General features: G+C 33.8%; 2 protein-coding genes, 2 long non-coding RNA genes and 2 pseudogenes across 11 annotated transcripts; 5 read left to right on the forward strand and 1 right to left on the reverse strand.

Moving 5' to 3' along the window:
• Nucleotides 1-2772, forward strand: part of LOC148937044 (uncharacterized) — a 4539-nt pseudogene extending 1767 nt beyond the window's left edge.
• A 7342-nt stretch (nt 2773-10114) lies between these two features.
• Nucleotides 10115-11748, forward strand: LOC148937045 (uncharacterized). The gene is made up of 2 exons (XR_016138702.1): nt 10115-11271; nt 11369-11748. It is a non-coding gene; the product is annotated as an uncharacterized LOC148937045 (long non-coding RNA).
• A 9166-nt stretch (nt 11749-20914) lies between these two features.
• Nucleotides 20915-31093, forward strand: LOC105426844 (uncharacterized). 4 transcript variants are annotated; one of them, XM_089074382.1, is made up of 13 exons: nt 20915-25752; nt 26007-26115; nt 26377-26422; nt 26517-26584; nt 26660-26742; nt 26842-26949; nt 27166-27309; nt 27624-27715; nt 27959-28127; nt 28226-28337; nt 28641-28850; nt 28996-29088; nt 29812-31093. In XM_089074382.1, the coding sequence occupies exons 2-6, from the start codon at nt 26113-26115 to the stop codon at nt 26942-26944; spliced, it is 303 nt and encodes a 100-aa protein (XP_088930508.1). In that variant the 5' UTR covers nt 20915-25752; nt 26007-26112; the 3' UTR covers nt 26945-26949; nt 27166-27309; nt 27624-27715; nt 27959-28127; nt 28226-28337; nt 28641-28850; nt 28996-29088; nt 29812-31093. The 4 variants fall into 4 exon arrangements, with proteins under 4 accessions (XP_088930508.1, XP_088930506.1, XP_088930505.1 ...); XM_089074380.1 differs by having other exon boundaries at nt 25996-26422; XM_089074379.1 differs by having other exon boundaries at nt 20915-26422.
• A 3914-nt stretch (nt 31094-35007) lies between these two features.
• LOC105426846 (uncharacterized) lies at nt 35008-37164 on the forward strand. 3 transcript variants are annotated; one of them, XR_016138763.1, is made up of 6 exons: nt 35115-35129; nt 35201-35364; nt 35453-35538; nt 35958-36190; nt 36310-36468; nt 36599-37164. It is a non-coding gene; the product is annotated as an uncharacterized LOC105426846 (long non-coding RNA). The 3 variants fall into 3 exon arrangements; XR_016138764.1 differs by having other exon boundaries at nt 35008-35364; nt 36310-36496; XR_016138762.1 differs by having other exon boundaries at nt 35010-35364.
• Nucleotides 37165-37330: 166 nt separating this feature from the next.
• On the reverse strand, nt 37331-39444 carry LOC112552596 (uncharacterized; annotated as a pseudogene). The gene is made up of 5 exons (XR_016138703.1): nt 39439-39444; nt 39339-39376; nt 39039-39106; nt 38739-38774; nt 37331-38651 (listed from the first exon to the last, which is right to left on the reverse strand). The product of XR_016138703.1 is annotated as an uncharacterized LOC112552596 (transcript).
• A 21272-nt stretch (nt 39445-60716) lies between these two features.
• RanBP3 (ran-binding protein 3) lies at nt 60717-63510 on the forward strand. 2 transcript variants are annotated; one of them, XM_011638249.3, is made up of 5 exons: nt 60717-60876; nt 61099-61233; nt 61365-61442; nt 61644-62332; nt 62479-63510. In XM_011638249.3, exons 1-5 carry the CDS (start codon nt 60861-60863, stop codon nt 62788-62790), a joined length of 1230 nt encoding a protein of 409 aa, XP_011636551.1. In that variant the 5' UTR covers nt 60717-60860; the 3' UTR covers nt 62791-63510. The 2 variants fall into 2 exon arrangements, with proteins under 2 accessions (XP_011636551.1, XP_088930829.1); XM_089074703.1 differs by lacking the exon at nt 60717-60876 and adding an exon at nt 60987-61011.
• The last annotated feature ends 8579 nt before the right edge of the window (nt 63511-72089 follow it).

Raw genomic sequence — 72089 nt, forward strand, 5'->3', positions numbered from 1 at the left:
TATTTGGGCCACGCCATCGACGAACACGGAGTAAAATCTGACCCTGAAAAGATTGCGACGGTAGAAAACTTTCCGAGGCCGCGCGACGCAAAAGCCATAAAACAGTTTCTAAACTTAGCGGGCTATTATCGCAGATTTATATTTAACTTTTCGAAAACAGCCCGTCCCTTGACAGCCTTATAAAAAAAAAATACCCCTTTCGAATGATCAGAAATACAAGAGCAGGCATTCGGCTAACTCAAGACTTCTATACTCGAAATCAATTCTCCAACACTCCAACTTCGCTAAACTCTTTATAGTAACTACAAATGCATCAAAATGTACAATCGGAGGCATACTTAGCCAAAGTACAATCGGTAAAGATCGGTTGCGTATACGTCGCGATTGAATTCAGCAGAACAGAATTATTCGACCATTGAGAAGGACTATTGGCAATTGTTCATAGCGTCAATCATTTCAGGCCTTATTTATATGGTCAAAAATTCCAATTAATAACGGATCACAGACCTCTCATATAGTTACACTCAATTAAAGACCCAACGTCGCATCTTGTAAGATGGCATCTTAAATTGGTCGAATATGAATATGAAGTTACATATAAAATCGGCGCAAGCAACGTCAACGCTGACGCATTATCGAAAAATCCAGTGCCGTTAGAAACTTTCCCTATCACAAAAACGTAGGTAGATCCCGAATTCCAATCCGGAAAGGAAGAAGAAAATTCCTCGGGCCGATCCTGCTCGCCTGAACCTTTGACCGATCCCCATATTCCACTAACGATAACATCCCCTGTAGAACTAAGAGAGGAATTGTCACATGAATACGATCAAGATATTCACAGCAACAATGGTGGCGACGATAATGATGACGACAACGATAATGGTAATGACAACGACGATAACGACTTAGAATCATTTGACCCGACTCACGTGCCGTACGACCTTACTAATGTTAGAGAACCAATCTTCAGACAAATTAGTGACAATTTTTTAACACGAAAAAATAATCTAATAATATTCGTGAAGGAACGAGGCACTCCCTACGATCAAGGGACCCGGATGTTAAGGATGTTCTGGTTATACAGCAGACAAAAGTTATTTAAATTTGAAATTTATGAAATTCTATATTTTTGTAAGTTAAGATACGCACTATATGTGTTTGTATCGTGTAAACTTAAATAATAGTAGTTAATATGATATTTGGCACTACAATTGAATATATTTGTATATTTTGCAATTTTTATAATCGGCAAAAAATTTTTGGACGTGAATTTTATCTGTAATCAACTGTAAGAAACGAAAAATCATGGCGCATATTAGTAACATTTAATGTATATTAAATATCGAATGATACTTAAAAACACATAAAGTACGTAAACAAATGCCACTGACATAATATTTGTCTTTTTAGCACTTTATACAAGTCAAAATAAAATGCTTAATATCAGTAATAAATGTGGCAACATCGCACTATACTCTAGATTGGCCCCCTTGCGGTCTCGTAGTTGAATGCGAGTTAGGTTAAGTACTACAGAATAGTGAAATGTGATATAATAAAATCGACTGTGAAAAATGCCGAAATGCAAGGGAAGGCGCTGGAAAGGCAAATTAGTAAGTGAAGCGGTGTATCAACAAAGGCTAAAACAAAGTCAAAACTGTAAGATCATAAATGAAAAAAAAATCAGTGCAAACTCGAAACTCGATTCAAAACAACAAAATGAATCGCAACCGGACTATGCGGAAGGCCGCATAGTTGAATTTTCCGTTCTCGCTGAACAATTGTGATGCGTGTCATGCAGGGAAATTCTTTCTTTACAATATATAGAAAAAAATGCGCAAAAGCTTGGGCTCAATTTTGTTGATTAGATGCCATAAATGTCTACTCATGAATTCAGTTGCCACGGGTAACAACATAGCTAGGCAAATCGACACTTGTCTCGTTTTGATAAATAAAGCAGTAATCAGTCAGTTCACATAAATGCGTTTGCCATATTCAAAAAAGTTTTTTAAATATTCTATATATTTTATTATGGCTCAGTGGATTCTCCTGATTCTCTCTTCAATATAAACATAAACTCCATTCTATTTTTAATTGTATTTCAAAGTGTTCTTCACAGTGGATTAAGACATACGCACCTCAATAAACTCTTGTCTTGTTTAAATATTCCAACTATCGATTTCAAGAGATATGAACAAGAAGTTGGACAGGCGACAGAGAGCATTGCGAAGGAAAGCTGTCAGAACGCAGCAGAGTTGGAACGGCAACTCACATTAGAGAATATAGACATTGAAATATAACAGACATTAAAATATAACAGACATTGAATATAAACATTGAACAGTTATTGTAATTATATAATACTTAATAACTTATATAATATTTAATATATAGTTATATAATTTTATAACTATATTTTCATTATAAATCTCATTCTTACATTTTCTTTCCTTTTAAAAAGGGAAAATGAATACTTTTTGATTATAATAAATAATAAATAAGTAAATAAATATAAATAAATATAAATAGATAAGTAATAATAAATAAATAATCAATTGTAAAATAATCAATAATTCTTTTATGAAGTACATGGATACTATATTAAAAATCATAAAAGGTCAATTGCGAAAATTCTTGATTGACTCAACTGGCTCGAAAAACATTAATTTATACACAAAAAAGCAATATAGTAAATAATACACAAAAAACAATATACCAAATAATATATAAGATTATAAAAAATATATTATAAATATATTATATATAAGAACATATATGCATAAAAGATATATATATATATATATATATATATATATATATCATAAGATATATATATATCATAAGATAAATTAAGATTTGTTAACATATTGACGAAATGATAGTATTAAATATTTTTGTTCATGTTTATTTAATAAACTTCTATAATTTGTTGATATTTCATACATAAAAATATAAACATTATGAAAAAAGGGATTTCTAATTTTCTTGTACTGAATTAAAAATTTGCGCATCGTAGTGGGTCCGAAAAATTATTAGCACACTCCTGGAAGCTAATTTCTCATACTGTTGACATTGTTGTCACACGTTTTGATCAGTTGAAATATGGTTATAATTTTCGGAATTGTGTGTTGCTTTATCATTAATATCTCGATAACGGGTTGGTGAATCGATATGAATTTTTTTAGAAACATTGCTTAGTATTTTATTTACTCATAAAGTTTCAGAATATTGGCAATGTTACTTTTTTATAATTTCGTTGATATAAGTGGAAATATCCTGTTATTCCATAAGAACTCATGCAAAATTAAAAGTTAAATAATTCGTGAACCAGTTAGAGAATCGACTTCAGGTTTTAGATATGTGTTCAGGTAATAAATAGAAACAATTTATTAAATTTTCAAGGTATTGTCAATGTTAGAATGTTATTAGCGCCAGTACATCCTTAAGAGAAAATGCAGAATTGTTACCCCAATTCAAATGTGCCCCTTTGGGTCGTGCTAGAGTAATTTATAGAAACAAAACCCGATCATTGCCCTAACTATCAAAGAGCGCGCATCAGAAAGCATCGAAAAAGTGACCATAAAGGAAGCTCTCAGTTCACTAGCCGATGTTATCGGAGAATTTAGATTGCGAGAGATAAATATATGTAAGGAGAACGCCGATAACGTTTCGTGAAACACTCTCCAGAATATAATATATAAAATGCTTAGTGACTACTCCATAGAACTCTTTGTCTACCATAATGTAATTTCTATTTCTTCGGAGAGCGAAAGAAACGAGAATACTCATGAAAATGAAGAAAATCATGCGTCAGTAATAGGCGGACTCAAAGGCGTAACAAAAACTTGTAACCGCATTAAAGCGTTACATCTGGCCAAACATGAAACTGTCGCGAATGTCAACTGAAAAAACTAGTTAGGATTAAAACTAAGCAGCCGATGGTACTCATGGACACTTCGGATGACATTCGACAAAATATCAATGGATATAATGGGTCTGCTACCAATGGATATATGGGTCACGCGTATTAGGTGTACAAAAAAGTTCTGAGCTTTAGATTTCATACAACCGAAATAACAATTTAAATTTTATATATCTTCCCGCCTTTTGCGGGTTTAAAGCGTTGACATTTGGCCTTCTAAAATGTCATACGGTTTGGCGTTTGATGCACATAACCTCAAAAATCAGTAGTGTTCACGATGGCAATAACAAAAGAACATATTCAATTTTCCATCCATTTCGCGTTTCATTTGAAGAAAAATGCTGCTGAAGCCACTGCAATGATTTGTGCTGCATATAGAGAGAACGCTGTAAGTCATACTACATGTAAAAGATGGTATCAAAAATTTCGCCAAGGAGATTTCAGTCTTGAAGATGAACCGCGTGCTGGACGCCCTCAAAAGATTGAAACGGACGAATTGCAAGCACTGCTGGATATAAACTCTGCGCAAATTGAAAAGGAGCTTGCAGAACAGCTTGGCGTTACGCAGCAAACCATTTCCGTACGTTTACATACGATGGGAAAGGTTCAGAAGGAAGGCAGATGGGTTCCGCATGAATTGTCCGAAGACAACAAAAATTGCCGACGTGACACTGCACTCACTTTGCTTTCAAAGTTCCGGAAAAAAGATTTTCTGCACAAAATCATTACAAGCGATGAAAAGTGAATTCTTTATGATAAACGTAGAAAATCATGGGTTGACCCTGGTCAACCTTCGATATCGACGCCAAAGCCCAATATCCATGCCAAGAAGGTTTTGCTCTGTATCTAGTGGGATTGGAAAGGTGTGTTGTATTACGAGTTGTTACAACCGGGTGAAACAATCACGGCAGACCGCTACCAACAACAATTGACCAATTTGAGCGATGCATTAGAAGAAAAGAGGCCATTTACTGGCCAAGGACGTCGTAAAGTGATCTTGCTTCATGACAATGCTCGACCACATGTTGCGAAAGCGACTCAGGACCATATCTTTGCGTTAGGCTGGGAACTTCTCCCGCACGCAGCGTATAGCCCAGAAATGGCGCCTTCCGATTACTACCTATTCCGGTCGCTGCAGCATCATTGGCTGATACACATTTCGTGAGATTTGAAGAGATACGAAAATGCATTGATGACTTTATCGCTTCGAAGCCGGTGAGCTTCTATCGTCAAGGAATTCGCAAGCTGGAAAGATGGCAAAAGGTCGTTGATGCAGGAGAATATTTCGCTGATTAATATTTTTTTGTTTGTTTTTGAATAAAAATTGAATTTTACAAAAAAAGCTCAGAACTTTTTTGTACACCTAATACTAGCAATTCAAGATCTTTTGACCAAATTTTAGCAATACCGTTCAAATGGATGAGGTCCAATTGGACACATTGTTGATTGGTCGATTAAATAAAAAAATTTTTGAGTAGGTGACTCATTAGAAAATTCCTAGACATCGGCTGATGTGAGTGATGTGTCCGATTGAAAATGTGCGCATCTGGAACGCTCCCGTTCAAACAGACGACTGCTGCCGATATCGCCGAAGAGTTTACAAATGAATTTATATGTACATTCGGTGCATCGAAAGCGTTATTCACCGACCAGGACACGAATTTTGTAAACAGCTTTATGCGAGTGGTAGCGCAAAAATTCCGAATTTCTCAATTAAAACGATGGCATATCGTCCACAGTTGAACGGTTCCGTGGAGAGATCGCATCACGTGCTCTGGGAGTACCTCAAATCGTTTGTCGACAAAAACCACAATTGGGATCACTACCTGAAACTTGCATGCTTCTCGTATAATATAAGCGAGGGCACTCAATACATTCCATACGAACTAGTATTCGGGAAAATTGCACGATTATCTTCAAGCGACCCTGATATCGAAATGAGTCAAAATGAATTATGCGAACTACCTGGCCGATCTTTTTAACAGAATAAGAGAAATTGCAAGAAATTGCTCGCGAAAATTTAATCAAGACAAAGGAAAGGTCGAAACGCTATTATGATAAGAAACTTAACCCGCAAAATTTTAAGATAGGCGACAAGGTATACTTGTTGAAAGAACCGCGTAAGAAGACGACCAATATGTCAGGCCGTATGAAATTTTAGAGTTAGTAGGTGAAAGCAATATAAGATTAACGATAAGTACCGGTAAATCTAAGTTAGTACATAAGGATAAGATTCAGCAAGGGGGAAGAGGAACCCTTACTAGCGCCACGGTAGAAATATAACACTAGCCTAAGTTTTGAAAGACTGTTCAGTCCAACAAAGGACACACTAGAGACAATATGTTTTTCGCTCGAGTACTCGCGATGCTAGCAATACCGGTGATAGCGTACGGACTCATAGGATATGATTTGCAATGGCGAAAAGTTAAACATTACACTTTCACTCTTAATAATTGGCACCTGTGATGTGGAGGACATTGAACCCTGCCAAGAGGAGGTGTATGTGCAGTTATTACAGTTATCCGACTACAAATACTAATAAAATTAGTGTAGTGCAGTGTAAAGTGACAATTGATCGGACGATTTATTATTGTGGCATGCATTCGCATGTCTCCATCGCCCACAACGGAAGGAGTATATACATGAGCTGGGCGCTGATGTATGTCGAAGGGTACACGAAAGCGGAACGATAACCATTTCTTCTACTATCATCGACTGGATCTCTCGAAACACTAACTGGCGAAGCGTTACGCTCGCTGGATGCATCACCGCGGACGGTCGGTGCAGCGACGTCCCATATACCGACGGGTACAGTTCTTGGGATAACGTTGTTGTTCAAGTATCTATCAAGCTTATGCTTGGAACTTTCGAAGCGTCAGTAAAGCGATCTACAAGAGAGATTATCCTGCCCTCTGGCACCATTGTGCTATATCTGGCACTATATACTATGATACCGACGGATCCGAAATATACTGGTCGGTAACTACGGTAGATAACTGTCATTTCGACACTATGATATTCTTTACAAAGATGCAGCTAATAAACTTTCGCCTTAGGATAACCAAAATTCACCCGTAATATACACAGTAACTACACGAGAAATGATCTTCGCACTAATCAAAATAGATGAAGTTAATCTTTGCGGCTACAAACTCCTCCGAATGGAACATCTCAAGTTGTTCATCTTAGAAACACAGCAAGGACGCACCTTCGCAACGTAGTCTCGTATTTCAGTTGACAATTTAGATATCTTTTCTTACGTCAACTCTAAATTCATTTATGTATATATTTATATATTTACTACGAGAAGCACGTCAAAATACAACTGAACTCTCTACCGTGATATAATGGAACAGAAATGCGCACTAGAAAGACAGATCCTCCAAAACGCTCTCTCTCTCTTTCTCTCTCTCTCTCTCTCTCTCTCTCTCTCTCTCTCTCTCTCTCTCTAGCATTGCTCTCGACGAAATGGCTTTTAAAATCATAAAGACACCTGGATACACAGCAGTCACCTCCAGAAAAGTGATACATCTCATCAAATGCGTAGCAACAGACTGCAAGATTCGTCATACCGAGAAGTGCTATAACGAACTATCAATAACCTATCGCAACGCCTCGTACTTCTTTTTGCCACGTTCCCACATCCTATTGAGAAAAGGCACCGAGACTACAATGGAATTGCTTTCCACTATGTACAAAATACAAAATACGTGATTCCAAATTACGAATAGACCCATCGAAGCTCTAGCTCCCCTCCGATGCTACAACCGCTCACTCAGCCAAAGTGGAAATATATAAGTCCAGACTCATTAGCAACAAGCGGAATTTATACAACAGAAGATTTAAATCGCCTGGAGAACCACATCATGTTCCCTGTGGAGAAACCATCCACACTTAACATCCTCGCCAGGGGAGAGATAGGCCAAGTAATTCCACGCAAAAGCGTGTCGATGATAACCTTGCTAGACGAGGAAGCCCTCGAACGAATTGCAGAAAGCGCAGGCCAACGACTGTGGCAGGGATTTGTAATGTTTGTATCTCTACAAGTGCCTTGCCATTTTCATAATAGGCCGATTAATCAAGCTAATCATTGACACAATTATCTACGCCTTGCACTCTATGTACGATTGGAGCATGCATTTGCTCGCGGCCATCTGGACGTCAATAACGAACTTATTACTGTACCTGAGCCGGTTAGCATGGATGGAGAACCGAGCAGCGGGCATATCAAGTCCAACAACAACGACCCAACTGCACCAGAGGAACTCCCGATAAAACACGAGTCATCTCGAATGTTTAATCCTTCGACGGACAGGAAAATCAACAAAGAATATACTTATAGAAACTTAAGACATTACTTAGATGAAAATACCGCTTAGAACTTTTCTTTTCTTTCATATAACATATGAACACAGATTTAAGATAATGATAGTAATAATACATAGGTTAGCTAATAAATAAGATCCTATTCGCAAATTCAGCATAATAGTAATAAGTTTATTCTGTAGACAAAATGTTGGAATAGCAAGTTCCAACATTTTTTGGGGGGCAGAGGGGGGGATGTCACGTCCGTAGTCGGTACGGAAGAAATTTTTTCTTTCAATACCTACTTATGTCAAGCAGCGCGCTCTATGTTACCAGGCGTCGAGAATAGGGCACTTCGGGCCCCCACCGATATCTCTTCGTGCGGGGACACCATCCCTTCCAGTTAGTCTTAGAATTCGCGTCGAACCAAACGAATCTAAAACTCGATCCTCAGCCGTAGTCCAAATTCTTTTCCTAAGTGTCTCTATCTAGCTTTAAGTTTTGATTTCGAATTAATAACTCGAATTCCTCCAAGTGTCTCTATCTAGCTTCAAGTTCAATCTCGAGTAAATAAATTAGATTAATAGAAAGTCACTAGTATTAGTTAGTTTTCATTAAGCCCTGTGTAACGACAATTAAATCTCGAACATTAAACATTATTAGAGTGTAATAGATTGTTGATTCTTTGACTATAGCTCCCCTAAATATTCGAAAATTCCGCGTTCGCGAGTACGCGCTAAGATTTAGACTGCATTCCACGCTACACTTCGTAGCAACGGAGTCACAACCCGCGGGCCAATCGCCTTGTCTTCTTATTCCGGGCTCGACCAACTAGGTGGAGGATTTCACAGGAAGCTGGGAAAAAACCAAGGTAAGGAATTCTCCTAAATTCTAAAGCCGCGTTCTGATATTGCCGCGATGTGACAACGCGCAATTCGCATTGAACCGTGCCGTATTAGAGACACTACAATAAGACACAGACCACGATTCTGATTCACCAATCAGAGACTGGCCACAACTCTGATCCGCCATGTTTTGGCTAAATCCTACAAGAGAGAAAGAAATATATACCATCTCACTCTAGTAATAACCGCAATTAGTGATTTCCTGCATTTAATTGGAGCACATTTCTAGATTTAAAAGAATACATCAATCGAACGCAAGATTTCACTAACTACGGTTGTTACTAAACCGGTTTAACATCGCCGTGTAAACGTAGTAAATAACGTGTTTTAATAGCGATATTTTTTACTTTGCTTGTGTATTTATTTAAGTGTATTGTGCATATCTATTAAACACGTGGAAAATGTGATAATATATTATTAAATAATAAAGATGCTAAAATTGCAAAATATAGTCATAAATTAATTAATTGTGATAAATTAATATAAAAAATGGGTGAATGTTCATTTTTTTACTTAAATTTTATTTTATATAGTAATAAAGTTTATTTATAATAATAATATGTATAATAATCCTTTCGAAAAAAAGGTATGATATCAATACTTGCTCTCTCGAAATTTCCTTGAAGTTTATTGTTGACGCTTTTCCGCGATGGGTTCTCTCGCTGCGCTAACTTTGTAAATAGCTGCCGTTGTTTGATTTCACAAAGGATCGTTTTGACAATTGTGTATCAAAAAGTTAAAAATAATATTATAGTGTAACAGTAGTATAATAGTATTATATTAATTTTTGCTCTTGTGTTGAAAAAGATAAATAGCGAAAAAAAATAAATAAAAAAGATAAATAAAAAATAAATAAATAGTAATAAATTTAAAATCGTTAAAATTAAAGCAAATATATTAATAAATACAATATATAATATGTAATAATACAATAAATATATTAATAAATTGGTAATATAATTATGTAAAGTAAAGTTTTGTAAATATACACATTTTATTATCTTTAAAACGCTTATGTTTTTAAATTATAATATTTAAGATTAATATAATTAATATATTTAAAATTAAGTGGGAATAGTCAAAAGATGGCAGACCAATCAAAAGTTGTCTTTTTGTGACCAGTCTCTGGGGGTCAATCATGTAACTTTTCCCCTAGGACGGAAATGTGAAAAGTGAAAAGTTTCACGTGAATTTACAATCATGTACGATTTTACGGGATCATGTAACTCTCTCAAACGTGAAAATGTGAAATGTGTATTTTTCACGTGAACTTTTTCGCCATGTACCTTGGTGACGGAAAGGCGGAATTAATCTAGGGAATTAATAAATATGTTTCGGACTTAGAGAAGATTAGGATTGCGTTAGGATTAAGTGTATGTATACAATTGGTTATTAAAAGATATATATAATACTGTATCAATAAAATAATTTTCATTAGCTATAAAATCATGAAACTATGTTTCATGATTTCGCTTTCCGCACATCCAAGTTACATACATAATCGCTGTGAAAAGTTTCACGTGAAATGTCAAGGTGTGAAAAATAAAGAGTAAAAAGTGAAAAATGAAAAGTGAAAAATTTCACGTAAAGTTACATGATTGACCCTCTGATTATAGTCTGTAGCTAGGAGTAGATGAGCGCGCCATCCGTGGACTATCGTTGCACCTACTTTCCGAGGACCAGCGTCAAAGATCGAACGCATCTCAGTTTCTGCATATACATTGCTCGTATGTAAAAGATTTTAATACAATTATTATTGCAATTATCATTTACACAGATGTCTATACTAAACGGATGGCACCCGATTGCCCACGTTGCCGATTGGCCAATTTAAAATAAAATTATTTGATTGGTTGATTCAGTAGAAAATCTCCAGGCATCGGTCGCTGTAAGTGACTGTGTCCAATTGCAACGTGGTCAAACGGGACGCTCCCATACTAAACTAGATTGCTAACTAGGACTTTGGACTTGCGTCACATGCGATTTCCGGTTGTATGCGAGAACATGGCGGATCCTATATATATATATGACGTGTATTTGTTGAATTTTACAGCATCAGTGTGTGTATGGTCATTAAATTGCTATAAAAATGCCAGCATCTTGTTGCAAAAAATGTCGTAATAAAAAAAAGATGGTATTTAAGTAAGTTTTACATTTATAATAAATGTTTCATGAAACATAAATAGTGATTAATGCAATTTTGTAGATTATAGTGAAAACGAAATTTTTAATATTTTAGATTTCCACTTAAAAAAGAAGACTATTTGAAAAAATGGCTTCAAAATATTGGAATTTTTCCTTTCAACAAAAGACAACCATACGCAGATTCTAAAAAGAGGTATATAAAATAAAGTTGTTAATAGAGTAACAAAGGTATATAAAATAAAGTTGTTAATAGAGTCAGAAGAAAATTTTATTAAATATAAATGTATTTACATTAGGTACTAGATGTTTCGACAAATTAGAAATTGGAATAGATACTCCACACTGTGTTCAATTAAAAACTGCGATATGTAGGCAATAAGAATGTTTTCATACTCGAATAAATTGAATAAAGATATTACTCCAATTAATTAACGTCATTGATTGATCAAACTCATTTTATTTTATAACAATTAACTTTTAAATTTTTGTAATAATTTTTATTTTTATTTTTTTATATTTTATTTCTTTCTTATTTTCCTTTTTATTGAACTACATTTTTTTATGTTCTGCAAACTCTTTTATATTCTCTTCATGAAACAATTGTTTATAGTTTTTTATGTTTTTTTTTTATATTATAAACATATATATATATATAATGTTAGCGTGATATATAATTTTAATATATATTGTTGTAGCCAGGCCTACAACCAATAATAAAAGTAGTCCGCATGGCAACAAAATTAGGTTGCACGAACCTCGAAAAGTCTTTCGAAAGATTACACAAATGTGTGATCGCCGAAATCGCGACCAGTCTTTCGAAAGACCGAAGAAATGCATCGCGAGAACATTGCGAAAAAGCTGATCAGCAAATTCCTAAATTTGATGATCAAATCGGGCGTGATATTGATTGATCAATATCACGCAACCGATCGACGCAAACGATCAGAATGCTGACCAGGCATCAATCAAACTATATAACCGGCTACACAAGGCGGAATAGTCAGAGTCGGGAATCAATCAAACATTACGTGTCGTTCGGAATCGTTACTATAATCGCGCAAGATATTACACGAGCACAGCGAAGTTCACGCGAGCCGTACTATCAACGTCTCAGGTGACATACTCGGTCGACGGCCGCCAGAGTAACGCGATACGCGCCCGCCGACGTTTAACCGTGTGTGAAAGAAATAATATAAGCAATCCAAGAAATTGTGCAGTTGTTAAATAAATCAAGTATCCTAAAGAAAGTGTGTTAGTGATTTCAAGATTTCCTTCCATTCATTCGATCCTGCTCGGAGTCCCAACTCCTTAGGCTTAACGGACCCGACTATCTCTAAAAATTAACGTTGTAGCCCATCCGCGGTACAACAATATTAAGTTTAATGTATATTTTTTAAATATTATTTATCACAGTTAAATGGGCTTTTTGATTACTCAATAATTAAAATAAATATTATTATTGTAATTTACACAATTTATTTGAGTGAAACAATAATTATTATAAAATTTTGTTGAATATCACACGCAATATCTATTTTAAATATGTGACGGCAGCAGCCATTTTCTCGCAAACCCTATCGGATGCAAGCCATGCTACCTTGATAATGACATGTTAGCATCTAGTTTAGTATAGACATCTGTGTTTACATATAATAATTATATTTTAATTATAATTATTTTATACATCTATATTATTATTCTCATATTATTCAGTACACACAAACTATAAAAGTAATATTTCAAACATTTACCAAATAATTGACATAAAAAAATTTTAGTGATTATACGTTAATGTTTGAAATATTACTTTTATAGTTTGTGTTTACTGGAATAAAAATAGGAGAATAATAATACAAATGTATAGTATAACAATTATAATTAAAATATAATTATTATATTGTATTTTGATTAAAATATAATTCTTATATTGTATGTAAATGATAACTGCATGAATAATTGTATTGAAGTCTTTTACGTGTGGGCAATGTATATGCAAAAACTGAGATACGTTCGGTCTTTGACGCTGGTCCTCGAAAAGTGGGTGCAACGACAATCCATGGATGGCGCGCTCATCTATTCCTAACTATACCGAAAAAGAACCTCATTTATGCTCCTCATTGTACATGCCCGCGCATATGTCAAAAAGAATATGCAAATCAACAGATTACTACTTGAACGTGCTACTAATCCATAGAAACTAAAATTATTTCGTTTAGAGGATTTCGTTGGTACCAACATTATCCTCTCGGGAAATTGTCGTCTAACTTTTTGTTTTTTGTATAATTTTCGATTTTCGGTATGTGAATTTCGGTCTTTGAATTTATATTTCTTTTTATTATTTCTAATTTTTTATCATCGCTTTTAGACGATGAAGAATCTATTAATTCTCGGGGTGGCACCCGTTTGACCACGTCCCGATTGATTACTAGCTACTCATAGCGCTTGAACAGTGGAAAAATTTTAGGCACCAGTCCTTGTGAGTAGTTGTGGTCAAACGGGACGCTCCCAATTCTCGCACTATAAATGCTATAATAGTTTTTTAATAATAGTTTTCTTCGATCTTGCTCCATTTTGCTGTTTGGTTAGGTTTAACGCTGTACTCACTATCGTTGTTTATGGTTCGCATTCGATAGCACTATTTTAACTCCGTGAACACAGTCGGTAGCGTTAGCGTTGATGGCACGGTAGCGAGCTCCCCAAATGCAGACCCGGAGAGCACAGATATTTAGAAAGAGACATGAGAGCGTCCCGTTTGAACATGTTGCGATTGACCACAGCCACTCACAGCGACCGGTGCCTAGAAGTTTCCCTCCATTTAAACGCTATGAGTGGATGATGGCTAATTTTAAAGTAAAACGATCAAAGATCCTAGAGACACTGCCGAACTGCGCACACAAGAGACCTGTTCTTTTTGGCTGAACTGGTTGTACTAGGATGCGTTCCTTTATTCACTCCGAGTGCTCATGACGTAATGAAAGTGTACTGCGACTATCCGTTTCATTTTAGTTTGTGCGCTTTCTAAGGGTACTGTCACATGCGGCGTAACTTGCGTAAGGGTGAATTCCCACTGAGTGCGTCACGCGTTGCGTCATCCGTCGCGTCACGAATTGATCAATCAAAACATCCCATTTTATTATATCATTTGCCGCGCGACTCTTTGCACATCGATTAGTGTCGGTCCACAATAAGTATTTAATCTTTAAGCCGTAAGAAATTGACCAATCATAGTCGATTATTCTTTTCATATTTGATTATAATTGGTCAATTTCTTACTTCTTAAAGCTTAAATCACCTATTGTGGACCGACACTTAGATTGCTTAACATTCTAGAGACAAGGATTCCCAACAAAAGGAAGAAAATAGATTCCAAATTACGCACGTTTATAATTCTACAAACACAAATTAAAGAAATAACACTTGAATTAAAATAATATATATTTGTATATGTAAATATATATATACATATATATATATATATATATATATATATATGTGTGTGTATGATATCAATAATGATATCAAATCTTTTATATAAATTTTACACATTACAATGCCAAGTTATAGTCCTATAAATATTAAGCTATAAGTCCACCTTAGTTAAGTTATATATTTCAATCATATAAAAGATTTGATAAACCACTGTTTAAAAAAAATAAAATTCAAGTAGAAGTATCTTTAATTTAAAAATAATAAAAACCAAATTATATAATAATAAAAATTAAAATAATAAAAACCAAATTATGTATTAGGTATACAAAAAAGTTTTGAGCTTTTTTTTGTAAAATTCAATCTTTATTCAAAAACAAACAAAAAAATATTAATCAGCGAAATATTCCCCGTTTGCATCAATGACCTTTTACCATATTTCGGGTAGCTTGCGAATTCCTTGACGATAGAAGCTCACCGGCTTCGAAGCGATAAAGTCATCAATGTATTTTCGTATCTCTTCAAATCTGACAAAATGTGTATCAGCCAAATGATGCTGCAGCGACCGGAATAGGTAGTAATCGGAAGGCGCTATGTCTGGGCTATACGCCGCGTGCGGGAGAAGTTCCCAGCCTAACGCAAAGATATGATCCTCAGTCGCTTTCGCAACATGTGGTCGAGCATTGTCATGAAGCAAGATCACTTTACGACGTCCTTGGCCAGTAAATGGTCTCTTTTCTTCTAATGCATCGCTCAAATTGGTCAATTGTTGTTGGTAGCGGTCTGCCGTGATTGTTTCACCCGGTTGTAACAACTCGTAATACAACACACCTTTCCAATCCTACTAGATACAGAGCAAAACCTTCTTGGCGTGGATATTGGGCTTTGGCGTCGATGTCGAAGGTTGACCAGGGTCAACCCATGATTTTCTACGTTTAGGATATCATAAAGAATCCACTTTTCAACGCCTGTAATGATTTTGTGCAGAAAATCTTTTTTTCGGAACTTTGAAAGCAAAGTGAGTGCAGTGTCACGTCGACGATTTTTGTCTTCGGACAATTCATGCGGAACCCATCTGCCTTCCTTCTGAACCTTTCCCATCGTATGTAAACGTACGGAAATGGTTTGCTGCGTAACGCTAAGCTGTTCTGCAAGCTGCTTTTCAGTTTGCGCAGAGTTTATATCCAGCAGTGCTTGCAATTCGTCCATTTCAATCTTTTGAGGACGTCCAGCACGCAGTGCTCATCTTGAAGACTGAAATCTCCTTGGCGAAATTTTTGATACCATCTTTTACATGTAGTATGACTTACAGCGTTCTCTCCATATGCAGCACAAATCATTGCAGTGGCTTTAGCAGTATTTTTCTTCAAATGAAACGCGGAGTGGATGGAAAATCAAATATGCTCTTTTGTTATTGCCATCGTGATTTTTGAGGTTATGTGCATCAAATGCCAAACCGTATGACATTTTAGAAGGCCAAATGTCAACGCTTTAAAACCGCAAAAGGGCGGGAAGATATATAAAATTTAAATTGTTATTTCTGTTGTATGAAATCTAAAGCTCAGAAAAAAGCTTTTTGTACACCTAATATTTTTTTTGTCGATTATATTTTATGTCGAATGTTATAAAAAAGGTACGCTCAAAGTAGATAGTTTATGATGTGACAAAGATAAGAAAATAATTAAAAGGAGAATATAAAGTTTTATTTTATAAAGAGTTATAAAAGGTTTTTAAATGAACTAAATTGTTATTTGAATAAAATTTGTATATCTATTTGTATATCTAGTATTTGTACATCTAGTATTTACTAGTTAAGATATAAAAATTATAATGCATTAAATCTAAATATTTATACATTATATTTTTCTAAATATTTATACATTATGTTTTAAATCTGTGAGAATTTAATATCTTTAAATGTGTAATTCGCATAAAATATTTAGTTAATAATTTACAATATGAATATATAGATAATAATGAAAAAACCTTATAGATAGGAATAAATTATAAAGATGGACATAGATATAGATGTATACTTATAGATATATACTTAGTATAGACAAATATTAATATATGATGTTTTTAAAATTATTTAAAAAGGTATATAATATCAAGAGTTGCACAATCATAGCATCTGAATATTTATAGCTTTGATTACTAGAGATAAAATGACACTATTTATATTGCTTCTTATTAGAACTTACCTGTAACATAATAGACACAAACATGAGTCACTCAGAAACAAACTGTCAAATTCACCGCGAAACTCAACATCGTTGACCATTAATCAAACACGCGGAAAAAGAGCAAGCATACTATCTCGCTCACTCTTTCGTTTTCTACTTTCTTACTCTCGTTATGCGTATATCTGCAAAGACTGCGGAATCTTGAATTCGATAGAAACCTTTTATTAATAATCAGTCAATCTGAATCATAGATAAGGAGCAGAGACTGTAATTAAAGATATATTTCCCAATTTTTCACAAAACATATTATCTAATGATCAGCTGAATAAGATTAATAATGATAAATATGCGCTTATCAAAAGAGATATATTAGTAGTAATTTAAAAACATTTATAAGTGGATTATGACTGCAAGTAATTGTACGAGAAGAATACTCGACCAATTACTTAGCATAATTTATAATTCAAAGCACAACATATTATGAAATATATGTTTATATAGATATAAAAATCGGTACGAACGATCAATATAACGAAAATGTAATATTTGCATTTCTTTCTAAATTAGAGAAAGAGAGAAGAAAGATGAAACAAATAAAAAGAATTAATATGTTTATTATGTTTATATAAATATTTTCTCTTTTACTTCTACACGTTATTTCACGTTCAATTATATCATTTTTATACACATATACCTTTAATTGTAAATGTAATTCTACTATCTTACTTACGATACAAGAAATTAATTTTATTTGCACATTACAAATTTATAAATGCGCGGAAAACTATTACAATAAATCTTCAAACTCACAATAATAGTTGTAATTTTACATATAACTTTTTATAAAATGTAAAATAGAAGAATTATTACGCAATCATAATTAAATATAATGATTTAATTATTGATTTAATTAATTATTTAATTATGATTGCGTAGTAATTCTTCTATTATACATTTTAAAAAGAAGTTATGTATAAAATTACAATTATCATTGCAGATAATTTGGAGACCCATGTATACCCATTTTACGCGCATTTTTGTAATGTGCAAATAAATTTCTTGTACTAAGATTGTAGGATTACATTTACAATTAAATGTAAGTATATAGAAATAATCCGATATAATATAACGTGAAATAATATTTTTATGTATAGAAATAATAATACTTTTTATAATTACATTAGTCAAATTTTAAATTTAAAACACAATATTTATTTCAAAAATATTTATTTTGATTTTCATATTTTTATTTACTAATAACTTTTTATTGTTATTGAATATAATCTTCTTTATTTTTTAATACATTTCGCGAATTCATTACTTTTTAAATAATTTTTAATATCGGCTGCTTGAGATAGCTGTAAGACATTCAAATGTCCAAATCCGCAAGATAGTTGTAATTTTACACGTAATTTTTTTTTAAATATATAATAAAAAAATTATTACGCAATAATTAAATAATTAATAATCATATTTAAATAATTATCAATTAAATAAATAAATAATCATTGAATAATCAACAATAATTAATCAGAACGAGAGAGAAAGAAAGAAAAGCGCGACGTATAGAGACACCGCGGTCTCTCACTCGCACTAGCGTCGATTGTGTGAGACAGCAAAGAGATACCGAAATCGGTATCACGTCCGATTATGCTTTCTCTTTCGATCGTGCGTCTCGTGTTAAGGATGCAACATCGAATTGCCCCTACTATTTTTTCTCTCAGCTCTGCAATCTCCTTCGCGTTCCGCGGAGACATGGACGTACGCGCTTCATGTGTATGTGTAGCAGCCGCGCGCCGAGCGCATAGACACCATTCCCGCCGGTGCGTGTACATTGGCGCCTCCGTACAGAAATTACAACCGTAGATGAAAACCGGGCGACGACGATGACGTTTCTTAAAGTAAAAATTTCCAAATCGAACCTTACGTAGCAATATCTCCGCTCGTAGGGCACGTAGCAGAAAAATAACAATATTTTATTATGCAAATCGAAACTATTGATCAACCCTATTTAGAACTTGAGTTTAACCGTTATTGAGATCCGATAATTTCGGATGCTCGTACCTCGCCGATTCGCGTGAAGTTGCACGCCAGTGTTCTCGGTTGACTTGATACCCAAGACTACCGTGTCTCCTGATAATATAAAAACTATAAAATAAATCTTTGTTCTGTTCTTTTTTATTCAGTAATTCCAGAATAGTATGTATGTCCATATTCGCTTAAACATGAATTTAAAATATTTAGATGCTCGAGATAATGTCAGGGTAAAAACAAGAGTCAACGACAGTTGAGTGGAGGAGATTATGCACACACATCGACAAAACATGTCCGTGAGCTGTCGAAGCCTCGGCCAGTCAAATAGTAAATAAAACGTCATAATCTATCTCTTTCTCTCACGCTGCGTTTTCACCGAACAACTAGTTGGCTGACTTGATGATTCTAGTGTCGAGTCAATTACATTTTATCACATTTGCAACATTCATATATAGTATTTGATATATCCAAATAAAAAAAATAATTATATAATAAGATAATAATTATATTTTTAATTAAGAAGTAATAAAATATAAAAATTTATAATCTTCGTTGAATTAAGAGCAGTCGAATACTAATCTAGGAAAATATTTTTCTTTATAACAGATGTTAAAACAAATAGACGAAACAAATTATCTCTATAAATCTACTACTGTAAATCGACTACTGTAAATCTTTGTATTAAAATCAGTATTGAAAAGAAAAAAGAGAATTGTTCTAAATAAGAAAATTGATTTATTTAAACATTTATTTTTTATATCGCCAAATAAAACATATGCTAATTTTCCTAAAAGAACAAAAATCTCCACTTATATGCTATGAATATTGTTGCTAATAATATGCAATAAGCAAGTATGTAACTATTTTTTTATTGTTTCTTCAATGGAAAAGTATTATTTTACAATTGTAAACAAATTGTGAACAAAATATAATGTCCATGAAAAATATTGTGTTTATGACAAGATTATACTTGTCACAAAGACAATTATGTAAAAAACAAAATATAATAAAATATATAAAACAAAGTATTATAAGTAATAAGAAAATAAAAAATAAAAAGTAAAAAATATGAAAATAAAAATATATTATAAAAAATATAATAAAAAATTTTTTATTCTTTATTATTATTTTTTAATAAGCATATGAATTATATTATTTATTTTCGTATTGTTGAGTTATTTTTGAAAGGAATACACAAACACCAGTTTGATACTTTAACAGAAAATAAAAGAAAAGTATTTATTTATTAATCACAATATTGACGCCACAAAACATCTAGCTACTTGTTTTCATAACAGACCACGAGAGAGTGAGAAAAGGAGCATCTAGCGAGAACGTCCAAAAACAAAAAAAATACTTGTGTTGGCGCACAAATTCAAATATCCCTTTAACATATATGATACTTGTATATGACTGCTGTAAATGTGTGTAGTAAAATGTATGTGACTCGACATCAGAATCGTTGAGGAAATGGGCTAGCAGCTCAGTAACAACGAAAACGCAATGTGAGAGAAAGATACAGATTATATGTGGTTTTTATATCTGAGGCTGGTCGAAATTCCGCTCACAGATATACTTTGTCGATGTGTACATCATTAATTGCACTCGATTTCCAAATGATTTTCTCATTAAATTTCCCGATTTTATAACGAGAGATCATAATTTTGTAATGTAATGGCAATGTCATAATAATTCTAAAAAAATGTAAAATTATCATATACAATAAAAATGTATAATTATTATATAACTTCTTTTAATGATTTTTTTTAAATATAAACCTGTTATATTAAAGAGTATAATTTCTCGTCAAATTCTTATATTTAGACATTTACATATATTTTCTTATGTGAAAATTTTAACTTTTTTTAGACTTATTAAACAATTTTAAGTATTCATCTTATTCTAATTATTTAATGTAAATAAGATGATATAATTATAATTATAATATAATCATAATTCTTTTAATGAAATGATTGATAATCCACTTACGGAAGTTCAATTTAATATTATTTATTTTAATATTGAAAATTACTTATTTCGAGTAGTTAAATATGTTGAAGAACACTTTTAATAGACAAAGTAAGTAATTAATCATTTAACGGTATTAAATTTCTAGGGAAATAAGCCATTAAAATTCATAGAATTAACATCGGTTTTAATTTTTTTGTGTAATTTGTAAAGATATTAATAAATATTCGCCATAAATAGAATTTATGTTTAATTAAATTCTTTGATCTTATACGTATAATATGATTATAGTGTAATATAATATTGTAAGAATTAGATGACTGTAAGCGGTCATGAAAGAGATTCGAAATATAAACAGCTAATAGGGAGGAGCCGTCGTGATCGTGCAGACTAAGTGTCGGATTAGTAGACGAGGGATCCCGAGTTCAAATCCAGTCGGTCTCCGTTAATTTTTTCTGAATCTAATAGATATCTTTCAATATAATGTATTAATATGCCCTTACTGTTACTTAGTGTTAATAATCCTCGATAGCCAAATCTGAAAGGACAGATTATGCATAAAATCTGTTATAAATTTCTGCTGTTAGAAAGCTAACAGATTGCTAACAGATTCTGTAATATCTGACAATGTTAGCAAACTGCTGCCAGAAAACTGACAGAATCTGTTGACATTCTGTGCCAGCAGATTGGTAGTAGAAATCGAGCAAACCCTGCTGCAGTCTGCCGTCAAATTGGCGAATAGGATCTGCGCAACACAATTTGATGACAGGATCTGCTCAATTTCTGCTGCCAGTCTGCTGACACAGAATGTCAACAGGTTCTGTCAAACAGAATGTCAACAGAATGTAAGCAGAATGAGACATCAGATGAAGTTAGTCTGCTAACATTTTCTGGTTAAATCTGTTGCCAGTTTGCCGACATTCTGTTAACATTTTGCTGACTGGCATTTTATGTTTATTTTTGAATAGATAAATTGCGAGAATGAAATTTCTCAACTGTGCGCGCATGGGTGCATATATGTGCATGAACGCGTGTGTACATAGCAATTAATCTATTCAGAAACAAACGTAAGAATTATTATTTCTAAAACATACTAAACATTAAGTAACAATGTTAACATTAATATTAATAATTTTCTACTCAACAGTATACCTTTAATATATATATAATGCATGTTGTATGTAATAGTTATATTGTTAAATAGAAAATCATTATATTAATGTATTGCCATTGTTACTCGGTATTTAACGAATATCGTTGTTTCCGTGAGTTAATTTCAAAACTGATTGTTTTAACTATGTATTTGGACAATAATCTTTTATTATATAATTGTTAATGAAACACAATATACAAAAATTTGAAACGCGAAAGAGGCAAAAATAATTAACGCAATGTATGTATATTATAAATTTATTTTATATATTTTTTTATATTTTACATATTTATTACAGATATATTTTATATTAATTGAAGATTTGTATCGATACTTCGTGGACATAGCACGGAACAGAACCACATACCGTGTTACCTACCGACCAATTTCGTGGACAGGCTATGTAATTCAATGTCGTGGACATTAGCGCTTTAAAATAAGTTAACAGGTAAATCGCAACCGTGACCGCTCTCAGACTTCTCTCTGATTGAAGAATAAGAGAATAAGGGTCGTGGCACATAAAAAACTTGTAACGACATCCGACTCACCCCCCTCAATATTAATAATAAAGTTAAGTAGGCCCCGACCGATCAACCGTCGGGGCATCGACACGGCGATCCTTCCGCGATCCCGTCGTAAAAATTACGAATACCGGACGAAGCAAAGAGGAGATCACACGGCTTCACGTGCGCAGTGCGTGGATAAACACGCACCGATTAGGCCACCGCCGCCGGCCCCGCTACCGACCGCACCACCGAACATCTTCGCGAAATGATCGAGCGCGTTCGGTGAATTATCGCGAAGATTCCGGCAAGAGCATCTCTCGGAACTATCCCGACCCGAGTTCGGCCGACCCGTACCCGACTATTCCCGACCGACGGCCGACTCGGGTATATTAAGCGACTCCGGTGGATGATCGAGACCTATCACCGGCGAAACAGTAAGACGACCAGTACTGCTCTCGATACTTCCAGTCCTATCCAAAAGCGATTTAGGGTGCTCCCTATCGAGCCAGGAGCAGGAGGATTCTGGCCGATCGCTCCCGTCATCCACAAGCGCACAAGCTTTTCACAGATTGAGGAGCTTCTCAATCTGGGCTCTAAAAGCAAGCCCTTGTACGCACCTTCCACCGCTGACGGTCAAGAGGCAGGGATCTTCCTGCATTCCGAAGACCATAACACAAACCTCTGACAGACCGTACGCATGACGAAACAGCTGATCCGTCATAACAAGCGCGCCGAAAACTCCTCGCACTGTCGCACCCGCGCCGCGCCTACCGCGAACAAGCCGAATTCACGGAATCGACCGCGAGCCGAAGCGATTGTACGATTCACGGAATCCGCGCCGCTTTTCACCGTACCACAGGCGAAATTCCAGACAGCTACTTGTAAATATTGTACATAACAAAAGCTCAATCAGTCAAACTGTAAATATAGACCGTGATATATAAGATAAAAGGAGTCTCGATTTTATTTCTCGTTAACAATCCTGATCATATCCGACCGACGCTATCCCGCGAAACACAACGTTCCCGAAATAGAGACGTTTTAAACTTAAGCAGTAAGCGAATTAGCCAATTACAATCGAAAACGTAGGGTAGTAATATAAGCAGCAGCAAATCCATAACATTGATTTCCTTACTGCTTAAGGGTTCCATTTAGTGACACAAATCGACACAAGTATCGTTCTATCTTTCTTGGCTTTCAATGATTAACAAGGATAAAATGATACTTGCACCCTATGTCTTACTGCTTAAGTTTTTTTATGTGTCACAGCCCTAATCGACTATGATCGTAGATATTTATACTATTGTAACAGAGCATCCGAAAGATGCTCCGTTACTAGTGCGCGCTAATGCGGCCCGCGCCATCCGAGGCCGCCCGAACACTCCCGACCGCGACCGACCGACACACGCGCGCCGGCGAGCTGTCACGCATCGACGACGTGAGCTATTGTTTCTTAACAAAATGATAACCAACTAAACGGTGACACGTGGCGCGGATACGGGTATAAATACCCGACAAATTTTAAGAAGAGAGGAGTCCTATCCGCTTCTCCGACCTGTCCGTCACAGACAACCGTTCCGACAGAACAGCGAGAGAAGATTCTCTCAACGAATACCGAGCGTTCTCCATATTCCTGTTCTATCCTTTCTCGAGAATTCGGAGTGTTCTCAGCTTTCTCGCTCCGCAACGAATACTGAGCGTTCTCGATATTTTTGCTCCTCTCTTCTGGGGAAAAATCGGAGTGTTCTCAGATTTTCCTCCTCTCGACAATACCGAGAGTTCTCAGTATTGTCGCTCCATCTCATCTCGAAAGTCGGAGCGTTCTCGAACTTTCCCGCGACATCCGCCCCACGTGTCACGGCTAGCGTCAACGGTTGCCTAGCAACACACACGCGCGGACCCGGTTGCCTGGCAACGCGTATATCGATACGACCGGCGTCCGGCATATCCGTAATCGAATCGCGTTACGAACATCGCAAAGCGATCGACAAAGAAAACGACAACGAACGACCGCGCAAAGCGAGAGGCGTCACGAATTTATTGTAAATGAATTAAAAGCCCGGCGACCGCAACACCTCTCACGAACCCGGCATCCGACGAGCAATAACCGAGCGCACGTCCCCGCGTCCGTGCCCAGAGATAAGATCCGAGCGCGCAGAGACGTACCGTTACACTATTGTAAACTATTTGTTAAAACTGTCTTTGAATTTGAATAAAGTTACCGTTTGTCAGGAATTCGAATTCTATTATTTTTAAACATTATCGATATCGATTATTTTTCCGTTATATTTAAGCGCGCGCACAAGATGAATTCGTCCGCCACGTGGCGGTCACAGGAGCAGGAAAAGGCGAGATCTTCGGTCTTTTAATGAAGCACAATTTGAAAGAAAACATTAGAATATATATTTTAACGTCTGAACAGAGTTTATACAAAAGTCTCGAAGAACGCACGACTAAACAACGATACGATACGACGATACGACGTACTTTACACGACTAGTTTCGACTAACTTCGACTTCGGCTTTGACCCTCGCGGAGAAGACGTCTGTCTCGACCGCCGACTAGAGAGAGAGTGCCGGATCGCCGGCTGCTGTGAAAAATGGAGCACGTTCGATGATATTAGTTCAAATAGAGGTTGCATCAACCTCGCTATGATTGATCGAAATCGAAGTATCTAAAAGCGAGCGCTAGAATCGTTCGAGTGCCGCTCACCGAACAGCACTTTTGGCGCTATCCGCCAGTCGTCTTAGGAACTTCTTTTAGCTCGGCCATTCCGTATTTATCTTCGTCCATGAAGATTTGTTTATTATATTTCATGGTTAACAAAGTGAAAGTCGCTACAAAGAAGATACTCGTCGAATTAATAACCAACACAAATTATAATTAATCTTACAGGTAGATAATCACATTCTTTTTCCAATAAACATATGATTTTTTTTATCGGCAATGTACACTAATCCAGACCTGCGAACACTTGACAGAAATTATCACAGAGACATTTCGGTTATCACACGTATCACATACCATCTTATAACTAACTTAAATTAAGACTGGATACAAAACTTAATAGTAATTTAACTAACTCTAACTTATATCTAAGCAGGCAGATCTATCTCCTTTTGCTCGTCCGCACGGAGAAGCTTTATCCAGCGTTTTAGGATGATCGGACGATATTATACAGGCGTTGAGCAAGATTAAATCCAGGTATGTCCTATACCACGTATCGATTATTGTTTAATATTTTAGCAATCATATACGGACCTTTATATTTGGCCTGGAATTTTGAACTGACACTGGTTTAGCCTGTGACTCTCGCACAAGAACATATTCACGCGGATCAAAAATCGTTGGTCTTCGTAATCGTTCGTCGCGATATTCCTTATAATGTCTAATTATATCATTCGCAATTACAGCTATATCTTTTACTTTCTTTCTTTCTAACTCCAGATCTATTCCAGTATCTATTCCAGCAAGATCACGAGTAAACTGAGTCAATTGATAATCAGAATGCGATCGCTGGTCACAGCCAAAAACTAACTTCGCTGGCATCGTCTTTGTCACAGAATGGTAAGTATTATTTATTACGTACTGCATTATATGAAGTTTTCTATTCCGCCGCATCAGAAAGTAAGTTAATTACTAACGAACTTTTTAAAAATTGATCTTTACTCTTTCGACCATTCCATTTGCCTACGGCGCAACTATGGCTATTTTACGATGCTTAATTTTATGATTACTAGTAAATTCTTGGAACTCGCTCGAAGTGAACACCGTTCCTCTATTTATAGTTTCTTTTGGATTACCGAATGTCGCGAATATACTTTTCAGGCAAACAAGTACTTCACGCGTCGTAGATTTAACTGCGCTAAGTCAGGTAAAAGAGTCTACCACAACTAAAATATGTTTAAAATTATCGCATGTTTCTTGTAACGACCCGAAATGATCCGTGTGAATTATCTGCATTATAGGCGTCGGCGCAGGGTACAGGGAAGTCTCCCCTTCGAAACGGCTCATGGAATCATTTGCCATCATGCAGGTAAGACAACTTTCTATATGATTAATTATTCTCTTACGCATACTCGGAAACCGATAGCACTGTTTTATGCCATAGAGTCTTCTCAACACTCATATGAGCCATCTCATCGTGATGAACTCGTATGATGTTGGAAATCATGAACTCTGGTACAACGAATCGTAAGATATCATTTTCCTTTCTGTACACCAAGCCTTTAATTAAAACGTACTTATCACTGGATTGATTTTCTAATCTGTTTGCTATTTTTATGATTTTAGAATCAGCCAATTGACGCAGCTCGAGCTTTCTTTCCACGGGGCGTTCATCTACATAACCGGTGGACTGATTAAAAGCATCTACATGTTGCATCTTGTTTTCTAGTCTATGTACTACTTTAAATCAGTAATTTTGTAATGATAAAATCCATCTCGCGATTCGCAGATTCAAATTGGCTTTGTTCATAACATATACTAGCGCATTGCAATCCGTAACTACTTTGAAATCTAACCTATATAAATACAAATGAAATTTTTCTATTGCACGAACTATCGCGAGCATTTCTAGCTCGTAACTATGATAATTTTTCTCTGCTTGATTTGTAGATTAACTGAAATCTGAAAACGGTAGCTGCCCATCTATCGTTACGTTGCTTTTGCAATAGAATTGCACCAAGGCTCAAATGACTAGCGTCCGTGTAAAGTTTTGTTTCGGCCGTAGGATTATACAAAGCTAATATGAGCGATGAGGTAAGCTCTCTTTTAATACGTTCAAATGACTCGACACATCGATTATTGAATTTAAATTCTACTTCTTTTTACAATAAATCTAAAATCGGGCGAGCTTTAATAGAAAAATCTTTGATAAATTTTCTGAAATAACTAGCTAAACCTAAAAATCTTTATACTTCATGTATGTTGGACGGTTACTGAAATTTTTAATTGCTTCTGTATGTCGCGGACTGAGAGTTATACCGTTTTCCGATATTCTATCTCAAGAATTCTATATCTTTACGTAGAAACTGACACTTCAAATAATTTACTTGAAATTTATATTTTTTCAGGCAAGTAAACGTTTCCTCAAGGACGGCTAAGTTTTGTTCGACCGATTCCGACCGTTTTTGGAATTCCGCTGGGGTTTCTGAATACTCAAACGGTAAATATCGATATTTGTATTGCCCTTCTGGGGTCGCGAAACCGAAATATTTAGTGTTCTGTTCGTGAACTTTAATATGATGAAATCCGTCCTTCAGATCTAGGAGCGTTAAGACCGATTTACTATACAATCTCGAAAAACAATCTTCAATTATTGGGAACAGATACTTTTGTTTAATTACCCTGCTATTCAACGGTCTTAAATCGACGCACAATCTAATGGTACCGTTCCTTTTTCTAATAGATATGACTCTAGCGCAATAAGGCGAGATGCTCGGTTGGATGATTTCCCTTTTTAACAAGTCATCGACAATCTCACGAATTTGCAACCACATAGGCGAAACGTCGTGGCGCAAAAGCGTATATCGAATTATCTTTGAAGTGAACGCGAAGCGAATACCCATCATCCACAGGTACCATGTTAGCGTCTTCAATAGCTATTATAGATTCCATCAGTCGTTTTTTTACTCGACTATCAAAATCAATCACATATGTATCACGTATCTTTTAGAATTTATTTCAGATCATTCGGCGTGTCTTCAACATAGAGAGGGAGATTGGCGAAAAGGCATACGTCGGTCTCCGTTCCGCCAACCGTTGTTCTTTTCAATTTACATATTAAGGTAAGTTCTTCTTGAGCAATAAAATCTCTCCCAAGAATCACTCGAAAACGATTCCTCATCTATGACGTACATATTGACGGTAAATTTATTCGATTTATTCGATTTTTCATAATACTAATGGTAAATCAATTGGAACAATTCCTTTTATATTTAATGGCGCTCTATTTAAATTAACTAAAAATCTGTCTGCCGGCAAAAACTTAACGCACGGTTTAATTATCGCTTCGTATATTAATATTAACAAAAAAAAAAACAGGACTTTCGATGTCCATCAATGTTATCAAGTTACATTTATTATCATAGACTGAATTTACTTGGATATGCGGACTGAAGAGTTTCAAACGACCGTCATCCTCCTCAGCAACCAGGGCCACGGTTTCCTCTTCTGGACTGTTAAATACTGCTGCAGTTACTTGGACCGTCCGCTGCTGACCGGAACCGCTTGCTCCACTCCTCTGCCGCGCAACTGGGCACTCATACTGCCGATGGCCTTTCTTTTTACAGAAGAAAAAAGTGAGTTCACCATGACAAATGTTGTGAGAATGTCCGAACTTCCCGCAGTTGTGACAGGCGTTTTCTCTCAGCCTAGCACTCGCGGACGCGAACGTTTTTTATTTAAATCCGACACCTCTTCCGTAATATTTCTCGTCTTTTCCAGGAAAGTGTCCAAGGAAGTATCGGCTACGAATAGAACAGTGGCTCTCGGCATTGGTCATGCCGCTTATCAGAAGATGTATCACGTCCCTCGTAGGTAAGTCGAGTTGTCTGAGCAATGCCATTTTTGCTATCACATACTAATCAAAAGACTCTTTATTCGGCAACCATTTTCGAGCTTCTGCCTTCTGCATAACCTTGTAGAAAGGTATCTTTTTTTCAAATACTTTTAAGAGCTCTGGTTTCAAACTAAACCAAAACTCTATCGCCGCTCCGCTCTGGATATCGCCCACTGTCTAGCGAACTTGATAAATTTACTAGAAGCTGCTAGCAGTATCGCACCATCTGAAGCTCTATGCGATACTTTGTCTACTCTCTGTATCCAGGTACTTATGCTTTCATTTTCTGTGGCTCCAAATTCAGGAATCTGTAAGGCTATCCACGATACAGCGTTCCCGGATACCAAGCTTTCCATAACCGGTGTCTGACCAAATATCTGGGCTGGCGAGGAAGTTACTTGCGAGCCGGCTGGTTCTGACTTCGATCCTTCTCGATCGCCGTGATCGATAGATACGGGTGACATCCGTTTGACCACGTCCCGATTGACCAATAGCCATTCACAGCGCTTGAACAGTGGAAAAATTCTAGGCACCGGCCCCTGGGAGTGGCTAGTGATCAATCGAGACATGGTCAAACGGGTGTCACCCGGTACAGACGCTATCGATCTTTCTAACGAATTACTATCCAATTTATAAATCTGTTGGAGTACTTGCGTGAAAAACTGTTGCTGACTCCGTTGCAACTCTTTCTGTTGTTGCAGAATCGACTCAGCTACTTGAGTCAACTTGTGTGATGGAGCACCACTGTGACGGGTTGCTCCGTGAGCGTCGACTCCAATGAATCTCCGGCTTCCTCCCTGGGCAGACGGGCCATATTTGGCCACATGCGCCAGAATCGACTTTATGAGGCTTACTCTATCTTCAAATTGGGAGACGGAAACGACGTGCTTCATTCTGGAGTTGGTCCAAGATCGCTCCCTCCAGCACCGTCCTGTCCATCACTTGCGTCTTCAGCATCATCTGCTGCAACTAACACTATACTGCTCTGATTTTCCTGATTTTTGCGATTTTCGCGCGCGACTTAGTCTCTTCTGTGAGCGTGTGAGCTGTAATCCCACTTCTGAGATTTATCGCTGTAAACTATTTATTAAAATTATTTTTGAATTTGAATAAAGTTACCGTTTGTCAGGAATTCGAGTTCGATTATTTTTAAACAATGTCCGTTATATTTAAGCGCGCGCACAAGATGAATTTGTCCGCCATGTAGCGGTCATAGGAGCAGGAAAAGGCGGAATCTTTAGTCTTTTAATGAAGGGGCACAATTTTAAAGAAAACACTAGAGTATATATTTTAACGTCTGAACAGAGTTTATACAAAAATCTCGAAGAACGCACGACTGAACAACGATACGATATCGACTTTACACTAGTTTCGACTAACTTCGACTTCGGCTTTGACCCTCGCCAAGAAGATATCTGTCTCAACTACCGACTAGAGAGGATCGCCGACTGCGAAAAATGGAACACGTTCGATGATATTAGTTCAAATAGAGATTGCATCAGCCTCGCTATGATTGATCGAAATCGAAGTATCGAAAAGCGAGCGCTGGGATCGTTCGAGTGCCGCTCTCACCGATCGCCGAATAGCACTTTTGGCGGTCGCCTTAGGAACTACATACTAGACCGCTAACTCCTCTATTTACTGAGCCTGAAAGTTGACCCCAAAACTTATGTATTATATAAGATGCAATCCCCTAACAGCACATGATATTATATGAATATTCTGTATTTATACTGAACTATACTGTGATCATACCGAATATACTAAGATTATTTGTATAAAATCTGTGTAAAATATCATTTGTTGTATATTTTCAGATATACTCAGACTATAATAAATAAACTTTGCTATATATATTGAATTACTAAGATAATACTGAATTTACTCAAAATATCTCAGATATACTCCAAATATAATGCAAAGATTTTAAAATTTAGACTATTTATACAACAATAAATAACATTCATTAACCGGATTATATTTTATCAAAATTCCGCAATTATTTATATTATTATTTCAGTAGCAAGTTTCATTTCAATACAGAGGTTAAATGACATCGAGCAGGATCTCCAAATGGATGGAGACCGATTTTATAAACATGCAGTGATAGGAGATAAAAGATATTTTATCAATTTCTCTCATTTTTTTTCATTTTTTAATTTTTTTATTTATTTTCCGTAAGGGATGTCATTATGTATATTATAGATTTTCGATATTAGTAGTCAATACGCAATCGTAATTTTATCGACATTTTGCTACCTAGGATATATTGAGGATATACTTCAGACAAGCTAGTTACATACTATAGATCTATTCAGTATATCTCCATAAATTACCAGCAAAAATCTACGGGATAAGGTAACGCGGACATAGTAAATTATTAATATATATTTGATATATCATGTATGTATTTCGAATATCATGCGAATATCGTGATATACTTTTGCGATATCTTACAAACATCGTCACGATCTATATGGCTGTCTGTAGGTCTATTCTCTAACTTCTTAACGATAATTTCACTAGCTAAGGATGTCGTTACGCAGATTTAACGATACTATAACGAAAAATGGTATTCTGTAATTTAACGTAATGATAAATCGTTAAAAAATCGATAAAGTAATTTAACGTAATGATAAATCGTTAAAAGTATTGATAAAGTACCAAATCTTAACGTTAAGGTATCGATGAGTATCGGATTCCTCGATAAGCCATAACGACAACATAACTAAACATATCAATCAATAGCAACGTTCCGAAGCAGCTCCAAATAATAGTACGGAAGTGTGCAAGTATAGTATAATTTTATAATTTAAATATATGAACATCATAAACTTATTCTAAACATATCAAATATTAAGAAAAACACGCAAAAAGTAATATTATATAATTAAATAAAATATTTTAATTAAAAGCAATGTATTATCAATGTAATAATATCTAAGAATATTAAAATAAATAAATAAATAGATATAGGTTATTTTATGAATTATATGCAATGTATCAAATGTTTTTCATAAAAAATTTTAGATAAAAAGTTAAGATTTTCTCTTATTTTTAAAATAAAATAGCTGAAGGATATTTGGCATGGAATATACTATAAGAATTAGACGACCGTAAGCAGTCATGAAAGAGATTCGGAATATAAACAACTAACAGAGAGGAGCCGTCGTGATCGTGCAGACTAAGTGTCAGATTAGTAAACGAGGGATCCCGAGTTCAAATCCAGTCGGTCTCCATTTATTTTTCCGAATCTCATAAATATCTTTCATCTCAGAAATGGGATTCAGCCCATGTTACCTCAGAGAGGATACAGCCTATGTTATCTGACAGGGAGAATTCAGTCGATTTTGTGTGTGTCGTTTGTATGTTGTTCAAAATGAACCAATTCGGGAAGTTAAAATATTCCAATGTCGTTGTCGATCATTTAAAAGTGGAAGTGGACGAAAACAGTCGGGGAGTAAAAGTACTCCAATGTCCTGTCGATCGTTCAAAAAGTGAACGAATTCGGGAGCAGAAGCTCCAAGTTTCGGATAAAATTCCGATAGGATGAAGACTTCGGGACGAATGTAATGCCAGAATGGCCGAGCTGTAAGAATTAGACGATCGTAAGCGGTCATAAAAAGAGATTCGGAATATAAACAGCTAACAGAGAGAAGCCGTCGTGGTTGTGCAGACTAAGTGTCGGATTGGTAGACGAGGGATCCCGAGTTCAAATCCAGTCGATCTCCGTTTATTTTTTCGAATCTAATAAATATCTAATAAATATCTTTCAATACTTACTTAAAAAAAATTTTTTTAATTATGTAAAAAAAAAGAAATTTAAACAAATAATTTAAATAATTATATTTAATAACGTTAAATTACATTAAATATAATTATTAATTATTATTATTATTTATTATTATTAATAATAATGAATAATAATAATTATTAACAATTTATTATTATTATTATTATTATTATTATTATTAATTATATTTAATAATTTAAAAAAATTATATATATTAATTTTCTATGTAACCTGTTGTATATAAGGGTGACACCCGTTTGACCACGTCCCGATTGACCACTAGCTATTCACAGCGCTTGAACAGTGGAAAAATTCTAGGCGCCGACCCCTGTGAGTGGCTAGTGATCAATCGGGACGTGGTCAAATGGATGTCACCCGGGTGTATATAACATTAACAACAGTGCTTTTAACATTCAAAATAAATAATTAATCATTGGTCAATTGAATTGTTAGTAATTAATATCAATTTCACATGTAATTTATCAATATTTTTTCATATATTACTTAAATTATTTACATATACTTACTCTGACATTGCACAGGCTTTATTTATCTCTTCTATTATTTCTCACTTTATCACTTTACTGTAAGTTTATAACCTTATCATCGATAATTTATTTTCACATTCCTAAACTCATCAGAGAAGAATGTTAGAAAAGAGATTGGTTGAATATTACAACGAAAAAATTATATAAAACCGAGTATACTTGTTATGATAACGACATCGAAATCACATTTTGTATTGATATTGTTTTGTTAGCTTGTGTTACAGAATAGCTTTGTCGTTATAGTATCGTCAGCGCAACCGACGATTGTCGCTACATAAGTGTCGGTCCACAATAGGTGATTTAAGCTTTAAGAAGTAAGAAATTGACCAATTATAATCGAATATGAAAAGAATACTCGACTATGATTAGTCAATTTCTTACTTCTTAAAGCTTAAATCACCTATTGTGGACCGACACTAACGATAACGACATTGTCGTTACGAAGCTAGAGAATAGGCATACTAGGCATACTCCATTTGATGCTACAAATGCTTCAAAACATTTTTTAATTGGTCAATTCATAGAATTCTTTGTTTTGATTGGTTAATCAAACGCTTCGAAGCTTTTGTAGGGCTAAGGGCCTCTTTCATTAATTTTTGGTTAAGCTAACCGACCATCATGATTGCTAATAACTGAGAAATAAATTATTTATTTAGATAAGTTACTTAGATAAGTATAAAATTTTTGTTTAAGTAAATAATTGTTTAATAATTTTTATTTATATTAATTATCGGATATTACTTACAATTTCAGCTACTTACCAAAATACCTATAACATGAAAATATTAAATATTAGGTTAAAAAACACACTACTTTCTGAGCATTGAATTACAATTGGCACTCCTGCGGGTTAATCATCGGTTAACTTAACCAACAAAGATTGGTGAAAGAGGCCCTAAATAGCCAGGTGATTTAAGCTTTAAGAAGTAAGAAATTGACCAATTATAATCGAATGAAAAGAATACTCGACTATGATTAGTCAATTTCTTACGGCTTAAAGATTAAATACTTATTGTGGACCGACACTAATGTGACATAAGGATCCCATATATATAGATCCCATGGACAAGAAAATAGCGGAACGGAATAGTAACGGAAAGGAAACATGGTGGGAGGCTAACCAATCAGAATGCTTCCGTTCCGTTTTTTCATGGCCAGGTTCCCGGGCAAACATTTAACGGAACGGATTTATTATGGAATATGTGAATTTAACCTGTTATCCGATACATCGTTGAACGGCCCGATATAAAGCCACTTTAACTGTTCTCTTCACCCGAGAAGACATTAAAAAAAGCAATTTTCGCATGATATGGTATATAATATTATTATATATATGATATTATAATATAATATTAAATATTATGATATTAAAATATTTTATCTAAACTAAGACTCGGTTGCGCCAACATGATTTTGGCTTTAATCAAGATATAAAACTTTAAATTTATTGTATCAAAGCACTTAAAGTACTTTAATTTGTTTATCTTATTAAGATTAGTATAAAGCATTTTAGATTACTTTTGCTTGTGATGTCACGTGATTAACATGTGATCACGCGAATGTAATATGGCTGATGCGCTACAAGGGCTGTCGTACACAAATTTCCGTAAAGACATAAATTTAAGCCAATAGGCCAATCAAGATATTGCTTTAGGTCTAAGTAATCTAATGGAAGAAGGTAGAAATAACGATAAACTTATCCATAAGACAAATTTCAATCAGTTGAAATTTCTACGTAACCATGTATAGATAATTTGTGTATTAATATTGGATTCGAGCAAATAATGGGTGGCACATCTATAATCCATCTAACCAATGTTATATGTAAAGTCAATAAAGAAACTAGTAGAAATCAGTGGATTTGACAAAATAAAGATTTATATAAAAATAAATAAGTCATATAAAGATAAAATGTAAGTTTGATATTAATATAGTATTAATGTAGTAATATATAAATATATATTTTTATAATTTATTTAAACATAAAAATTGTTATTACAGGTTATTTAAAAGTGACGGGTAAAATAAGTATATTATTTTGTAGGAAGATATTTAGGATTTCATTGATTCAATCTTATGTTGTATTCGTAAGTATTTTGAACATAGCAATTATACAAAATAAGTTTATGGAATAAAATAAATATGAATACATGGAAGCTTATATCTTTTTTATTATATCAATATCTCATTCTCATTATGTATTGAATTATGGATTTAAATCTTTCATTTTTTTATAATTGTAATTTATATTTTTTACTAATGAGTTAATATAAATATTACAATAATAACACACTATTTTTATTTTATATATTCTATATATTTTTATTCTAGACATATTTATATTCTTTTTCTGTATCTCTAACTTTTTTATTAGGTTGTAAATTGTTTAACTTTTAAAATTTATTGATATATATATTGCATTAATAATTATGCATTTTGTTATAAAATATATTTAATTATTTGGTTAGTCTTTTATGATTTATTATTGTATGTATTAATCTTTCAGTATCTACAAATAAAAAAATGAAAGAATCATACATATGAAGATAAATTCTCTTCAAGACAAAATTGTATCGGAGACAATGAATGTGAATAATGAAAATTCTGTAGGAGATTCTTTATTAATAGATTTAGTTAGAGGATATCCCCATTTATATAATAAATCATCGCCAAATTTTAAAGATTCTTTAATGAAAGAAAATTCATGGGAAGAAATAACTAAAATCATGACTTGATCACGTGAGTATAAGTTTTTAAATTATATCAATTTATTTTATCAATTTAATTGCAAATTTTTTATTATATCAAGTATTCAATTAATATAAGTTTGATGTTTGTAATACTATTACTTAATACAGCTACTGAATGTCAAAAATCGATGGATCAGATTAAGGGAAAGATTTTCTAAAGAAAGAAGAGAAATTAAAAAGTGGAAGTGGAATAGCTAATCGACAAAGTTTTATATGAAAGTATGAAATTTTTGGATAGTTATGTGCAGCGAAGAAGATAAACTAAAGGTACTAAAAAATTTGTCGTACGACAAATGTAATAGTTAAACCCTAAAAATTACACCTACAGTTCATAATTTTAATAATTTAAAATACAAACTTCTGTGTATTATTTAGTATTTAATTTGTTTTCTTACAGAACTGTTACAAGTATTTTGCAAAATAAAAAAATAAAGAAAATATTTCTAGGATCTCACCAATTTCAACCAACATAACAGTTGATAATACTATTACTTCTAAAAATCATCAAACTTTTCCTCTAATTACACAACATTCGTATATAGAGCTTAGCTAAGATAAAATCATCTGGAAATTTTGAAATGCTTAATGAAATAGAAACAAATGACGAAATACAATCGCAATGTGAACCATTTGTATTTGAAACATCAGGAGAAAGATTCGAAAGATGTCCTTCTGAATCTTCACGAGAGTTTTCGACTCCTACTTCACCTAGACATCATGATAGAGATGATAGAAATATTTTAATTCCTAAAAGAAGAATCCAAAAGAAATCAGAATCAAACAATATTGAACAATCATTTTTATCATTGTCTGCTATAATTGCAGATAAAATACAAAATTCAAATATGCAAACAATTCCAAATAAAGGTAAAAAAGATACAGAAGATAAATTTGCAGAACTAATACTTATAGAGATAAGAAACATATCAGAAAAAGAATGTAAGGAAAAGAAAAGAAAAATAATGGATATTTTGTGGAATTAATATATGTAATAAAAATGTTGAAAATTTTACTTTCTATTTATGTCATAAATGTCATACTTATTACTTATATTCATTTTCCATTTATGTCATAAAATGTTACACTTATTACTTATAATAAATAAATAAATAAATATATAAAGCGAGTATTTTTTATAAAAGTATTATTTTTTAATTACGTGTACAAAGTTTAATTAGATTCAACGTATAGTTAACATAAATAAGAATCTAGATTTTATACAGAAATAATTTTAATTATCTGAAACACTTATTCTTTTTGTATCAATAATAAATCAACTTCCGATAGTAATTAAGTGAATTCCTATTTAATTATTATCGCTTAGTATAGTAATTATTGGATAATTATTCTCGCAAGATTTATAAATAAATATAGAGTTTTGCGTACAACATTATTATGAGATAATGCTTACAACGTTATAACTTATTCTTCAAATTAACTATGCACAAAAGAAACTAAATTAGAATAGAGAGCGACGTTAAGAATACATAGTCAGTCATGTCTATATAAAAGTATCATTTAAGGCATTAAAAGAGATGGGTATTGAGTGGACACGTTCCGATTGACTACCAGCCATTCACAGCACTTGAATAGTAGGAAAACTAAGCACCGGTCGCTATGAATGGCTGTGGTCAATCGAGACATGTCCAAATGAGACGCTCCCATTAAAAGAGAGTGATTCCCAAGTAGAGATAAAAAAGTTTATTTCATATTAACAATCTACTGATTATTATCGGGGCATGATAGTCACATCTGATACGGGTATTCAAGTAATCTTAGAAAATATTTTAGTTAAAAACCTAATTAAACCTAATTAAAACCTAATTAAAGAAAAAAGCTGTCATGTTGAAACATTGAAACATTGAAACATTATATCACATGTTGTTCTAATTATCATATATTGAGTTACTATTAAATTCTATCACGGTTTTGTCTTTTTCTTATATATTCATATTGCGATATTTCTCCTTCTGGAGTAAAAAAATAATCTGCAAGTTTGTCTCATTGTTCATATGCTTGAACTGTAGCTCGACGAGCACTGCATGGTTGAATGCTTTGAATATGCATATCATTTTCTCTCCAAGAACCATTTATTACATCTCCATTATTATTTTTGTTATCAATAAAGTTGGGAGGACAATAGAATCTACATGTTTCAGACCGCTGTTCATCAAAACTTTTTAAAAAGTTATGAAGACATACTGTACTCAGAATTATTTTGTCAACAGTATTAGGTTGCATGCATATAGGTCTACGCAGTACTCTCCAACGAGATATCAAAATTCCAAAGGTATTCTCAATTGTTCTTCGTGCACGTGATAATCTGTAATTGAATATTTTTTTCTTTTCATTTAAATTAAATTTCCTCCTGAATAAGATCTCATTAAATTCTTTGATAAAGGAAAGTCTTCATTTCTAATAAAAAAAATATGCAGTTGATTCATTATTTCCTGGCAATTTTATTTCATTTTATCATCTTAGCAAATTCAATTTTTGTGTTCTTAATAGATTTCCGAATTCAGATTCATAAAATATACCTGCATCATTTTGACTTCTATACGAACCAATATCAACTAAAGTGAATTTATAATTAGAATCACAAGCAGCCATTAATATTATACTAAACTTTTTTTATAGTTGTGATATAAACTGTCAGAGTGTGAAGGAGCTTAAATAACGCAATGTTTGCCATCAAACGAATCAAGACAATTTGGAAACATTTCATTTTTCAAGAAACCCTGCACTAATTCACTTATAATCTGTTTCAGATGGCGGCTGTAAAATTTTGTAAAGGAAGTAAAACATTCGAAATGACTTCAGTTGTTTCTTTTAATAACACGTGTTGTTGATTCTCCTATACGATGCCAATGCTATGGACAGTATTTGGTCTCCAGTAGCTAAATATCTAAAATGATAATTTTATTTGATATTTTTATTTTATTTTTTTTTAAGTATTTCTGATTTTTAAAGCAACAAAAGTCATTAATTAATAATTGAATATCTAATTTCAATATTTTATTTTTATATTTTATGGATAATGAATATTTTTATTAATAATATTACAAATAATTTTTCGAAATATATTCAATTGTATAAAATATATTTCATAAATGTACAATAGATTAAAAAATATGTACCTCAGTGTTAGGGACAAGCGTAATTCAACTGGCAAGCTCTCCAATTTTGTTTTTCAAGTTTTGGAAATACCATTTCCAATAAAATATAAAAGTAATCAACTGTCATCCTTGTATATTGAAAAAACATATCAGTGTCATCTTTTAGCGCTAAAAATAAAGCAACAAAATTTCCTTGAGGTCGATTTTCATTTATAGGCTTTATCCAGAATCTTCGTTTGCGCTGTTTTCTTTTCCAAATAACAAATAATCTACACTATTGATCGTTAAAAAAATGATCGTTAAAAAAAATTAGGATCATCTCATATATTTTCCATTGCTATAAATAATAAAATATTTACATGTTTAACAATTTCATTGTATAGGTTAGTGTTAAACATTAATATATAAGTTTTTTCATTATTGGAAACATTACTTGTTCAATAAATAGTACTTACAAATAAATATATTTTTATAAGTAAATTTATTTTAGTTAAAACTTAAGTTAAGTACTTAAATTAATTTACTTTATTTATTAACCTATTGTTTATTTTAAATTATAATAATAATTTAATAAGATATTAGAATCTAATCTAAAACACACAATGAGGCATTTTGCGAAATTTTCTGATATATTGCGGAATACATTTTAAATCTAAAAGTAATTTCTGATTGGTGGAATTACATTTTATTTTTACGGTTAATGATTATAGTCTCGCTCTTTCTGCGGATGTTTTAGGATTGATTGAATTAATCTATACACTCATTCATTGGCTAATTCTTACGTTATGTAACGTCCGCAGAAAATTAAAACTTGCGGACGTTCATCCAAAATGATGTAGGTGCAGTCGAACCTCAGAGTAACGCATGCGTAACTTTAAATATTAAGATTTGAATATAACTTTCATCATTTTATATATATATATGTTCCTCTTTTTTTTTTATATAATTCTTATTATTATTAAGATAATCAATGATAAAGCGAGAATTCATTTTCCTTCGTCTCGCGATAAGACATAATTTTATTTTATTATCATTATTATTATTGTTTTCTTTTGGAAATATAATCTGGGAATATAATTCTATTATTTAATTTTCTTTTCTCGTATCGTTTCTTCTTCAGTTCTCGATGTTACGATTGTAAAAGAGACGAGAGAGCGTTCGATGACTTTTAATTTACACAAAAAGGAGAAGCTTATCGCATTCAAATATTTCTAACGTAAACTTTCAAACGAACTCGGAGAGTCTTCGTTGCGCAAAATTTAACCGACGACGAAAATGAAGTAAATGAATTCTCGTTTTGAATAATAAGATTTACCTTTAAGTATTAATGATATCTTCGAAAATATCAGGTTTAGTTTTATTTTCTCCTCTTTCTTTCTTTTACTTTTCCTATTTTCTCATAAATAATTGTAGTACAAAATAAATGCTCAGTCGAGGAGTGTTTTGTTTGCCCCTCCCCTTTGCGCCTGGCCCTACCCTAGACAGATTGGGTGCGGATGAGGCAGTGGTGAGCGAACCTCCGAAGAAGCCAGTCGTTACCAAATCGTCAGAGAGTCCAGTCACTATCTCAAACCGCTGAATCTTATAATTACAAAGGAAAAATAAAGGAAAGGAAAACGAAATCACTAGAATTCTAACACATTTAATAATTTGCCTCTAACAATTTAAGGTAATCATCATTTTTAATACTATTTGGAATATTATTCGATTTTCTTATATTATACTATCCGATTTATTTATATTATATTACTGATTTTCTTATATTATATTATTCGATTTACTTATATTATATTACTGATTTTCTTTCATTATATTATTTGATTTTCTTATATTATACTATTCGATTTACTTATATTATATTACCGATTTTCTTATATTATATTATTTGATTTTCTTATATTATATTATTCGATTTACTTATATTATATTACTGATTTTCTTATATTATATTATTTGATTTTCTTACATTATATTATTCGATTTATTTATATTATATTACTGATTTTCTTTCATTATATTATGTGATTTACTTATAGTATATTATTGATTTTCATTTCGTTTTAATATCATTATTTATATGAATTTCAAAGATATCTTAAAATTTAATTATCATATTCACATCTTATCTCATTATTATTACATATTTCTTATTTTTATATTGATTAAGTTGTATTTCATTATTATCATTATATTATTATTATTATTATTTTCTTTATTATTATTATTTTAACTATATTTTAACTGTATAAACTATTGCAACTATTTATTCGTGTTATATTTTACAATAACCAATAAGAAATCATTCCTTTCTGTCATATTAAATAACTTTGGATCGTAATTTTATAACCAATTATACCAACAATTGTAACTTTACAATACAATACCACATCCCTATTATTATATTAATAAAACATATTTCCCCGCGATTTCCGCTCGGTCGCGGGCTCTAATCCGAAAATATAGTTTGTAATCGTATCCAGCTCCGCCATTGAACATAAATACACTAGATGTCCTTTCCCAAATTCCATTAACCGTTCTATTTCATCTCGAGACGTAACAACACCGTAGAACGAAACTAGTGACAGCGATGGGATGGCACAAGGTACGCGATCTCAGTGCCATCGTACTGGCCTACATTTTGCTGATCAGCCATTATCCGAAGCGAAAATGGATGCTTTCAGAAATCAATATCTAGAAAAAGAGAAACAATTAAAAGAACAGAGTGATGCTGTATCGCTTCGACAGGAAGAACTCGAAAAACAACGAGAGGAATTCGAAAGAATTAAAAACGCTAATTCAGATATCAGTAATTTTAATATTACGTTAAACACGATCCAAAAGGATCTTTCCTTTTTGAAAACTTTAAGCGAACGATTTCAAATTTTAGAGAAACGCGTAGGTGATGTACAGAATAGCCTATCCAACTCTGCTTCCAATAAATCATTGCAAGACGCCGAGACTACAGAGAATCGAATTACGCAAGATAACACATCCTTTGATAGATTACTACCTAATCCACCTAATCCTTTTCAACATACGGAAGTGAATTATTCTAACTCATCGATCCGAGACGCTTTGGATCTCGTGTCGAAATACGACGGACATAATATGCCCGTTTTACAATTTGCACGCGTTTGCAAACGCGCTAAGGAACTTATCCCATTGACTAACGAAAATCATTTAGTCCGATTATTAAGAAATAAGCTAACAGGTCATGCATACCCAGCTGTTGAAGATGACATTCATAATACAGTCGATCAGTTCATAGACTGTTTAAAACGCACATTCAGACCGGTACGGACTTCTAATTATTACCGCGAATTAAGCATCAATTTAAAAAACCCTCAGAGCATATTTTAGATTATATCGGCCGTGTAAAGGATTTGCGCAATGCTATAATCGAAGGAGATCAAAATCAATTTGGCCGACCTCTCAATAATTTCGAAATTGAGCAGATAGACTCATATGCCCTAGAATCATTCTTTGAGGGTTTAATCCCCGAATATCGTACCGAAATCTGCATGGAGGGTTACCGAAATCTCTCAGAAACTTATAATAAAGCAATACTCATTAGTAAGAGGCTCGAACGCGATCGCGTACACCAGCGCGATACGAACCGAACCCTGTTCGCAACATCTCAACTACCGATCAGAACCGAAGAACAATACCGCCAATTTCCGTTATGCAACCAGATCGCCGTCAATCCATTCCTCCTAACCCTTCCCTTCAAGTTAAAATCTGTGCATACTGTAAAAACTTTGGTCACCTAATTTCCGAATGTAAGACAAGACAATATAACAATGCCATGCGCGATAACAATCAGGGAAACTTGCCCAGCCCCTCGACGTCGGGCGTAAATCGAGGGGAGACGACCACGCGCCCGTTATACCCAATAACAACCAAAATACCAGAGTCGCCATCGTCAAATTCAGCTCTGGAATCCTAACCATCGAATTAGATTCTTGCTCTTTCCGCAAGCCAGCAGCTCTGATGCTCGATACAGGAGCTCAGCCGAATATCATAAAAATTGATATTCTAGATCGTAACGTACCTATTAACAGCAACAACATTTTGAATTTAAAAGGAATCACGGAAAATATTGTAAAAACTCTCGGAACAGTATACATCTATCTTCGCGATATTCCAATAATCTTTCATGTTGTAACCGATGATTTTCCTATCGCACAACAGGGAATATTAGGGTCTTTATTCTTTACCGAACATCATGCACGAATCGATTATGATACCAACCATATTACCTGGAACCAACATAAGATACCTTTCAAAACCTCTGCAAGTATCGTGGTACCACCAAGAAGTAACGTAGGTTTAATGATAAAAGTTAAATCCAGAAATAGGAACTGGATATATACCACGAATGTACGTGAGGGATGGAATCTTCTTAGGAGATTCACTGGTCACTTGTACGATAAAGCTTTTATTCGAATTATCAACACCACTGAAATTGAATTTGAGGTTCTTGTTCCTACTATTCGATTACAAGAAGTCTCGCAGGTTGCTAACTTCAGAGAACTCACGATGAATTGTTTCGATTCTAAATCGGTCTCCCAGAGACCTTATCATCTTAGCGATGATGACACTCAAGAGGAATCGCAGAAGCGACATTCTAACTCGACAAGTTATTCCATTTCCACTATCGCCAAACCGATAGAATCATTGCCTTCACCTGTTCTAGGACAGGAAAAATCCTTAGGCAACTATTTCACTGAATCCAACCTCTCTATATCTCCACCTCAATCTATTTTAAGCGTCTTAGGATGTTCAAATGAAGACAACTGTACATCTCATACTCTCTCTGACCCAGAGTCGCGGAGCAACAAGATCATCCAACTTCTCCGACTAGACCACCTCAATTCAGAGGAAAGACAGAATGTTCTTTCCCTTGTGGAATGTCATCAAGATCGGTTTTATATTCCCGGTGAGGTTTTGGGACGAACTGCTACTTCTCATAAAATCCTCACCACCGACGAAATAACAATAAATACCAAACAATATCGATTCCCACCTATATACACAAAGGAGAGATCAACAAACAAGTCTCATAATTGTTATCAAATAATATCATTAAGCCTTCAACCTCACCATACAATTCTCCGGTATGGATAGTTCCCAAGAAGGCAGACTCTCAAGGGAACAGAAGATGGAGAATGGTAATTGACTACAGGACTCTCAACGAAAAAACTGTCGGAGATGCTTACCCGTTACCGAATATCTTAGACATCTTAGATCAACTTGGGGGAGCCAAGTACTTTTCGGTCCTTGATCTTGCTAGCGGATTTCATCAAATCCCCATGGATCCTTCGTGTGCTCATAAAACAGCGTTCTCTACGCCTCATGGCCACTACGAGTTTAATCGGATGCCATTTGGCTTGAAGAATGCCCCAGCTACCTTCCAACGCCTGATGGACCAAATTCTCTCCGGCTTACAAGGAGCCGAACTCTTCGTCTACATGGACGATATCGTTGTATGCAAGTTCACTACAAGAGCACGATATAAAAATACAAAAATTAATAAGTCGTCTACGAGATGCTAACTTATTACTGCAACCAGACAAATGTGAGTTTCTACGACATGAAGGTGCTATCTAGGCCACATAATTGGAAAGGATAGAGTGCATCCTAATCCAGAAAAGACAGCGGTTGTTAAGAATTTTCCGACTTCCAAAAACCCCAGAAACATCAAACAGTTTTTAGGACTCGCCGACTATTATCGCCGTTTTATACCCAACTTTTCGGAATTAACAAAACTACTGACCAAACTTTTGAAGAAAAACGTCCTTTTTTCATGGAACAACAAGAGGCGTTCGACTTCCTAAAGACAGCTCTATGCCAACAGCCTATCCTTCAGTACCCGGATTTTTCAAAACCATTTATACTCATCACCGACGCATCGAACACGGCCGTAGGCGGAGTTCTTAGCCAGGGGACTATCGGACAAGACCTCCCTATAGCATATGTATCTCGCGTGCTAAATCCCGCTGAAATAAATTACTCTACCATAGAAAAGGAACTTTTAGCCATCATATACTGCACACATCATTTCCGACCTTATCTATATGGACATAAATTTTCTGTTGTTACTGATCATCAACCTCTTACTTGGCTTTACAAAGTGAAAGACCCTACCTCGAGACTTATGAGATGGAGGCTCAAATTAGAAGAGTATGACTATCAAATTGTGTATAAATCAGGATCCGCGAACCATAACGCCGACGCTCTTTCTCGGAATCCCCAAATCTTGGCCGTTGTAAACTTGCCTGCCGAGATAATCGATCTCCTATCGCCAGAAGAAGATTTAGAACTACCCTCACCCACTCAATCTCAATTTGAAACCCTTGGCGAATCTAGCGAAGGAGATCAATCCCAGTCTCCTCCTTCCGCATCCAACATCGTAGAAGGAAGCTCAGAATTAGGGGGAGATTCCATGTCATTCGTCGTGTCTCCCGCTGATGGGGCCGAGATTCAGTTACCTCCCGCTGACAATAACGAGCTTGACGAACAAACTAGCGAATCCGATTTATCGGATGAAGAAGACAATGAAGCAATGTATCAGCATCTTACTCGAGCTAAAATACAAACTATTCGAGACAGATTATCCATGCAAAAGGATAATTTGGTTATTTTAACAACAGTTGATGGACACCCATGCGATAATGAAGCTAAAGAATTTCATGAACTCCGTAAAGTTCCACCACTGATAGACTTGACTCTTGGTCGCGCGCGGGTATGTGGAGTTAATAATAAAAATTTAATCATACTACCGGTTAAAGAAAGACTCACCACTATTATGGATTGGAACATATTTCAAGAGACAATTCGTTGTTGGATGTAACAGTCGAACTTCAATTGAATTCTTTTAGTATAGCAAAAACCCAACAACTAGACGATATACCTTGGCCATTAATCATCGAAGAATTACAAAACACTTTCGATCATAGGCCCGTTTCTATCACCATTTGCGAAGGTTTAACTACGGTCCCCCCTGAAGAAGAAAGACCAAACATCATCAGTGAATATCATCGATCAACTGTAGGCGGACACAAGAGTGTGACGAAAATGTATCTTAGGATTCATCAAGATTACTATTGGAATAATATCAAAATCCAAGTCCAAGAGTTCATACGAAATTGTCGCGAGTGTCAACTGAAAAAACTAGTAAGACTAAAAACTAAACAACCGATGGTTCTTATTGATACGCTGGGAGCTGCATTTGATAAGGTCGCGATGGATGTGATGGGCCCTCTGCCCAAAACTAGACGTGGTAATAAATATATTTTAACGATACAAGACTTACTTACTAAATATTCGATCGCCGTACCAACGGAAGATACAAGCGCAACAACAATAGCGGAAGCATTCGTCGATCACTTCATCTGCTGGTTCGGATGCCCGAAAGCCATTTTAATCGACCAGGGAACAAATTTCTTAAGTTACCTGATGAAAAATATCGCCAAACGCTTTAGGATCAAACACTATTGTACTTCTGTCTATCATCCACAAGCTAACGGATCCGTCGAACGTTCCCATCACGTTTTTATAGAATACCTAAAGACTTTCATCGACAGAAACGAAGAATGGAATAAGTTTATGGGGAGAGCTACATTTTCATAATACAAGTGTTCATGAAGGCACAAAATTCACGCCCCATGAATTAATATTTGGGAAGGTGGCCAGGATTCCATCCAATCGTCAGCCTGTAGAAGGAGGAGTGGAAACGTATCAACACCACTTGCTTGAGCTTTTTGATCGTATAAGTGAAGCACAAGAAATCGCTAAAATTTGGAACGAGCAAAAGCCCGCTCAAAACGTTATTACAGAAATTTAAATCAAATAAATTTTCACGTTGGCGACCATGTATTCTTGAAAACAGAGAAGAAAACTAATAAATTTTCGGATGAATATTCCGGCCCCTATAAGATCCTGGAAATCCTTGACCATGAAAACGCATGTACGCATTCAATTTAAAGACACTATCAAACTGGTTCATTAATGGTTCACTAATAAGTTGCGATTGTCTCACATGACTGACCCCGGTTGAAAATCCGAACCATTCTGAGTACTGGATTACCTCTTTAATGTCTGTATATACTTATAGATGTTCACCATATCCTTGGTGCTACTTCTGATTAAGACTGCCTCCGGTCTATTTGGATATGATTGCGGAGGGACGTCATTCAATGTAACTAGTGTATCTTTGCTGGACATAGGCGAATGCCACATCACGGATTCCCGACCCAACTCTACCGCTGTATATATACAATTGCTGCAAGTCGCCGATTACTCGCAGATAGGCGTCATTTCCTGCAAGATAGAAATCGATCGACAAATATTCCATTGCGGAATGCACTCACATATCTCCATGGTGTGTGGAGGTCATAGAAAATATCTACTAGAACTTGACCAACACAAATGCGCTCGTCTACACGAAACGGGTTCCATCGTTCTGGAGAACTCCGTCTCTATCATTGGATTGCTCCTCAATGCCACCAACTATCGGATCGTCACTTTAGCCGGTACTACCAACATGGACGGTTCCTATAAAGGAAGTCATTTCTCGGATTCATACGGGACCTGGGACGATGTCATCGTCGAAGCCGCCGTTACTATTACACTGCGAGATTACTTTGCACCTGCAAGAACAAAGACAGATTATATTACACTCCGCTCAGGAATTCAATGCATGCTTTCAAGGAACGAATGTATCGACGAAAACGGGGGAAATGTATATTGGGCCCCTCTACCTGTCGAGACGTATAACTTCCATGCTTATAATGTCTTGTATCAAGGTCAAGCTTATAAAATAGCTGATTCGAACACTCAATACCCTATTGTATACTCGCTAATAACAAAAGATGTCACTTTTGCTTTATCCAAAAAATCTGAATATAACATGTGTGGCTATACCTTGATACAAACCGAACATCCTAAATTGCTAATCGTAGAAACAAATAAAAATAACCTCTTTGCTAAACTCACCAGAATCTCTGTCGACAATTTAGACATTTTTCACTTACATTAATTCTAAATTTGTCTACGTCGAGAAACATTTAAAGACACAAATGCAAGACCTATACTATAACATTCTTGAACAAAAGTGTAAATTAGAACAACAGGTTTTGAAAAACGCTATATCGATAGCTCACACCCAACCTGATATTTTTGCATACAACTTAATGAAAGGTCCTGGCTACATGGCTACTATTTCGAATGAAATAGCTCATATTATTAAGTGCGTCCCAATCGAAGTTACACGTCGCACCACCGAAATCTGTTATTTAGAACTACTAGTATCTTTACAAAATAGATCTATGTATTTATCTCCTAAAACTCACATTTTAGTTAATAGCGGTACGTCGATCGACTGCAACTCTCTCATACCTGTTATGTATCAGATAAAAGGAGGCTGGATAAGTCTTATTCCGAAACCTGCTGCAGTACTGTCACCTCAGACCTTAGAACCAATGACTAAATTTGTCTGGAAATATGTTGACGCTGAGCATCTTGCTGATAGTGGAATTTATTCCCAGGAAGATCTCTCCAGGTTACGCGACCACATCATGTTCCCTGTCGAGAGTATCGCTCTCCTCAACACTTTCGCACGAATTGCAGCCGGATAACGCGTCCCTTTGGCGGGCATCTCCCTCTCGGGTTTTCTCGATAATCAAACCCTTGATAAAATAGCTACCTCCGCCGGTGAAAAATTATGGGATGGCTTTCTGAAGTTTGGGACTGCCAGTGCGGGATTTATTGGTATCTGGTTGATAAGGCTCATTAAATTGATTGCAGACACTGCGACGATTATGCACTGCGACGGTTATGTACTGCATTCAGTGTATGGATGGAGTTTGCACCTACTAGGAGCAATCTTCTCCTCTATTACAAACCTCCTGCTGCACTTGGGGAAACGCAGCCATCCTGAGTCGTCTCCTCAAGCAGTTGAAGAAGGAACCTCAAACGAAATTTATGTCCGCGTGGACAAATTTCAACCTGCAGCACGCATGTCCTTCCATGAAACTCAGCTATTATATCCAACCGCAGCAATCGAAATGAAACTTCCTAGGGGAATAAACCAGCGCGGAGCCATTTCCAATAATGTGGAAGATTCTGTCGAGCGCAACGCATGCACAACTTGCAAGGAAATTCATTAAAGTGAGTGCAAACAATCAAATAGACGCAAACGTGTTACCTATAGTATGTGCAAAGTTTCTGCCAGAACAGCTAATGAAAGTGACTTTATAAGAAAGAGCCTCAACGAACAATCAGTGTTCATATAATCTTGCGTCTATAGTTCCCATAAATTTATTACTATATTTATTACTATAAGTGACTCAAATCTCACCCTGCATTAAGCTCTCAGAAGTAAATAACGTGTTCCTCCCGTTATTTACTTTCTTAAGGAGGGGGATGTAACGTCCGCAGAAAATTAAAACTTGCGGACGTTCATCCAAAATGATGTAGGTGCAATCGAACCTCAGGGTAACGCATGCGTAACTTTAAATATTAAGATTTGAATATTAGGATATAACTTTCATCATTTTATATATATATATATATTCCTCTTTTTTTTTTTAATATAATTCTTATTATTATTAAGATAATCAATGGTAAAGCGAGAATTCATTTTCCTTCGTCTCGCGATAAGACATAATTTTATTTTATTATTATTATTATTATTATTGTTTTCTTTTGGAAATATAATCTGGGAATATAATTCTATAATTTAATTTTCTTTTCTCATATCGTCTCTTCTACAGTTCTCGATGTTACGATTGTAGAAGACACGAGAGAGCGTTCGATGACCTTTAGTTTATACAAAAAGGGGAAGCTTATCGTACTCAAATATTTCTAACGTAAACTTTCAAACGAAGGGTCAACTCGGAGAGCCTTCGTTGCGCAGCAAAATTTAACCGACGACGAAAATGAAGTAAATGAATTCTCGTTTTGAATAATAAGATTTACCTTTAAGTATTAATGATATCTTCGAAAATATCAGGTTTAGTTTTATTTTCTCCTCTTTCTTTCTTTTACTTTTCCTATTTTCTCATAAATAATTGTAGTACAAAATAAATGCTCAGTCGAGGAGTGTTTTGTTTGCCCCTCCCCTTTGCGCCTGGCCCTACCCTAGACGGATTGGGTGCGGATGGGGCAGTGGTGAGCGAACCTCCGAAGAAGCCAGTCGTTACCAAATCGTCAGAGAGTCCAGTCACTATCTCAAACCGCTGAATCTTATAATTACAAAGGAAAAGTAAAGGAAAGGAAAACGAAATCACTAGAATTCTAACACATTTAATAATTTGCCTCTAACAATTTAAGGTACTCATCGTTTTTAATACTATTTGGAATATTATTCGATTTTCTTATATTATACTATCCGATTTATTTATATTATATTACTGATTTTCTTATATTATATTATTCGATTTACTTATATTATATTACTGATTTTCTTTCATTATATTATTTGATTTTCTTATATTATACTATTCGATTTACTTATATTATATTACCGATTTTCTTATATTATATTATTTGATTTTCTTATATTATATTATTCGATTTACTTATATTATATTACTGATTTTCTTATATTATATTATTTGATTTTCTTACATTATATTATTCGATTTATTTATATTATATTGTTGTACCCCGGATGGGCTACAACGATAATATTAGAGATAGTCGGGTTCGTTAAGCCTAAGGAGTTAGGACTCCGAGCAGGATCAAAAGAATGGAAGGAAATCTTCTTGAAATCACTAACACACTTTCTTTATTTTATTTGGTTTATTTAACAAATGCACAATTTCTTGAATTTAGTATTGCTTATTTTATTTCTTTCACACACGGTTAAACGTCGGCGGACGGCTCGGCGCGTATCGCGTTATTCTGGCAGCCGACGACCGAATATGTCACCTGAGACGCTGATAGTACGGCTCGCGTGAACTTCGCCGCGCTCTTGTAATATCTTACGCGATAATTATAATGATTCCGAACGACACGTTATTCTTTACTTTTTGACTTTTGACTCTTGTGTAACCAATTATATAGTCTGATCGATGCCCGGCATATCAGCATTCTGATCGATTGCGTCGATCAGTTGCATGATATTGATTAATCAATATTACGCTCGGTTTGATCATCAAATTTAGGAATTTGCTGATAGGCTTTTTCGCAATGTTCTCGCGTGATGCATTTCTGCAGTCTTTCGAAAGACTGGTCGCAATTTCGGCGGTCACACATTTGTGTCGTCTTTCGAAAGACTTTTCGAGATTCATGCGACCTAATTTTGTTGCCATGGGACTACTTTTATTAGTTATTATTTTATTATTGGTTGTAGATCTGGCTACAACAATATTACTGATTTTCTTTCATTATATTATTTGATTTTCTTATATTAAACTATTCGATTTACTTATATTATATTACTGATTTTCTTATATTATATTATTTGATTTTCTTACATTATATTATTCGATTTATTTATATTATATTACTGATTTTCTTTCATTATATTATTTGATTTTCTTATATTAAACTATTCGATTTACTTATATTACTGATTTTCTTATATTATATTATCTGATTTTCTTACATTATATTATTCGATCTATTTATATTATATTACTGATTTTCTTTCATTATATTATGTGATTTACTTATAGTATATTATTGATTTTCATTTCGTTTTAATATCATTATTTATATGAATTTCAAAGATAACTTAGAATTTAATTATCATATTCACATCTTATCTCATTATTATTACATATTTCTTATTTTTATATTGATTAAGTTGTATTTCATTATTATCATTATATTATTATTATTATTATTATTTTCTTTATTATTATTATTTTAACTATATTTTAACTGTATAAACTATTGCAACTATTTATTCGTGTTATATTTTACAATAATCCAAAAAATCATTCCTTTTTGTCATATTAAATAATTTTGGATCGTAATTTTATAACCAATTACACCAACAATTGTAACTTTACAATACAATACCACAATACATCCCTATTATTATATTAATAAAACATATTTCCCCGCGATTTTAATCTTTTATTATGTTCTATTAAGCTAGGACCGTATATTACAATGTCGTCAAGATATACTAGACATTTAATTCCTTGCAATCCTGTTAAAATTGAATTCATTAGTCGTTGGAAGGTTGCAGGTGCGTTTTTTAAACCAAATGGCATTCTATTAAATTCATAATGACCGTGTGGTGTAGAGAATGCCGTTTTATTTTTATCTCGCTCCGTCATTGATATCTAGTGGTAACCTGATGCGAGATCCAGTGTCGTGAAGTATTTCGCGTTGCCCAGCTGATCAAGTATATCTGTTATATTGGGTAACGGGAATGAATCTCCGATTGTGAGATCATTTAATTTTCTGAAGTCTATTACAATTCGTAATTTTGTTTTTCCTGACGCTTCTGTCTTTTTGGGCACGACTAATAGTGGTGCGTTCCATTGGCTGATGCTCGGTCTGATAATTTCTTATTTCAACATTTCTTGAATTTGTTTATTTACCTCGTCTTTGTGTTTTTCCGGTAAACGATAAGGTCGTACGTTTACTGGTGATGAATCTGTTCGTACTGATATTTCATGCTTAATCTTTGTTGTGCACGATAATGTATCCCCTTCTAAATGGAACACGTCATTATATTCGTGACATAATTTTAATACAGATTTTCGTTCTTCCTCATTTAAATGTTCTGTGCGCAAGGAATTGTTTATTTGCTCTTCTCGAGCTATTAATTTTGTCTCTTTATTTTTTATCTGCATTGCGTTCACAGATTCCTGTGTTATTTTTTCTTGTATATTTATTTCTTCTATTATTACTTGTGGTACTTGAACGATTTTTCTTCTTCCGTAATATTTATTATACTTATTGGGCATATATAATTTCGTGGTTCGACTAGGCAACATCCAATAAAAATTCCAGGTATCATTTCCTCTGGTTTCGTCAATCCAATTATGTTTTGGTTAGTCGTGACTTGCACGATTGTTTCGCTGCGCGGCCCTAAAGTTACGCGCCTGTATGGGTACAGTCTGAATTTCGTGTTTTGAAATTGTACTGAATTTGTTTTTGGATTGAACGCAGTTATGTATTTAAATAAAATCTGTTTCTAAGATTGCATCGTATTCCATTGGCACATTATCTCGCACGTATAAGGGGTGTCGTATCTTTTTTCGCGACAGTTGCACCGTAACATGTGTTTTGCCCAATGTTATTATTTCATGTCTTGTTATGCCTGTTAGCTTAGTTTTTTCTTCGTAGATTAGGACGTGTTCTAGAACATGTTTTAGTTTTATTATTGTTGCTGATGCTCCCGTATCAAACAAGAAATTTATTTTTCTACCTTTGGCTTCTGCAATCGGTAATGTGATTGCATTTAATCCAGTGTTGACGAGCGATGTCCCCTTGACGTGTGCCACGCGATACTCTGACGCGGGGCGCGGGACGGTCGATTTATCTTCGCCGGTTTCACTCTTTTTATTTTTAAAGTTCTTCGCGGGATTTTCTCTTCGCGAATTCGAAAAAATTTTTCCGGAATTTTTGCTGTTTTCCGATTTTCCATTTAATGTCCAACATTCGTGTCCTATCTTAATGTCCTATAAATGTCCTATCTTTTTGCAATAGCTACACTGTTTTTCAATTGTATTTATTCGTGGTTGTCCTTCTGGCAGGGTATATCTGTTTGAGAAACGGCTAGTCCTACAATCGCGTCCGTAATGACCGATTTTTCCGCATTTTTCACAACGCAGACTAGGTGTATGCGCTTTAAATACTGACCGGTTTCGATAGGTTAGCATTCGCGTGCTAGGTCCTCGCGTTTTTTCTTCCGCGGTTGCTCCTGCGATTGCTTCCTGTATTGTTTGATATCGCTGCGATCATACAATCAATTTAATTTCGTCATGTAAACCGTTCTGGTAATTGTAGAGCGCCTGCTCTTTTATATTTTCTAAAATCGCGCGTTGCTATTCGACCGTATGATTTTTTCCTTCTTCCATGGATTCGTATAATTCCATGGCTATATTGTCTGTTCGTCTGCCGAATTCTTGTGCATTCTCGTTTGGTTTTTGTTTAAGCGAGTTAAATTCGAGTTGTAAATGTGCGGTACTTCGTTTGCTTAAATATTCGTTTTCTAGTTCTCGTTTTAATTGTTCGAAGTTTATTATATCTCGCGTACGGAAATCCATCATGGCCTTGCCTTTGAATTTAGTGCAAAGAATAGCTTCTAATAGAGAATGTTCATCCGCGGGATGTATGTTTTTTATTGCGTACGTACTTGCGTTTAGAAATTCGTACACGCGTCCTCGTGACGTGCCGTCGATCTCTGGGATCATGTTACGCACGTCTTTCAGTGTGAGGAATGTCAGTACATTTCCTGGCTGGTTTCGTATATCTCGATACGAACGTCCGTAAGTTAGATCTAACGGGTACGGCAGAAAATCCTGAGATATTCTCGTTTGTTCACCCATAGGCAATTGTGTTTGCCGGCTTAATCCGTTAACTTGCACACGGAGATCGCGTATTTCATCCATTAATTCTCGAAGGAGATTGTTATCGGGCGGTGCGTCGATTGTGACGCGGCGGTTCGTTCGACTTTCTTGGGGTCCATGTCTCTCGACCGAATGTCGTAGTTACAAAATTTCGTTGTCGATTTCATTCTGTTGTTCGACAGGTGAGTGAACCATTTCGTTTATTAATGATTGGTATATGTTGAAAGAATTAAATATGCTTCCGTCTCGTAAATTCGTGTGTATGTGTTTGTGCGCTTGTACGTGTGTGTTAATGTGAAAGTCGGTGTCGTTCGGTTCGAGCAAGCTGTAATCTTTTTCGTCGTACGGAAATTCGCGTTCGGTTATTACGTGGACGTTTTCGTTACTATCGTATCGTAGTACGCGGCGCACGTTATCGCGTATTTCTTTTAACGCGTTTCTCGCGGTATTTAACGCGGAGATAGTATGTGAAATTTTACGGAATTATTTATTGACCGCGATTTTGGCCAAGTCGCATTTGCTAAGCTGTCCTTCGCTGCAGACATTCGCCTTTTTAAAATATAATTTTTCGGACTTACAATAGTAGATAGATCGCATACGCTCGCATGGTCGCTGCTTGTGCTGGTGTGTCAGTTGGCTGCGTGTAGTAGTGTCGGTGAAGCGTCCTCGCTGTCTGGTATCGTTGTACACGGTCAGCGCTGGCTGGCTCTCGGTGCTCGTGGACTCTCTGGTCGTTGCTCCGCTGCCACTGGACACTCGTTGTCGTAGATCGGCACTCTACTAATGTTGCACTGTACACTTGACACAATTTCGTGGGCGGCTTATTTTTTGACGGGGCCTTTTCCGTCCGCCTGTTTTCTACAGGTCTTGTATTTTTTGCTTATCGGGAATTTGATTCTTCTGTCTGCTTGTAATTTATTATTACAGATCTTATCTTGTTTCTTCAAGAAAAAATTTTTTCTTCTTCTGCTCGTAATGCAATGCGTCGGGGCTTACTCGTTTGATTTTGCTGGCTTGATTAACGATGATCCTCTCAAGTTGTTGTTTTTGGGGATGGTTTTGACAATCCCACCGCTGCCACCAAAATGTTGTACCCCGGATGGGCTACAACGATAATATTAGAGATAGTCGGGTTCGTTAAGCCTAAGGAGTTGGGACTCCGAGCAGGATCAAAAGAAAGGAAAGGAAGGAAATCTTCTTGAAATCACTAACACACTTTTTTTATTTTACTTGGTTTATTTAACAAATGCACAATTTTTTGAATTTAGTATTGCTTATTTTATTTCTTTCACACACGGTTAAACGTCGGCGGACGGCTCGGCGCGTATCGCGTTATTCTGGCAGCCGACGACCGAATATGTCACCTGAGACGCTGATAGTACGGCTCACGTGAACTTCGCCGCGCTCTTGTAATATCTTGCGCGATAATTATAATGATTCCGAACGACACGTTATTCTTTACTTTTTGACTTTTGACTCTTGTGTAACCGGTTATATAGTCTGATCGATGCCCGGCATATCAGCATTCTGATCGATTGCGTCGATCGGTTGCGTGATATTGATTAATCAATATTACGCTCGGTTTGATCATCAAATTTAGGAATTTGCTGATAGACTTTTTCGCAATGTTCTCGCGTGATGCATTTCTGCGGTCTTTCGAAAGACTGGTCGCAATTTCGGCGATCACACATTTGTGTCGTCTTTCGAAAGACTTTTCGAAATTCATGCGACCTAATTTTATTGCCATGCGGACTACTTTTATTAGTTATTATTTTATTATTGATTGTAGATCTGGCTACAACAATATTACTGATTTTCTTTCATTATATTATTTGATTTTCTTATATTAAACTATTCGATTTACTTATATTATATTACTGATTTTCTTTCATTATATCATTTGATTTTCTTACATTATATTATTCGATTTATTTATATTATATTACTGATTTTCTTTCATTATATTATTTGATTTTCTTATATTATCTTATTCGATTTACTTATATTATATTACTGATTTTCTTATATTATATTATTTGATTTTCTTACATTATATTATTCGATTTATTTATATTATATTACTGATTTTCTTTCATTATATTATTTGATTTTCTTATATTAAACTATTCGATTTACTTATATTACTGATTTTCTTATATTATATTATCTGATTTTCTTACATTATATTATTCGATCTATTTATATTATATTACTGATTTTCTTTCATTATATTATGTGATTTACTTATAGTATATTATTGATTTTCATTTCGTTTTAATATCATTATTTATATGAATTTCAAAGATAACTTAGAATTTAATTATCATATTCACATCTTATCTCATTATTATTACATATTTCTTATTTTTATATTGATTAAGTTGTATTTCATTATTATCATTATATTATTATTATTATTATTATTTTCTTTATTATTATTATTTTAACTATATTTTAACTGTATAAACTATTGCAACTATTTATTCGTGTTATATTTTACAATAACCCAAAAAATCATTCCTTTTTGTCATATTAAATAACTTTGGATCGTAATTTTATAACCAATTACACCAACAATTGTAACTTTACAATACAATACCACATCCCTATTATTATATTAATAAAACATATTTCCCCGCGATTTCCGCTCGATCGCGGGCTTTAATCCGAAAATATAGTTTGTAATCGTATCCAGCCTCGCCATTGAACATAAATACACTAGATGTCCTTTCCCAAATTCCATTAACCGTTCTACTCCATCTCGGGACGTAACAGTTATTTCTTACGACTACGATTACAGAAATTTGTGTGCGGCAGCCCTTAGAACCGTGGCACATAAAAAAAACTTAAGCAGTAAGGGCTATGGCACATAAAAAAACGCTGCTTAAGCGGCGTCTACAATGAGACTTTAAGACGTAAGACTTAAGAAATTGGCCAACCACAATCGATTATTCTTCTATAAATCGATTATGATTCTCATTGTAGACACCGCTTTAAGCAGTAAGACTTAAGCAGTAAAGAAATCAACGTTAGTGTCGGTCCACAATAAGTATTTAATCTTTAAGCCGTAAGAAATTGACCAATCATAGTCGAATATTTTTTTCATATTCGATTATAATTGGTCAATTTCTTACTTCTTAAAGCTTAAATCACCTATTGTGGACCGACACTTATGGATTTGCTACTGCTTATGTTACTGTCTGTTTTCGACTGTGGTTGGCTAATTTGCTTACTGCTTAAGTCTTACTGCTTAAAGCGGTGTCCATCTGTTTAAGTTTTTTTATGTGCCACGGCACATAGACATTTTTATTAAAAATCTTAAATATCTCCATTCTTTAATTCTGTTTTAGAAATTTTTTCATTTTGTATTAAATAAATTTCTTTCCTAAATCTGATTTTATGTGTGTGTGTGTGTGTGTGTGTGTGTGTGTGTGTGTGTGTGTGTGTGTGTGTATACCTATTTCGCATGACCGCATACTTTGTAATATATATATATATATATATTTGTAAAAGGCGTAACATAATTTTTTGTTTAACTTTTTTCTTCAAGAAATGAATAAAAGTTATAACAATTATCGAAAAGAATAAAAAAACATTACATATTTGTTATTTAAATACATATAAAATTAGTGTGTCGATATATATAGCATATTTGGAACTTTCATGCGCATGCGTTTCCCCCTTACTTCATACGCATGCGCATGAGTTTTGTACATGCTTTTCGGGGCGATGTATTTGAGACAAATTAGCGGTCTAGTATATAAATATAAATGTCTATGAGAATAAGCCAAGTCCATAGCCCCAAAAAACATGTACAAAACTTATGCACATGCGATATGAAGTAAGGGGAACACGCATGCGCATGAAAGTTCCATATATGCTATATATATCGACACACGAATTTTGGATGACACCCATTTGACCACGTTCCGCTTAATCATGAGCCACTCACAGCACTTGAACAATGGAAAAATTCTAAGCACCGGCCCCTGTGAATGGTTGTGGTTAATCGGGACATGATCAAATGGGACGCTCCCCGAATTTGTTACGCCTTTTACAAATATATATATATATATATATATATATATATATATTACAAAGTATTTGGTCATGTGAAATAGGTATATATATATATATATATATATATATAAAATCAGATTTAGATAAAGAAATTTATTTAATACATAATAAAAAAAATTTCTGAAACAGAATTGAAGAACGGAGATATTTAAGATCTTTAATAAAAATGTCTATGTCTTGTAGTGCATCAGCCATATTACATTCACGTGACTACGTGACCACGTGTTAATCACGTGACATCATTGTCCCCCTTACGTTACCTTATGTAATACATAAGTTTTGGGGTCAATTTTCAAGCTCAGTAAATAGAGGAGTTAGCGGTCTAGTGTATAGTATAAATGTCTATGCTTGTTCTACAATGCGTCGTCTGTCGGTGTCGTAGGCCGCGGACTGTAAGAATGGGCCAATCACAATCAAGTATTCTCCTCACATTCGTCTGTGATTGATCAATTTTTATGGCTTACGACTATAGACATTTATACTATACACTAGACCGCTAACTCCTCTATTTACTGAGCCTGAAAGTTGACTCCAAAACTTATGTATATATTAGTGTCGGTCCACAATAAGTGATTTAAGCTTTAAAAAGTAAGAAATTGACCAATTATAATCGAATATGAAAAGAATACTCGACTATGATTAGTCAATTTCTTATGGCTTGAAGATTAAATACTTATTGTGGACCGACACTTACGTAATGTGACGTAAGAGGGACAAATAATGTCACGTGATTAACACGTAGTCACGTGATCACGCGAATAGTATGGCTGATGCATTCAAGACATAGACATTTTTACTAAAGATCTTAAATATTTTCATTCTTCAAATTCTGCTTTAGAAATTTTTTTCATTTTGTATTAAATAAATTTCTTTACCTAAATCTGATTATATATATATATTGTCACGTTATATATAAATTGTCGCGTTCGCGACAATTTCTTATTTACGACAATTTACTTCCCGAGATCGCGGTACTCGGAGCGCTTTCGGAAAGGAAGAACACTGTTTAAAGAAAAGCTCGCTCTTTATTAAACCAATGGTACAACGGTACAGAAACGCGTCCGGCCACTGCGGAATCTGGCCGTGAAATCTGTATAACAGTCGGAGAACGACGTGTTGCCAAGGGCCGATCCTCTATTCAAACTCTTATCAATTGATATTGATTAATTTCAGCAGCGCCGAACGGAACACCGCACGGCCGCAACAATATATATATATATATATATATATATATATATATATATATATGTAATATATACATATATATATTTCTAATATATTTCTAAAAGGCGTAACAATTTTTTGTTAAAGAAATTTTTTTTTCAAGAAATGAATAAAACAATTATCAAAAAGAATAAAAAAACATTACATATTTGTTATTCAAATATATATAAAATTCGTGTGTCGGTATATATAGCATATATGGGACTTTCGTGCACATGCGTGTTTCCCTTATTTCATACGCATGTATTTTTGTACATGCTTTTCGGGGTCATGTATTTGAGGCAAATTAGTAGTTTTTATTTAGTATATAAATAAGATAAATGTCTATGCTTGCGACACCTACATGCAACGCATTGTAGAACAGGCCTTTGAGGCAAGTTAGCGGTCTAATATATAAATATAAATGTTTATGACTATGATTAGTCAATTTCTTATGGCTTAAGACTTAAACTTATTGTAGATCGAGGCTGCGTTCCGATATTCACTACCAGTACTGAAAATATATAGTTCAGGTCACGTATATTATAGATTTTCAGTACTGAATAGTGAATATCGGAACGCAGCCCGGGACTTACGCTGCATGGGAAAGCAGCTCGAGGAACTCGAGTTTATTCAACTATATTTAACAGTTGCACAACCGTTGTGTTTTTGAACGCTGATCAGTGACGCTGACATTATTTATCTGTATTCAACGTAAAAAATGGCGGATTGTAAAGGTGCGTTTTGTCTCTTTAGATTCAATTTATATGTATGTGAAAGTGAAATAATATCTGTTAAATAATAGAAGTATTTTTTGTATCACATGATGTTAGCGTAATATGATAAATATTAAAAATATGTAATGTTTTTTGGTGATTTTCTAATCATACATTGTAGGCTGATAGGCTAACCGCTTATGATAATGATTTTAATCATTAATTGTTCTTATTTTACTTTAGAATGTGCAGACAATATTGAACATCCACCACTTGTTCTAAAAGTCGATCCACCCGAGGAGTTGCCAGAAGATTCTACTGAAGATTCAACTATTAGCAATTCGATTGTATCAACTAAACAAGATAAACATGTCTATGGTTATTTTAAAATATTAACGTAACTTGTAGTACTGGGAAATATATGGAAGGATTATGAATAATCATAATATAACCTATATTATTAATAAAACAATTATAAAATAATGTGCTAAACTTCAAAAATTTTACAGATGAAACGAAAAATCATGCAGTGGAATTAAATAATCAAGAATCAACATTGGCAACTATTAAATCTTCTAATAAGTATTGTGAGCTTATGTGATTTAATGATTTATGAAAAAACATTTATATATATGTATATACACATACACACACACATATATTATGTAGATATATGTGTGTATATATGTATAGTCACGTACAATGTATCATGTATACATATTATTTATATATATATATATATATACACACATACCATATATACATATATATCTACTGTATATTTGCAGGTTCCTCAATAGCTGTTTCAAAGTTGGGAAATTTATTTGGTAGTAATGAATTTTTAAATCCTGTAACTAGCAAATCAAAGTCATCTATATTAAGGCCATCTCAATTAAATATGATAACCAATAATTCTACAGATAGTACTGATAAAATTGTTTTACAACCTGCAAAATTTCATAATCCTTTCACAAAGGTTACTGATAATTCTGTGGATGAAGAATCTGTAACAAAAAGCAATAAAACTGAAACAAGTAAAGAGTCTAAAATTGAGGAAAAACCAGTAGAAGATATAAAATTAAAATTTTTGCCTTTGGGTACGAGCACCAAAGAAAACGAGAATAATATAAATAATACTGTAACACCCAGTGCATCTACTCCTAGCTTTGTGTTTGGTCAAAATTTAAAGGAACGTGTCACTGTCTCGAGTGATACAGAAGGTTTGAATAATTCTGAGAAAGATAAAACAAGTGAAGAAAGCAATGAGAATGGATCTTCTGAACTTCTATTCTCAAATGCAGCTTCAAATTGTCGTACTACAGTGAGACCAGGTTTGACATTAACTCAAGCAGCACAGGTATTAGAAGAAGCTAATCGTGCAAATAAGAGAAAATATAATCAAGTAACACTGTTGACTGGTGAAGAAGGAGAAACAAATATTCTTCAAATCAATTGCAAATTGTTTGCTTTTGATAAGGTGTGTATAATAAGCTCTAAAAATAACTATTTAATATATTTAGTATAAATTTATAAATATATGATCTATAGAAAATGTGAATGTGAAAAAATATGAATTAAATGATATTAGTATTGGTTTCACATATAATTTATTATGTATCATAGACTAATAGCAGTTGGCAAGAAAGGGGAAGAGGTACGTTGAGACTTAATGATCGAGATGAAGAATCGCGCTTAGTTGGTCGTACTGCCGGAACTCAAAGATTGATTCTGAATACGAAAGTATGGTCGGGTATGACTGCAGAACGTGCTGGACCTAAGTCGTTAAGATTAACTGCTATGGATGTTCATGGAGATATTCGAATTTTTATTGTACAAGCAGCACCTAAAGAAGTTGATCAACTGCATAATCTTTTATTACAGCGGCTTAAACGTGCGCAAGAACGCCACCCTAAGAAATTAGCAACGGATCATTGACAATTTTCACAAAACGTTAACTATGCATCAGCTTGATTTGTGCAACATAGAAAATATTAAGAAAAGAGTTAAATTCTTTAGAAATATAAAACTATTTGGTATGAGCAATAGAATGGCTATGATTTGTGCCTTTCTTCAAAAGTTATAGTCTTCTTACATTAATATTTATCGAAAAAAGATTATGTTATGATACTTATATGAATTTGAATTTTCGTACACAGTTTTCTTTTCAAGCATATGATACTTGCTTGTGTATAATCTCTTCAATTAATATATTCTCTTTTATTTAAAATTTGATGTAATTTTTAAATAAAGGAGCGTCATGAAAAGAAATTTTTAATAATAGTTTAATGTTAATTAGATGTAATAAATTTTGAAATAAGTTACAATTTAGTTCTTAAAATCTCAAAATTTTCATATATCTATTGCATAATTGTTATATTGCATTTTTTTTATTAGAAGAATAACACATTATTTTAGTAGCTGTTATAAATTTAAACAAAAGTAGTATGTATTAATTTATCATTAAGGAATACATAATAATAACTGTACAGGTACAAGTTATATTTCTGTAGTTGTCGTTATTTGTACTCTAATATGTATTTAAAAGGATTTACGGAAATGTACAATGGCATTATTATTATTATTATTATTATTATCATTATCATTATATATTGTTTTAAAATATGTAAATAAAATCTTCAGTCTAATTGTAAAAAATATTTGATTTCCACTTGATAATATTATTCTTTATTTACAGGTAACACATTGTTTCTAAATCTAATTCTTGAATTTTTTGTTTTGCAATCTTCATTCCATGAAATTATTTTCTCAGTGCTTATTAAAAATACAAGATGGATAATAAAGAATTTATTTTATATCATGATTTATGATTCTATGTTATGATATTATACTTACAATCTATTTTAAACTATTTTATACTTAAATTTTGGGTCGTTGATCTATGCAACGCATAAAAAACGCATAAAAAAATTATTTGTCGATTATTACTTAAATGAAAATGCAAATGAAAATTTTTCTTTACAGTTTAGATATTAATCACATAAGTACATAATTGATATGTTAATATAAATTAATAATAATAAATACAAAAATAAATTTATATAAAACAAAATAGATAAATTATTTTGATAATAAATTATTCTTAATTATTCTCTTAAGATAAATTTTAAGATATTTTGAGCAAACTGACCATTGAATAACATTTACAACTATTTATTAAACCGCAAATCGAAAAATTTAATTCTTAATTTATATTTTTGGTATGCATAAAATTAATTATTTTGATTTTGTAATAAAGAAATTCATTGTGTTGTGAAAAAGAAATACATATGACTTTCTGTTTATGTAATATTGTCATAAAACATAAGAAAAACAAAGAAACTTGAAAAAACTAACAATCATTTTTCTTGGAATCATTAATATAATCATTTTCTACAAATAAAAAAATATCATTAATTTTTTTCATTCATTTTAATATATTAATTTTCCTTTTTTAAATTATTATTATTTTTTATATAACTTTTGAAAAATTGATGATAAATTTATGATTTATATGATATATTTTAAATATATTGTTTAAATTATTCTAATATTGTTTAAAAAATAAATTATTCTATTATAAATCAAGATAAGCAGACCCACATGGAACATAGCCTCTAATGGACATCTATTAAACTTCCATAGCTCCATTAAACTTCCATCGAACGTCTATCTCCAGAAGTTAGATAGATGTCCATTAAAGGTCAACCTCCATGGTGGACGGTTTTCTCTTCTAGGATTCCACCATGGACGTCCATTAGCCGTCCAGCCAATCTCCACGCAGAGCTGCCAGAAACGGCACCCTCGGTGGTGAGGCGGGAGTGGAGAGAGCGCGAACATGCACACAAAACACGAGCCACATTCATGTGCGCTTGGCGTTTGACTATTTCGGAAGAATAGGAATACTATCCTACTCTCTTACGCTTGAAGCGCTGCGCGAGGAGAATAGACATACTCGCGTTCGCAACGCATCGAGCGTGAGGAGAATAGAGATACTGTCATACTCTCTCATGCTCGACATGCTGTGAAAAGAGGATACTACCGTTCTCTCTCGTCCTCGTGCTGTACGATTTCAAGCGTTTCCAATGCTTCTCGTTACCGCTCGCTATTCTTGCATACATATAGCATATTCATTGGGAAAAAAATAAATGATATTAATAATATGAATGAATTGCAGAATTGATAATATGAGCAGAATTAATAAAACAAAAATAAATTTATTTTAATAAATATTATATATTATATGTGATATCATATAATAGTTTCTTAATTATGTCACTCTTCTCCTCAATGATTATTCTATCCAGTTTGATTTTTCATTTATGGTTTACATTGCAAATGTTTATCATATGTTATTTTTATTTATCACGAAATTATTAATATTTCTATTCTATACGTTCATAAATTAATGTATAATCAGCAGTATTAGAAAATGAATATTAATATTATTTTCATAAAGATTAACATTATTTAACAAAAATAAGTTCAAACTTTACATTAATTCTTTTCTTCCTCACAGCAAAGAATTATAAATTTTAATACAAATAAAGAAAAAACGAACCCCAAAGTTATCAGCACAGTTATTCTTTTTTGCGCGCAGGTTTAATTTTTTATTGTAAATTCATACATGTATCAATATTACTAATGTGCCGATTATTTGTCGGATTTGATTATTTAATTTATTTTATCGTATCAGAAGCTTTAAGTAACTTATTTTATTTCTTAACTTATTTTCATATAATATTACTTATTTTAATATATTATGTATATTTTAATATATTATGTATCGACTTAGCCGAATAGCATTCCGAAAAAAAGCCGAGTTACATCTCTTCTTATAAGGGATAGAATTTTTGAAACTGTTTTCACGAATGTGACGTAGCGTTTGTGATGCTGCTGTATTGCTCTATCTCACTTGCCGTTTATAAACATTTGACAATTGCGATCTTTTCACAAACTTCGACAATCTGCCGTGTTCAGTGTGATTCCCTGTAAAAGGTTTTATCAGTTTTACTACTATAAGATCTTGCTCTTATAGAAGCTAATAATTAACTATTATTTGTTACATAATTATTGTGTGACTTATCGTGATGTTGTGTGATTGTATGATCTTTCATGTGCCGTACATTATTCTTCGTTTGGCGATTCGTGCCGCGATTCATGTAAGTCATTGTATAGTAAATAATTGGCTAAATAATTTAATTAAACATTACAAAATTTATATATATATATATAAATTTTTATACAAATATATTATATATATATATATATATATATATATATAATATATTTATTATATACTATATATTATATATATTGTTTCATTTTCAAATTTTTTTTTCTTTATTGAATCTTTAGTATGAAATCGTATAACAAAACAAATAAAAAAAAATAAACGGAGCTTTTTAAATAATTGGCTTACTGATAATTTCTTTAAGTCTTGGATACATAAAGTACCGTCCGATGACAGTCTTTTTTATTGCATTGTATGCAACAAAAATTTTTCGTGCACGAAGCTTTCAAGGCATGCAAAATCTGCGTGTCACAAAAATAATTATAGAGAAAGTACATCATCATGTGATAACGTTCGATACATCATGTGATAAGTTCGAGTCTAAATATCAAAAAAAGAGACTTTTAAACAAGTAAGACAACAATGATATTGAAGAAACTTGATATTGAAGAACTTAAGCCATGGTTGCGTGAAGCGCCACATGATATAAACTTAGTTTTTTGCTGCATTTGTGAAAAATATATTGCTGCTCGTTTATCGAATATTTATTGACGCAAATTCAGCAATGCATATACAAATGAATAACGAAGGTATTGTTAATACATGTAATGTTAATGAAGATGATGAAACATTTTTGACATTTGATGAGCGGAAAAGCAGAGATTCAATATACTGCATTGATTGCTGACCAAAATATTTCCCTTGACACTGCATAAATAATTCTTAATTTTTTTCAGAATGTAGGAAAAGATCCTAAGATATTAAACAGTATGAATATGGGTCGCACAAGATGTATGAAAATAATTTCGAATGTTTTGTGCTGACTGTGGAGACTGATCGTGTAATAGAAAATATTAAAAACACGAAATTTTCAGTTTTTATTGATGAATATCAGATATCTCAAACGAAAAATGGATGACATTTTTCGATATGTCAATTCTGAAACTTTAGATGTTCACTCACAGTTAGTCAAATTAATTGATGTTGATGCAAAAGATTATAGTTCGAAAAAGTTTAATGTCTTTAAAATGAAAATGTGGAAGCTGCAAATTCCATTTTCAAATATTATTGCTTTGTCATGCGGCAAAGCGTCTGTAATGTACAGGGAAACATTTATTATTTAAAAAAAAGTTTGAAGAAATATCTAAAAATCTTTATTGACGCTTACATGTCCATGTCATTCTGTTGCATTGGCTGCACATATTGCATGTTCTAAAATACCTGAATTTTGTGAGGAATTTAAAAAAAAATTCCTAGTTTTATTAATAGTAGTCCAAAGCGATTTTCTAATTTTCGCGAGTTTTCCAAATGTTTTCAGGAATCGAGTCATAAAATTTTAAGATTATCCGATACGCGCTGGCTTTCTCGTCACCCATGTGTTGAAAGAATTTTTTCTTCTTGGAATACTATTAAATATTTTTTAATTGACATGTCTGTAAGCGAAAAAAGTGAGCCGGGAGAGTATCTATTGTTTAAAATGCAAAACATAGATATGAAAGCGTATCTATTGTTTTTAAAGCATATTTTAAATTTGTTTAATACATTTAATGCATTTTTTCAAACAGGGGAAACAAGAATATTTATTGCATCCAAAATCTATGAATTTTCTATTCCAAATTTCTCAACATTTTTTAAAACCAGATCTTTTAAAAGATTTATTTACGATAAACTTTTCCAAAAGTAAGAATCATAAATCTCTTGAAGACATTAATTTAGGACCCGAATGCGAGGCATATCTAAATGAAATAAGTGAAGAAAATATTGATACAATTACAAATATTCGAAACAATTGTTTAGAATTTTTAATTACTGTTGCTGAGGAAATTCGTAAAAGATTACCAATTGCAGGCAGATTTTTATCTAAATTAAAACTATTTCAACCGCAAACGGCTTTATTTGATATTGAGAAACATCATTCAGAGATGTTTATCATCAAAACCATTAGTTGTTTGTTTTGATGAAGATAATTTAAAAAAAGAATGGTCGACATTACATTTAAATTTTAATGATACAGAAAAATTAAATTTGTCAAAATTAAATTTCGATGAAATGGAAGCAGATTTTGCAATGTCAGATCAATGTGATTAAATATCCCAACTTAATATTACTTTTGAATGCCATTGGATCCCTTCCAAATTCAAATGATTTTGAAAGAATTTTTTCACTTTTTATCTTTTTCACAGATATAAAAACAAAAAAACGAAGTTCACTTTTTTCAAGTACAGTTAATGAGTTAAATCAGCTTTGAGGACAAGAGGGGAATCTATTTTGAACATGAAGATTAATGAAAAACATTTATCTTTAACGTCAGATCAATTGTATGCTACTTCTCCCGACAAATAAAGAAGTAATCTTTACACATATGGAGCATAACATTATATGCTGCAAATAAAGATATTGCTGGTCCTTCTTCATCTAGCAATATGTCATAATGTCTGTAAGAGACACCATATCTGTGTTTCAAAATTTACTGTCAGCGCTGATAATGTATAGTACACATTATATAAACTATATATTTTTAATACTGGCAATTTTGAAACATAACTCATGTCTGTAAGAGACATCATGTCTATGTTACGTCCGAGGCCCGAGGTAATTATTTTTTTTTTTTTTGGAAAATAGATGGGCTAGGAAGGACGCTCCACCCTCTCGCAAGTGGATGCGCTAAGGCGTTCCTACGAGTCGGATGCACCGAGCAGATTCACGAGTGCGCGTCAACGTCTTGAGAAAGACGCTATGATTTCGACTGCGTGACGTGCGCCCGTCGGTCCGTAATTTAGGCAAGAGAATCTAATCTCTGTTGCCAGGGACAGAACCATGTGCGAATCTTGGAATAGCGGGAAACGAAAGAGGGAGGAAATAACTAAACAAATAATTCGAATTCTACATATAATTGATAATTTCGAATAGATACAAATTTAACAAAACTACAAGATATATATATATTTACTTCTTGTTTCCCAGTATATTTGTTTAAGGCATATTTGATTAATAAAAAGGGTGTTACAAATGTTTTTTTTTTGTGTTCGAAATGAGTAAAGGAGCGGAGATTTATATGATGTACATATGATTGAATATTTTAGGAAATTTTCGGATGCATTATTCGGTTTTGTGTACTAAATCAATTATATTGATATGTTTATCCACATTTTATAACTATTCTATTGTTGAATTATTTTATATATTTAAATTTATATTTTGGTACCTGTGCGTGCGTGCGTGCGTGCGTGCGTGCGTGCGTGCGTGCGTGCGTGCGTGCGTGCGTGTGTGTGTGTGTGTGTGTGTGCGTGCGTGCGTGCGTGTGTGTGTGCGTGCGTGCGTGCGTGTGTGTGTGTGTGTGTGTGTGTGTGTGTGTGTGTGTGTGTGTGTGTGTGTGTGTGTGTGTGTGTGTGTGTGTGTGTGGTTATTTTGGGAAGGAGGTCGGATTTTCTGGTGGTGAGGTCTAGAGGGGGAGGGGAAGGAGTTCAGAGTTCGCAGAACTCGTCCAAGAATTCTTTAGTGAGGAAATTTGGATGTTGGAAATCCGGGTCATGGCGCTCCGGGAAGAGTGCGCTGAAATCTGGGGGTGACCCAGCCTCAGATAGTCTAATCGAGGAATAGGACGGAGGGGAAATACTCGATGAATAAAGTGTTGTGCCGGAGCAACTCGTAGTTTCGTCAGTCTGTGTGGAAACCTCGGATGTCCTTGTCGAGGAGTAATTGGTTGGTCGACGGGCTCGCTTATTGCGACGATAACGGAGCCTCTTCAGGGCTCGCCTCCGTCTCTGAGCATCGGAAAGAGAGGATGATGTAATTTTCACTGGAAGAAATAGGTTGGGATGTGAGAGAAATATTATTGGACATAAACCTTAAGGCTATCTCTGAAATATGTCGGGAAGCCGAGAAGTCTGACGGAGGAGAGAAATGAAGAAGGGAAAGAGAAAATTGTAAAAGAGTAGATTTCCCGAACTATTCGGGGACTATGAATCTGCTGAATGCTCCGCAACGCATAGGGAGCCCGAGAGGTTTGACGGCCAAGAGAAGTGAACAGTGAAAAAGCAGATTTTGCCGAATTATTCGGCGGCCATGAACCTGCTAAGTGCTCCGCAACGCATAGGGAGCCCGAGAGGTCCGACGGTCAAAGCAAAGAGAAAAAGAGAGAGAGAAGAAGGAGTAGAAATGTAAGGAGAAACGGCAGAGAATAAAAAGGAGGTAAGGGAGAGATGAGAAAATATAAGGAGAAGAGAGCCAAGAGTTATTATTAACGAACTATGTATAATTAAACTTACTGTTATTCTAGCTGGAGACTTGAGATCTGCGAGGTGATGAAGGTGGAGGCGGTGTCGCCAGGAAACTTGGTCACTTGTACTTGGTGAAAAATATTTCGACTGACTCCGACTGATTGAATTACTGACAAATTGACTGAAAACTATTCTGGCTGAGTGAAAAAAGAGAAGTATCCGTCTTGCCTTTAAGGGCGCTATATATATGTGTGTGTGTGTGTGTGGTGTGTGTGTGTGTGTGTGGTGTGTGTGTGTGTGTGTGTGTGTGTGGTGTGTGTGTGTGTGTGTGTGTGTGTGTGTGTGTGTGTGATTTCGTTGAGGAAAACATCTGTACACATATTGTTCTTCCACGATTAGGATAATAAGGATTATCCGCTTAGCCGAATTCTAGTAACCGGTCCCTGGAAGGGATCAGTTGCGATCTAACAGCGTAACAAAACATGTGTCACCCGTTTACTCGCTTAATTAAATTCTAATAACTGATACCCGAAAGAGAAGAGTCGTCACGACGTAACATCTGTAAGGACACCATGTCTGTAAGAGATACCATGTCTGTAAGAGACATCATGTCTATAAGGGACACTATATCTGTAAAAAACATGATAAGATTGTTTTGTTTGATACTTTTGTTTTGCAAATTTTATTATTTTTTTATTTATATTAATATTTAAAATTATAAATTATGTTATGTTACAGTAATTATAAATTATTTAACTAATGTTAAAGATATTAATATTATTAAAAATAACGTAATTGTATTTTTATTTTTGAAAATATTAATTATTAAAGTATTTTTTAATTTATTATTAAATATGTGAATTAATTGTAATAAGTTATAATTTTGTTTTTATAGTTATAATTTCAGCATAATTTAAATATTAATAAAAAATTTATGTTTGTAATGTAATGTTTATTATATTATTTATTATAAATTTTTATTATAAATGTTTATATAATGTTTATTTAAATTTATTTAAAAATGTATTTTTCTTTTATGAATACTGATAAGATTTTTAGCAGTTTTTCTTACCCTCACAACAAATGTTAGTATTCTTGAATATTTCTGCCAAATAAAATATTTTATCTTGAGTTACATGTTGTGTTTCAAATTATTTCGGCATCATTTCCTCTCTTAGTTTATTTATATCTTAAATATTGAACTATTAAATTTATTAAATTTTCTATTGTGTGTGTGTGTGTGTGTGTGTGTGTAAAATCGTACATATGTTTGTTGTTCATACATATTTCTATAAATTAGAAAAATTTTTATGTGATTACGCATGGGCAATCAATGTTACATAATTTTACTTATATTAGGTATGTTACTGATAACTTATGTTTTTTTTTTTTAATAGGAGGATTTACTACACATTTTATATATAATATTTTATATTTTTATTTCTTTTCTGTACAATAATTATTGTGATATTTTTAGAGGGCACAATGCGCCCTCGCCGCTGGTACCAACGGGCACGACTGCTCCCACGGCCACGTCCTCTTCGGTAAATGAAATAAAAAAAACGTACTAAATATTTTATAATAGTAATAGCAATAATAAATAAAACATAAAAATGACATTATAAAAGGATGTTAATAAAAGGATGTAATAAATATTATTTGTGTGTATTTATTTATGTGTGTGTGTGTGTGTGTGTGTGTGTGTGTGTGTGTGTGTGTGTGTGTGTGTGTTCAAACGTATATATGTATATGTCTATTTATCTTGTTGTGGCGCTGCACTATAT

The sequence above is a fragment of the Pogonomyrmex barbatus genome, unplaced genomic scaffold (genome assembly GCF_055798465.1).
Source record: "Pogonomyrmex barbatus isolate J1 unplaced genomic scaffold, ASM5579846v1 scaffold17, whole genome shotgun sequence".
NCBI classification, from domain to species: domain Eukaryota; kingdom Metazoa; phylum Arthropoda; class Insecta; order Hymenoptera; family Formicidae; genus Pogonomyrmex; species Pogonomyrmex barbatus.

Excerpts from the sequence above, each read along its gene's own strand:
- LOC105426844 (XM_089074379.1), top strand. The coding sequence starts at position 26,266 with ATGCTTAATTTTATGATTACTAGTAAATTCTTGGAACTCGCTCGAAGT. Across the intron at positions 26,585-26,659 it reads AATCATTTGCCATCATGCAG|AGTCTTCTCAACACTCATAT; the intron begins GTAAGACAACTT and ends TTTATGCCATAG. Across the intron at positions 26,743-26,841 it reads GAACTCTGGTACAACGAATC|AATCAGCCAATTGACGCAGC; the intron begins GTAAGATATCAT and ends TTATGATTTTAG.
- RanBP3 (XM_011638249.3), top strand. Across the intron at positions 61,234-61,364 it reads ACAAGATAAACATGTCTATG|ATGAAACGAAAAATCATGCA; the intron begins GTTATTTTAAAA and ends AAAATTTTACAG. Across the intron at positions 62,333-62,478 it reads AATTGTTTGCTTTTGATAAG|ACTAATAGCAGTTGGCAAGA; the intron begins GTGTGTATAATA and ends TATGTATCATAG.